The sequence below is a fragment of the Pongo pygmaeus genome, chromosome 9 (genome assembly GCF_028885625.2).
Source record: "Pongo pygmaeus isolate AG05252 chromosome 9, NHGRI_mPonPyg2-v2.0_pri, whole genome shotgun sequence".
NCBI lineage: Eukaryota > Metazoa > Chordata > Mammalia > Primates > Hominidae > Pongo > Pongo pygmaeus.
Window position 1 is genome coordinate 130,706,189 of NC_072382.2, and position 69,690 is coordinate 130,775,878.

At 50.4% G+C, this 69,690-nt stretch overlaps 3 protein-coding genes across 5 annotated transcripts; 1 reads left to right on the forward strand and 2 right to left on the reverse strand.

Annotated features, from left to right (window-relative positions):
* Window positions 1–12,137: 12,137 nt before the first annotated feature.
* KCNJ5 (potassium inwardly rectifying channel subfamily J member 5) lies at window positions 12,138–38,069 on the forward strand. The gene is made up of 3 exons (XM_054441343.2): window positions 12,138–12,428; window positions 32,106–33,052; window positions 37,220–38,069. Exons 2-3 carry the CDS (start codon window positions 32,116–32,118, stop codon window positions 37,540–37,542), a joined length of 1,260 nt encoding a protein of 419 aa, XP_054297318.2. The 5' UTR covers window positions 12,138–12,428; window positions 32,106–32,115; the 3' UTR covers window positions 37,543–38,069.
* On the reverse strand, window positions 23,336–25,397 carry LOC129008888 (uncharacterized protein KCNJ5-AS1). Its single transcript, XM_054441348.1, has 3 exons — window positions 25,262–25,397; window positions 24,144–24,288; window positions 23,336–23,492 (listed from the first exon to the last, which is right to left on the reverse strand). Exons 1-3 carry the CDS (start codon window positions 25,395–25,397, stop codon window positions 23,336–23,338), a joined length of 438 nt encoding a protein of 145 aa, XP_054297323.1.
* Window positions 38,070–55,342: 17,273 nt separating the features above from the next.
* TP53AIP1 (tumor protein p53 regulated apoptosis inducing protein 1) lies at window positions 55,343–68,644 on the reverse strand. Of its 3 annotated transcripts, XM_054440822.1 has the most exons (4): window positions 68,567–68,644; window positions 63,449–63,662; window positions 62,307–62,418; window positions 55,343–55,656 (listed from the first exon to the last, which is right to left on the reverse strand). In XM_054440822.1, the coding sequence occupies exons 2-4, from the start codon at window positions 63,587–63,589 to the stop codon at window positions 55,649–55,651; spliced, it is 261 nt and encodes an 86-aa protein (XP_054296797.1). In that variant the 5' UTR covers window positions 63,590–63,662; window positions 68,567–68,644; the 3' UTR covers window positions 55,343–55,648. The 3 variants fall into 3 exon arrangements, with proteins under 3 accessions (XP_054296797.1, XP_054296796.1, XP_054296795.1); XM_054440821.1 differs by lacking the exons at window positions 55,343–55,656; window positions 68,567–68,644 and adding an exon at window positions 61,356–61,465 and having other exon boundaries at window positions 63,449–63,589; XM_054440820.1 differs by lacking the exons at window positions 55,343–55,656; window positions 68,567–68,644 and adding an exon at window positions 61,356–61,477 and having other exon boundaries at window positions 63,449–63,589.
* Window positions 68,645–69,690: the final 1,046 nt, after the last annotated feature.

Sequence of the window (69,690 nt, forward strand, 5' to 3'; positions counted from 1 at the left end):
CGGTACCTTGGGGGCTATGTCATGAGGATTCCATTCAGGGGAGGGAAACGTGCTTTAGAATAAGGGCCCCACACTTCAGGGTGACAGCCTCAGGGAGCTTGGGTATTAGGAAAACACTGAACTTGGATCGGCAAATCTGGGCTTGAGGTCCGCCTTTGCTGACCTTGAGTGGTTACATAACCTCTCTGCATATTTGCTTTCTTATTTGAAAAAGGGACAAATTCTATTTGCCATATACAATGTTGTGCGAATGTGCCCTGTAGCTGCTAAATACTATATAAAATATCATTGCTTGCTATTATTATTATGTGTCATACTAAAGTCAAACACAGCCAGGAACGAGGAAGTTCCAGTGTCAGTTCTGAGTCCTCTACCAAGGCACAGCGGAGGCCATGCTGAGCCTTCCCTGGCTGTAATGTTCAGGTAGAGACAGCTGTCTCCAGGGACCCTGGGGGCCACAGGGGCTGTGGAAATGGAGGTGCTGGGTGGCTGGGATGCTCTTTGGTGATCAGACAGCACAGAAGGCCTGGCCTAGGCTTGGGTACTAGGAAGCAGGGCTGTACCTGCCCACGGGCAAGAGAATCCCAACAGGGACTCTGTTCTGTAAAGGGCTCTTGACCTTGCTTAGGGGACAGTCACCATAGCGGCCTTTATTGTCTGTGTGGCCCTTCCCACAGCACTCTGGTGAACGGTATCTTATGAGATCATGTCAGCATGAGAAGGCAGCTGAAGAGGAGGGCGGAGACTGGCCCTGGCCTCCTGGCTCTTGGTCACGTTAATAATCTTCTCCTGTAAACCCCTTTAAAAAAATACAAAACTGTGTTTAATCCTACAGAAAAACCTAAGTGTTTGTTGTGCTGCTCTCCCTGGCTTTCACGGGCGGACTGCAGCCTCCTCTGAACTACAGTCTCACACAGGGAAGGGCTCCAGCCTGCGGGAGGTGGTGCTGCTGGATAAAAGAGCTGAGGCCCCTCTGGTGATGTCCACAGCCACGAGGATCAGGCGGGGTCAGGGGCCTGGGGGCACCAGAAAGGGGAGGGTGGTATGGAGTGGGAGGGTGGGGGCAGGTAGGGGGATTGGGGACAGCAGCTCCCTCACTAAAGCCTCTGCTCAATTGGGTGGTCATGTACCCTGGCCCCCAGAGTGGGCCACCTCTGGCCAGGCTGCCTCTTCCCTAGATGCAGCGGGAAAGTCCAGTGCCCAAGCTCTTGGCTTGCCCTGGTGCCTTGGAGCAAAAGTGACATGGGGCACTTTCATGCCCAATTCCTATTCCGCATGCCCAACTGTGCTGCCCATGCCCACCTGTGCCACCCACACCCCAGTCCTGCCTTGTCCTTCCTGGCTCAGTAAGCAGAAGCCATGCCCTGCAAATCCTAACAGAGGAAGAAGATCCCACCCTGGCTACTCCCCACCCCCACAGCTTTGGGGCTTGGCTTCTTTTTTTCAAAAGGGCACAGGGGCTAAAGACTGCCAGGTTCTCTGGGGAAAGGGATTCTCTGGGAACAACTGTCCAGTACGTGTTTCCTGATGCTACTGTGAAGTGAGGCAGGGTGGTCTTTTTCTGTGACCCTTAGAGCTCATCAGGCCCTTCATGCAATTCTTCAATTCCCCCAGCAGGTGTGTCCACCAAGAGACAGATGTGGGGTGACCCTTGGAGGGGTCACCTCCAAGTCCCTCACTAGACTTGGAGCCTGCATCTAGTGAGGGACAGTGTCCCCTGACCCAGTAAGATCTGTCTTTGCCAGAGTGTCAGGGGGACAGCTTGATCAGCTGGAGGCAGGTGGGGGAGTCTGACCCCATCTAGAAAAAGTCTAATTCCTTTGTGTCTTCCCCCAATGTGACCTGATGTACATGAAGGAAAAAAAGGCCTCAGCAGGGCTATGAATCAGGCACTTTCCAGGAAGGGTAAGCCTCATTCAGCAGGCTCCCACAGTCCAGTCCAGTGAACATGCCCTTACTTCTTGTTCAGGAGCCATGAACAATGGCCACAAGGCATCTACAATTCATGCCCTTGTTGGATTCCAGACTCACCCAGCCATGCTTCAATCAAGATTTGGCTTCCTGTCCAGCCCCCCTGTAGGGAGAGATGTGCTGATCGTGCCATCTTGTGTATTTTGGCTCCCAGCACAGTCACACAGCTAATTAACAAATTCACATTCTCATCTAGATATCAGGAGGCTGAACTTCAGTCGGTGGAGATGGGTGTTCTCTGGAGATGGCTGTGCTGGAAATTAGGTGCCTAAACTTGCAAGAGCACCTTGGCAAATAGTCTAAGCTACATCACCTTCTGGGGTCTCTTGGAAGACAGATGACCTTCATGGAGACACCCAACCATCACCATTAGCCGTGTCCCCTTGAGATTTAAGCTTGTATAGCTATTTATTTATCTGATACCACACAAAATACATATCCCTATGGGGGCAGGAAACACAGCCTTATTCATCAGTGCACATCAGAATCTACCGGAGAGCCTACTGCATAGGAGAAGGTCAAGAATGTTTACAGAAAGGGTGATTAAAAATGAATGAATGACTTCAGCATAAAGATGGCAAGTTAAAGAAATGCTTCTACTTTTGTTCCCATCCAAAATCCCAATAAAACAACAGCTTTTTTAAAAAAGCATAAACCCTGAGGGGTGAGAAGAACTGGAGAGGAAACAATAGCAACTTTCTTGAAACCCAGAAAGCGATGCATTCTACACTTGTGCAAGAAAAAAATCAAACCAGGAACCAGCACAATGGACACTTCAAACTCCCAAAAGGTTTAGATGTCTATGACCCTGTCTACCCCTGGAAGTGGGGGGGTGAAGGAAGCAGCCAAAAGAAGGGGGGATGGGTTGAGAGTCCACTCAGGAAGCACCCTAGTTAGACCTCTTGTTCTCCTCCCTGACTCTGCCCAGACAAGAGACTTCTCCCAGCCCTTCCTGGCAGAAGCCTGGAGATTTGTTCTCTAGAAAGTGGAAAACAAAGGGTCTCTTGACTGAAAAACACACAGAACCATTAAGGATGGGCTTATCATACCCCCGCAAAGGATGACTAAGTAAACATATCCATACTAGATGTCAAGACTCCCAGCCCTCTCCTCCGACTTGGTTTCAGACGGCTGGTGGTCAGGACTCAGCCCTCTAAGCAGGAGATTGAAAGAGCTCTTCCTGAGGAATCTGACTTTCCCGCAAGCAAAATCTGATACCAAGTGTTCCTGTAATAAAATGGCCTGCCAGAGCACCCTCCAGGGAACCCGACAGATGTCAAGTTCACAGGCCCAGAGCCTCCTCTTGCCAGGTTACCAGGCATCTGAGGAAAGACAGAGCGAAAACACAAGCATGAAAAGGCATCTTGGAGGCAACAGAGTCTGTGCAGGGAGAAGAACGCTTTAAATAAAGAGGATAATCCAAAAATCCTTCAGGGAATAGAAAAAAGGGGAGCCCTTGGAAATTAAAATATGATAGAAAAATAAAAAACTTAATGGAAGGGTTGATAGAAAAATAAAAATCTTAATGAAAGAGTTGATAGAAAAATAAAAATCTTAATGGAAGGTTTGAAAGAAAAAAGTTGAGGAGATCTACCAGTACATACTGCAAAAATACAAAGAGATGAAAGTAGAGAAAAAAGATGAGGAAATGAGAGATTTCTGAGATCTGACACCTAAGTGAGAGGAATTCCAGGAGAGAACAGAGAAAATAGGAAGGAGGAAATCCTCAAAGAAGCATCGCAAGAAACTCACCCAGAAGGAAAGGCAATGATTAAAAGGGCTACCCAGTGTTCCGTAGAGTGGATGAAAACAGTCCCACACCAAGGCACATCGTTGTGAAATTTCACACCACTACTCATTAAGAGAAGATCCGGCTAGTTTCCAGAAAGGAAAAAGAGGACCCGCAAAAGGATCAGGAATGAAACTTGCTTCGTGCTTCTAACAATATAATTGAAATGTGGAAGAAGAAGAAATCCCTCTAACATTCTGAAGAAAAATAATTTCCCATTTAGAATTCTACACCTGCCCAAGTTGTCAATTGAATAGAATAGAGATATTCTCAGATACGCAGAATCTCAAAATTGTACCTTGCACACTCTCTTTCCTAGGAAGCAATGGTAGGACGTGTTCTTCCTAAAAAGTAAGAGAGTGAACCAAGAAAGAAAAATGCATGGGATTCAGGAAACAGGGGATGCAATATGGGAGTGAGGCAAAGGAAACAGAGATGCCAGGAAGCCAGCTGTGCGCTAGACAGAGAGGGCAACCAGGCCAGACCAAAGGGAGCAGAAGGCGCCAGGGAGATTTCTCCAGATGGAATCAGTAGGACTTCTGGTGCATCTGGACATCTTGAGAGGAGATTGAAACGGTAGGTGGAAATTTTTGCATTGAAATTGGTGATGAGGCCGGGCATGGTGGCTCACGCCTGTAATCTCAGCACTTTGGGAAGCCGAAGAAGGCAAATCACTTGAGGTCAGGAGTTCGAGACCAGCCTGGCCAACATGGCCAAACCCTGTCTCTATCCAAGCTACAAAAATTAACCGGGTGTGGTGGCGCGTAACGCACACCTGTAATGTCAGCTATTCGGGAAGCTGAGACAGAAGAATTGCCTGAACCCAGGAGGCAGAGGTTGCAGCGAGCCAAGATCGCACCATCGCACTCCAGCCTGGGTGACAGAGCGAGACTCCATCCCCCCAAAAAAGAAAAAAGAAATTGGCAATGAAAGCAAACACAACTACACAAACCAAACCAAGACAATTAATTAGTCCCTCCAGAGAAGAAAAAAAGTTGTGCAGGAAAGACAAAGCAATCTGGTTTGCTGCATGGATCAGCTACATACAAACAGAACTTTATAGACATAAAAATATTAAACCTGAGTATTCATCCAACCGAAATTGTGACAAAGCTCCCTTGCTGGACAAGAAATGGGAAGTATGTGAGCACGTGGTGGGTTCAGGGGAGGAAAGGGAGCCACATTTCCATCTTCAGTGGTAGAAAGTTCATAGGTCGTCTCTGAAGATGGAAGCATCTAGAAGTATTACTAGAAGGGTGTCATTTAGAGACAAAAACCAAGGGGAAAAAATAGCCAAAAGAAATGAAAGTGATGACCTCTGGAGATTGGACGATGGTCAAAGAGGAAACCCAACTGCTTTTGTTTCAAATTATTTAGAAGAATGTGATGCTCCAAATATATTACTTTCATATATTACTTTTTTTTTTTTTTTTGACACGGAGTCTCGCTCTGTTGCCCAGGCTGGAGTGCAGTGGCGCGATCTCGGCTCACTGCAACCTCCACCTCCCGGGTTCTAGCGATTCTCCTGCCTCAGCCTCCCGAGTAGCTGAGACTACAGGCATGTGCCACTACGCCCAGCTATTTTGTGTATTTTTAGTAGAGACAGGGTTGGTTGGCCAGGATGGTCTCGATCTCTTGACCGCGTGATCCGCCCGCCTCGACCTCCCAAAGTGCTGGGATTACAGGAGTGAGCCACCACGCCCGGCCAATATATTACCTTAATAAAACAAAAACTAAAGATCAAAATAAGCAAATACGTGTATTCTACCTAGTGCGAAATCTCTTTCAAACACTAGATGGTGCTGTTGCACCCCTTGTGGAAACCGCACCCGGGCAGGGCAGGTGCTTGCTGGTCAGCATGTCTATGGAGTTTTCCACAAAACAGAATTACGTGAGTTGTTATGAAAAAAGTTAGGAAGGAATTAAAGTTGTTCATTTTCTTTCCTTGCCAAATAGGATCCCACTTCACTGAATGGGAAGAAAAACATCATTTGCCCCTAGCGGTGCAATAACTGGAAGCTCAGCGCTGGGCACCAAGCCGAGTCCTGGGGCTAAGTGCTGTGCCCTCTAGAAACAGATGTCGACTCGATAAAGTCAACGGTGTGGCCAGCTGTGGCAAATGCCTCTCTCAGGCACCTGGGCCTGGACTCAAGAGTGAGAGGAAATTCAGGAACGGAAAGCTTGTTTCAGGGAAGCTGAAGCTACCATTGGTGCTCCCTGTGGTCAGAATTCAATGACATTCAAGGAACAGTGAATTTGGGATCATCCAATGACAAGTGGGAAGCTTATGCACTGGGAGAAGTCAAGGCATCAACATGAATATCAGGCCACTTTCCCGGAGAGCGTGTCTGTTTTGAGTTTTGAGATGAATAGGAGGCCTCTTTAACACATCCTGCAAAGTCACTAATGACAGCTTGATGGCCTGGTCAATGATTAGGGTTTTTTTTCCCCCATTGGCCCTATTTTCCATGACTTTTCTGGATCTGTGCTTACCTATTTCGGACCTCTGCAGTGTTGCACACACGCTTCATGAGCTAAATACTATGAAAGAAATATTCTATTAACGAGGGACTCTGACACACTGGCCACTCAGTTTTCTTGCCACTCTTCCTTTCCAGGTCATTCTGCCACCCCAGCCTTACTGACCCCCAGCCATCCTGATCACTCCTCTATCTCCCATCCTGTATCCTCCTCCCTCTGTCCCAGATCTGAGCATAGTTCCCAGCTCTTGCCTGGTCTCCTTCTCTCTCCACCCTCCTCAAGATATCTAAATTATTTCTCAGAGTTTCAGTCTTCTCACCTCTGTGGATGACATTCCAAAATCTCCACCCCATCCTCAACTCCCTCCTCATCTCCAGACATCCGTTCCTGCCTCTTCTCAGACAACTCCACTTAGGCAATTCACCAACCTTCAGTTAGACACGCATGCAGCAGGTCTAGAATCAAACTCAGCAGCTCTCCCATCCCAGTCAGATGACTGGGTATGGGTACTAGCTACTGGTGACTGGGTATGGATAGTAGGTACTACTACTAATTTTCTCGTTCCTGACATCAGGCATGCACACATTCAATAAACATTTACTTGGGTTTTAAAAAACAGGGTTTACACCCTTAAGGAACTTGTAGATTGCAGGTAGAGGAGACAGACAGGTCACAGAACCCCCAACACATGTGATCGGAGCTCTATCAGAGGGAAGTGGAGGGGTCAAGGTGTCCACAGAGGAGGGGATCTCAGTGCCCCTGGAGATTCAGGGGAGTTTAGCCCAGCTCAGCTCCAAGCCATCCAGTTTCATTCCTCTTCCCCTTTGGGCTCCTGTTGACCCTTTCTCAGCCGCATCTTCTACATCATGCTCTTCCAAGCCCCAGTGTGCATAGGAGTCACTTGGAGATCTTGTTAAAAGGCAAATTCTCTTTGAGCAGGTGGAGGGTGGAGCCTGAGATTCCGCATTTCATACATGATCCCGGGGGTGGCACTGTTGCCGCCAGACTGTGCAACCCACTACCCATCCCAAGGCTCTTTCTTCCTTTGCCTTGTGGCAGTCTTATCACCTCAGGCCAGCACCAGGGCCCAGCCCACGAATGCTCTCCTTGCCTCTAATCTTAGACTGTGCAATGCCGTAGCCACCAGCCATAGTGCCTACTTAAATGCAAATTAATTAAAATTTAAAATTCCCTTTCCTATTCACAGTAGCCACATTTTACATATGCAGTAGTCACAATGCCACGTCATACAGAAAAGATATTAAGCACTTTCTTCATTGCAAAAGTTCTGTTGGGTGGCACTGCACAATAATCTCAGCTCCACCTAAACTAACCACAAACTGACTACCAGCCTCACCACACTGTCAGCTCCTTGAAGGCAAGTTCTGTATTTGTCTTGTCATTTTTCTCTAACTACAGAACCTACCCCATATCCTTTCTTTCATTTGACAAATATTTATTGATCATCTCCTATGTAGCAGATGCTGTGCTTAGCACTGGGAGCAAGTGGCACCCAGAGGTGAACAAGACAAACATGGTCCCTGTCATTGCAGAGGTCACAAAATATGTGCTCCATAAGTCTTCATTGAAATGAATAAATGAATGAATCATACACAGACAACCCCCAGGGAAATCTTCACAATGATTTTCATAATTCTTCCCAACTCAGAAATTCTTAATACTTGCTTTCAATCTGCAGAAGAAAATCCAGATGCCACAGCCTGGGATATGAGGCCCTTCTGAGAGGCAGAGATGCGTGGTCAATGTCTTCATTTGTTAGGGCTGCCATAACAAAACACCACCGACTGGGTGGCTCAAATAGAAATTGATTTCCCACAGCCCTGGAAGTTAGGAGTCCAAGATCAAGGTTGTCAACAAAGTTGGTTTCTCCTGAGGCCTCTCTGCTTGGCTTGGAGACAGCTGCCTTCTCCTAGTGTCCTCAAGGTCGTTCCTCTTCTTATAAGGATACCAGTCAGATTGGATTAGGACTCACCCTAATGGTCTTAGTTTAATTAATTCTTTTCTTTTTTTTTTTTTTTTTTTTTTTTTTTGAGATGGACTCTCACTCTGTCGCACAGGCTGGAGTGCAGTGGCATGATCTTGGCTCACTGCAACCTCCGCCTCCCAGGTTCAAGCGATTCTCCTTCCTCAGACTCCCGAGTAGCTGGGTCTACAGGCGTGCCCGGCTAATTTTGTATTTTTAGTAGAGACAGAGTTTCCCCACGTTGGCCAGTCTGATCTCGAACTCCTGACCTCAGGTGATCCACCCACCTCGGCCTCCCAAAGTATGAGATTATGGGCATGAGCCACCACACCTGGCCCCTTAGTTTAATTTAATCACCCCTTTAAAGGCCCTGTCTCCAAATACAGTCACATTGGGAAGCACTGGGAATCAGGCCTTCGACATCTGAATTTGGGAGAGACACCGTTCATCTCATAACAATTAGAAATATGATCTTGGAAACTAACAAAACTGGGTTCTGATAGCAGGTCTGAAATTCCTGCCGGTGTGAGGGGACTTGACTTGTCTGAGCCTGTTTTCTCTCCGGAGAAAGGTGCTAAAGCTACCTCCCTCCCGAGGCTGTCGAGAAAATTACAAGCAATTACTTACATGAAGCACCCAGCAGAGCTCAGCACATAGTAGGCAGGGGGTTAATTACAGCCACTGGCATCACCACTTTACCGCCCAGATCCCCCAGCAGCAACCCTTCCCTTTCTTGTGGTCCCTGAACACCCTGAGCCTTGCCTGCCCCAGCCTTGATTTCCAGCCCGGCTCCTTGACTCCTCTCCCTCTCATCACATTCAAACCTTAGTCTTCCTTCCCTAAGTCCTTCAGACCTTCCTTCTCTGCATAGCCTTGCTGTCAGAAGTCAGTCCCAGCTCCTCTTCTCCAAGCTGTGTTAGCATTCCTGTCAATTCCACACCAGCTCCCAGTTAACACCTAGGAATTAAAATCCCATGCTGTTAATTTGTCTGCTGACTTCCCCCCACCCGCAGATATGCCACCTTCCCTGTTAGATGCGAGACATTTGAGATCAAAGCCCACCATTATACCTTTTGGTCTCTCTCATAGCACCTATCAAAGTGTCTCAAACATAGTAGGTCTTTGTCAACCAAGAGAGTTTGTGGACATAAAAATACTTACATACAGTCAATATTCGCTAACTGAGTAGGTGTAGGTGTAGGGGTGTGTGTGTGTGTTTGTGTATGTGTCTGTTTAGCATTTCAAAAGCCATGGGAAAGAGAAACACCAAACTCAGGTGGCTGGTTCTCTCCTGAGGGTAATCCCACGTGGACTTGGCAGTGTTGGCAATGCCTGGTTTTGTTTTTTTAAACTGGGTGGCAGCTACAGTATTATGTTAAATATTGCAAAATAATATGTCCTTACTCGATAGATATCTGCTGTTTATGGATGTATGAAGAATTCTCCTGACATGAGAGAAAATGCTTAAAATATTTGTTTTAGAAGCTACTTAGTTAGGATTTCAGAGTATAACTCAACAAACTCCTTTAATTAATATTTTATCTAAAAGGAAATATTTATGAGACATTACCAGGCTCATAAATGCAAATATAACTTCTATAAATAGGAGAGAAAATAATTTTCTGCAAGTCTTATATTCTAAAGAGAACATCTTTAATTGTGAACCCATCTCCTGCTCGATGAAAGAAGGTAAGAGAAGCAGATAAAGGGAACAGAAGAGGTGGGGCTATACTCTAATTAACAGTGATAATACATACACATTTTCTGTTGCTTTCAAGCACCACCTCATCAATTTTCAGACAATGAAAGACACACTTAGCACCTTGTACCGCTCCCTGAGTAGTTCTTTTATTGCATTTCTATCCTCAGATGCTGTCTGTGCTCTTTGAGAGGCTTGGGCCTCTCAAAGCTCCTCCAAGTTTGCAACAATCGCTCAGGACCAGAATCCCCAAATTTCTCATTTTTCAGTTCTCGGGTGAGACCTGGACACAAATTTTTCTGTCTCCTGACCCAAGGTCCCATCACTGAGAGAATCTTTGCAAAACAGTATTTCCCAGAGCACCCTATATTTTGCTTTAAAGTCAGTCCAACTCCCCCTACCCCCACCCCGTAATGGCAAAAGGAATATCATGGTCTTTATACCTAATCCAAAAGCAACTGCTGCCCCAGGACAGAGCCCCTCCTCGGGGCTCAGCAGATGATTATAATGTGTGTTATCTGGACCTGAGGACTGCACAGTCAAAGCCTCTCCCAAGAACTAGGCAATTAGGGAATTAAGAACTTTCTCCTCAATAGTGTTAAGCCCTGAGGTCAAACAACATATGGTGCAGTGCGTGAGCACCTCGGCAAGCTGAGTCCCCTAAGAGGACACAGAGCTTTCCTGTTAGTCAGGGCCTGTTGCAGGCACATTTAATAATCACCCCCTCTACAGAGAGAAGAGGGGCAACCAGGAGGCCCACTCTGGCTGGACCGCTCTGTGCTCTGTCCCAGGGGAGGGTGCCTGGGCAATGGGCTGTGTGTACGCTGGTCTCCGAGGCAAGAGGACCCCCAGGCCACTATTAGAGACTAAGTTTCCTTAGTCCTTACAGGAGAGGATGGACTTGGGCACCATCCAGTATTAGTGACAAGCATTTTTCTCATTGCAAGGAAATAAACCAGTTTTCTGGTCGTAGACATCATTCACTTAGCACTTGTACTAGGTGCTAGGGGTACCCCACGTTTGACCAAGCTGTGTCTGCCCCTGAGAGAGGGGGCTGGCATGGGGGGTGTTGACCCCAAAAGGCTGGGTAACAGAGAGGGGCCAGAAGGAACACCACCGGGTGAGAAGGGCCACTCTGAGCAGACCGGTCCTCAGAGACACCTGCCGGCCCTCCCCAGACAGCAGCCCTCCCTTTCAGCCTGCCCTGGCAGCTGCCTTTCCTACGGCTTCCACGAATTAAAGAACACACTCTGGTCATCATCTGTCCTCAAGGCAGGTAGGAATCCAAAAGGGAGAGCCGGGAGGTGGCGCGGAGGACGCCGGCTCTGCCCACGCCTGGGCAAGGTTGAGCTCCGTTCCCTCCGGGCTGCTCCGGCCTCCCGTCCGTGCAGGGCGCGTTTCCAGCCATCGCCGCCCAGCCGCCGCCGCACGCCGGGGAGAGATTGTCCGGGGTGAGCAGCGAACCCGGGAACAGCTAGCCTGGGTCCCGACCCTGGACCTACTCGACCAGCAGCTGGCGGATCAGGCTCCCGGACCCTCACTCCACTGCGGGAATCAGAGCCGTCGGGCGGGAGATGCAGCGCCCAGACTGTGGCTCCCCCGCCTTCCCAAAGGAATCCCCCCATCTGCTCCATCCCTCTCGGGAAACGGCGAAATGCTGCCAACCGTCCGCTTAGCGCACCGCGGAGCGACTGAGCAGCCCCGCCGAGGCTCCGAGCCAAGATTTCTGCCCTAATAGTTTCTCCCTTCTTTCTGTCTGCTCCACCGCACCCACTAAATACGCGGCGCTCACACACGGACACGCGTGACACGCAGCGCTCACACACAGGCATGGGATGCTCACACACGCGCGCGCAGGTCTCCGTCCCTGGCGCCCCGCAGCAGGGGTGCAGCCGGGGGCAGGGGGAGCCGGGGGAGGGCGCAGGGGGCCGCGGGGACGCGAGCGGAGGGCTGGATGCCCGCCAGGCTCTCTCTCCTCCTTCCTCTTCCCTCCCAGTCCTGCCGAGCTGACTGCGTCCCCGATCACATGGAGCCCCCGCCCCACCCCAGCCCGCCCCCCGCCCCACCCCAGCCCGCCCCCCGCCGCCAATGCCGGTGGCCCTTCCAGTCGCGTTACTACCCAGAGATTCATTTGTACCAGGGACGGAGGGAGAGAGGAGAGGGAGAAGGCGACACACACACACACACACACACACACACACACACACACACACACACACACACACACACACACTGAGAGAGAGAGAGAGAGAGAGAGATTGTTCCAGCTGCTCTCGCTAGAGAAAGGGAGTGACCCAAGGGGCCGCGAGTGAAGGGACAGGATGGCTTAGGCACCTCTGCCCACAGGACCCCACGACAGGGAGAGGTTCCAGCTACAGCTCCTCCGTGGGGTCATGGCAGGGACTGGGGAATCCCCTCAAAAGCCCTGAGCGCCCCCTGCACCGCCGCTAAGGGACACCCCAGAAGTTAGCATCAGTGGGACTCGGAAGCTCCGATCTCAACAAGTAAGTTGTCTTCTTTTCCTCCTCCATTTCTCCCCTAGCTCGCGGGCTCTGGAGGGCAGGACGACACCCTCAGGTGTCCATCGCCTGGGCAGCAGGCTTTCACAGGGAACCTGCTAGACTGGGAGCCAGAGGGGATAAGGAAAAGCTTAGGGCAGGTCCAAGTTTAGGAAATTGGAGATCTCCGTGGCTGCAGGCTGCCCTGGGCATTGGGAGCCCAGCCATAAACACCTTTACTTCTGGCACTAGACCAGGGCTACCTGGGGGTGCCCCAGATCTCCCAGCAGTGGTTTCAGAGGCAACAGTGGCCAGGAGTGGGTGGGGTGGGGAGGACATTTTTCACCTGGTAGGACTCTTCCTTCAAAAAGGAGCAGGGAGGGCCAGGATGGGGGCGGTGCCCCCCTCAGCCTTAGATCCCCAGCCTAGTCTTGCTTTTTCTTTTAAGTGTGGCCAAACTGGAAACACGGCCTTGTGATTTCTGCCCCCGTCGATGCCCAAGTCACTTCCTGCATACCTCCCTATCTCCTTTTAAACAGCTTTCAAACGGTTCAGATAGGCCAGGGGTCAAGGCTGTGAGGACAGAGGATAGGGAACAGAGAAGGCCGGCCTTGTCATTGCTCCCCTTCTCTTCAAGTGAGTGCTTCTCCCTGCAGAGCTGTTGGTCCCCTGGTTTTATCTGTGCCTTGCCTCAAACAGGGCTCTCCTACCCCGGGGGCTGTGGAGAGCCTCAGGTCCGGCCCCCAAAGTTCTAGGACCTACCCTGAACATCAGGGTGAGCAACGCCAGCCCAAAACCTGTTCCAGGAGCCTTTTCGAACACCAGAAGAAGATCAACAGGAACATGCCAAGTATTTTACTCTGTTTCAATCCTTTTAATAAGCTGAGATTATCATCATCCTCATTCTACAGGTGAAAAATTGCAGCCCAGAGAGGCTGTGCAACTTGCCTCAAGTGCACAGCTCATAAAGGGAGATTCTCTCCTATATCTGACTCCAAAACGTGCCTTGTTTTCATCAAAAGCCATATGCTTTATCGGGCTTTCTGGTTCTCAAAGCACTTTTCCATGTGAGGAAAAGGCTAATATTTATGAAACCAAGGTGCCGAGCTAGATACGTTTACATGAGTTCATCTTGACACCAGTCCTGTGGGGCAGAGCTTATTTCTTCTGTTTTATAGATGAGAGTAAGGGTAACAGAGTTCCAGGCACTAAGTGGCAGCAGCATTGATATCTCCAAAACTCTTGTCCTCTGGCTTTAAATCCAGGGTCTTTCCACTAACAAAAGCTAATTCTGAAAGCTGCTCTTGTCTTTCCACATCCCTGCTTTTCCTCAAAGCCAGGTGTAAATTGCATCATCTGGCTGAATGAGGCCCTCAGGCTTCCTGGAATCTGAGGAACGAACAGGGCAGAGCAAATGATGTGGGAGTTAGAAGCCCGTGGTTGGTCTCTGGCATAAAGAGCTTGGTCGGCTTGGCTGGTATTTTAAACTATCTACGGACCCCACCTGAGATGGCACCATTCTGCCTAGAGGCATAAGGCCTTCAGCGGGAGGCCCGGGGCACAGGGTATGTGCTTCTTGGAAGAGCAGCAGCAGGGCTACCATTGAAAGACTGGAAACAACACATAGAGAACTTGCCGGCTCAGGAGGCTGAGGTCAGGGGATTACTTGAGCCCAGGAGCTCAAGATCAACTGGAGCAACATAGCAAGACCCCACCTCAAAAAAAAAAAAAAAAAAAAAAAAGAAAAAGAAAGGATGGAGAATTTGCCTATACATTCCACAAAGCACAAGGATTGTCCCCAGAACAATATTCTAGACCTACTCTCTAGCTCTCCAACAGAAAGGGAACCAGCCACTCAGGCATGGCTGTTTTCTGGCCTCTCCAAAAGCTGCTATAAACTGCCGGCATTACTCACAGGCAGCATTTTTCATTTAAGTAGCCTGCCCGCATTCAACAGAAAATGAATGTGCTCCATCCAGTGAGCAGTTCAGCCAAGGGTGAGGGGGGGTCAAAGCGAACCTGGGCCACATTCACTCTGCCCAGGGCTGTCCCCAAAGCTTAGCTGTCTTCTCTGGGATGAAGTCAGATCTTAGTGGGATTCCCCACCATGGCTTCCCCAGAGTCTGCTGGCATGTCCTGAGCAGTGCAGAGCTCTTTGTCTGTGGGTCCAGCAGAGACACGTGTGTGGCCCTATCACAGTAGTCCTCAGCCTCGCTGTCCCTGGTGCCAAGCAAGATCCCTTTGGGGCTTTCTGCAAGCACCTGACTGGGTTTCTTGTCCAGGAATTTGGGAGACTCTGAAGGCTGCTCTAGTCATCTGTGATGAAGTAAACCCCCAAGGAGGGAAGAAACGACTAGAATGCCCATTCTCTGTTCCCATTTCCCCTTCAAATGACCTGATTCTTCCTGCCTGCTGTGGGTGAAGCCACAAACGGGTGTCCTGTGCTTTCATGTACTTGAAAACTGCATCCACTTCTGCATTGTTTTTTTTTTTTCTTGTTCAACAACCATTCATTTGATCACCTATCATGTGCCAGCAATCATTAATTTTTGGAAACGTTGGAATGTGATCGTTGGGGCAGGGTTATGCTTTTTGTTTAGGAGAATGTTAGCAAACACTTGCATTTTCTGAGCCAATACTGATTTGACTATTTAGGCTGGAGGTGGAAGGATGGTGGAGAGAAGGCAGGGGTCAGGGAATCCATAGGTAGTTCAAAGGGGCCATTTTTGGATGAAAATGTTCACTATGTATGAGCTATAGACAGGTCATTGAGGGCTGGCAGTGTTTCCAAGAGCGGATCTGTCATCAGATAACTGTTAAGATAGTCATCAGCCATGAAGGAATCTTTCTGTGTTTTGTTTTTTTTTTTTTTCTAAAGAAAAAAACAAGAAGAATGGGAGTTCCAGTTCAAAAGATTGTAGTGAGGTATTTGAGTAAGAATACCTGAGTGTATTTCTCAAAAAGACTTGTGGAGTGGCTTTCTCTGGAATTGTTTTAAACCAGAGTGGACAGCTTCCACTTCTGACATTCTGCCAGCCAGGGCTGGCGTGAGCGGCTGCCTCTGAAGGCCCTGCCTGTGCAGCAGCAGCTTATCTAGTTCCTCCTACCTTGACATTCTGATAAGGGAGCTATTCTAGTCAACAGGGCCCAGGATGGCGGGAACCCTTGCCAAGAGCCGTGCTAAGTTAAATGGTAGAGCCAAAGCTTTAACATGTGACCCTGGAGATCCTGGCTAGTGCTTAAAATGTTAACTTCCATTATCGTTCCAGGCCAGAGCAAGCTGAGGGCAAAGGTCATGGATCATCTGACCAGTTGGCGGGTGGCAACGGCACTTCCTGGTCACCAAGGATCAATCAATAGAGTGGCCAGATAGTATGGGGGACAGGAAAGGGTGAGGGTGGGGGAGAAATGGAGGGGTTGGGGAGGGAAGGAGAGAGCAAACTTGGAGTCTCATTCTCATCCCCTGTGACTTGGTGGTCCGGGGCTGGGTGTGCTGCTTGCCCTACACCTTCTCCCAGATTTCAGGCACCCGACTTTACAATCAGGGAGGTCCAATGCCATCATCCTACATTATTTCCTGCTGCTCAGAAAGGAAAATGGGAGTGGGGTGCGGTGCAAGAACCCAGAGGACCTCAGATGCTTCCTGGGACCAAACCTATGTCTCCCCCTTAGAGTGCGCCCCCCACCCCCCCAACCCCAGGGATGACTGTACTGCTGAGCACTTGGTGCCTGGAACCCTGGGCAGTGGGAGGTGCTGCTTCTGCTTCAGCAAGGGGGCTGTGCAGCAGTGCCAGCAGAAGCCATGGGTGTCAGGCCCCAGGAACCAGCCCACTGGACATCACAGTATGAAGGCTTCCCCGGCCAAGTCAGGTTGCTTTGTGAAGTGTCCTTCTCCAGAAGAACTCCCTCAAAAATGAGTGGGGAGCTTCAACCACAGGCCTTGTGTAGGCACCTGAGCTAGACAGGCGGATCTTACACACCAGGCCTGCCTGCCCTCTGAGCTCTCAGACCACTGCCTGGGGGCGGCAGAGCTGCCCAGAGAGACTCCAGCATCCATGCTGCGCGCCCTTAGGGAGAGGCACAGGCGTTGCAGGGGCGAAGGAAGGCTGCCCTTATGGAGCAGGGAAGGCTTCTAAGGGGGCTTGAGAAACAGATTTGCTGGTGAAGGGGTAGAAGGAGCCCAGGGAGGGGTTTGGAGAGGAGGGAGCCAAGGCCAGACACAGGGCAGTAGGGAGGGAGGCCTGGGCCTGTGGCTGTCCCAGGGCACCTGCCCCCAGCCCCGACCACCTCTCCTGCATCTCTTTCAATCTCCCCTGACTCCTCCTAAACACTCATGCTTGGTCACATTTTATTTCCTTTCTCTTGCTCTCCCTCTCTCTCTTTCTCATTTTGGTTCTTTTTTCCCCTCCATTTTTGTCTTTTTTCACTCATTCTCTTGATCATAAATGCCGTTTAGTGCATTTATGCTTCTTTAACTCAATCTCCTTATCGACTGCAGTCATTCTTTATTTTTCCACTAAATGCTTTGATTTTGAGATCATTATAGATTCACATGCAGTTTCAGAAATAATGAACAGAGATCTGCCCCTCCCTTCATCCAGTTTCTCTCAGTGGCAATATTTTGCAAAACTGTAGTACACTATCAAAACGCATACATAACCGATAAGAAAACAACATTTCCATCACCAGGAGGACCTCTTATGTGGCCCTTTTATAGCCACGCCCACTTCCATCCCACCCCACCCTCTCCTTAACCTCTAGCAACCACTGGTCTGTGTTTGTCATCTCAAGAACGTTATGTAAGTAGAATTATGCAGTATGTAATCTTTTGGGATTGGCTTTTTTCACTCAACAAAATTCTCTGGGGATTCATTTAGGGGTGTGCATGTGTGCTTGTTGGGGGGGGGGGGGTGTGTGTGTGTGTGGTTTTTTTATTGCTGAGTAGTGGGAATGTACCACAGTGGGAATTGTCCATAGTGGGAAGGTACCATTGCTTGTTTAACCATTCATTTACTGAATGACATCTAGGATTTTTTCACTTTGGGGCTATTATGAATAAAGTTGCTATAAGCATTTGTGTACTGGTTCTTGTGTGAACATAGGTTTATAGGTTTTCGTGTCTCTGGGATAAATGCCCAGAAGTGTAATTGATGGGTCATCTGGTAGTTGTATGTTTAGTTTTTTTTTTTTTTCAAAGAACTGTCAAGCTGTTTTCCATTGTGACTATGCCACTTTACACTTCCACCAACACTGTATCAGTGATCCAGTTTCTCTGCATCTTTGTCAACATTTGTTATTGTCACTATTTCTTATTTTAGCCATTCTAGTGCTATCTTATTGGGTTTTATTTTGCATTTCCCTGACTGCTAATGCTGTTTACCACTTTTTTTTTTTTTTTTTTTTTTTTTTTTGAGACAGATTCTTACTCTGTCGCTCAGGCTGGAGTGCAGTGGTGCAATCTCGGCTCACTGCAACCTCTGCCTCCTGAGTTCAAGTGATTCTCCGGCCTCAGCCTCCCAAGTAACTGGGACTACAGGTGTGTGCCACCATGCCTGGCTAATTTTTGCATTTTTAGTAGAGACGAGGTTTCACCATGTTTGCCAGGCTGGTCTCGAACTCCTGACTTCAGGTGATCTGCCCACCTCGTCCTCCCAAAATGCTGGGATTACAAGCATGAGCTACCACGCCTGGCCTGTTGACCATCTTTTTATGTGCTTATTTGCCCTCCACATATCCTCCTTAGCAAAATGTCTTCTCATGTCTTTTGCCCATTTTCTAATTTGATTGGCTTTTGTTGTTGTTTCTGTTGAGTTTTGAGAATTTTTAAGTATATATTTTAGATACCAGTCCTTTGTCACTCAGATATGTAATTTACAAATATTTTCTCCTACTTTGTAATTTTACCTTTTCATCTTAACAGAGTCTTTTTCAGAGCAACTGTTTTTAATTTGACGGAAGTTTAATTGATCAGTTTGTCTTCTTATGGATTGTGCTTTTCTTGTCAAGTCTAAGAACTCTTTGCCTGCCCTAGATCTTGAAGAGTGTCTCCCATGTTTTTCTCTAGAAAGTTTTATTGTTTTATATCTAAGTTCATGATCCATTTTGAATTAACTTTGGTATAAAGTCTGAGACTTAGGTCAAGGTTCTTTTTTCTGCCTGAAAATGTGCAATTGCTCCGGCACCCTTTGTTGTAAAGGCTGTCTTTCCTCCACTGAATTCCTTTTGCACTTTTGTCAAAAATAAGTTGGGCATATTTGCAAAGGTCTATTTTTGGGTTCTCTGTTCTGTTCCATCAATCTATGTGTCTATCCTTCTGCCAATACCACATAGTCTGGAGTTTCCTCATAACTGCAGTTATGTAATGAGTCTTGAACTTGTGTAGACTGATTCCTTCCACTTTATTCTTTTCCAAAATTGTTTTATCTATTCTAGTTGCTTTCCCTTTTCACATAAGTTTTAGAATAATTTTATCTATATCTATAAAAAATCTTGTGAGATTTTGATAGAAATTGCATTGAATCTGTATATGAATTCAGAGAGAATCAACGCTTTTACTCTATCGAGTCTTCCAATCCATGAATACAGTATGTTTCTCCATTTATTTGCTATTCTTCAGTTTCTTTCTTTGGCATTTTGTAATTGTTAGCAGTTCTTTTTGCTCCTCCATGAACTAATTGTGTGACCTTGGACATGAGTCTTTCAGACCTTCAATTCGCTTTCTGTATAATGTGTCTAATAACACCTACCTTGAAATGCTATGGGAAAGTCCAATAAGTTAGCGCATGAGCAGTGCCCCATGGCAAGCGCCAAGACGCCGTTCCCTTCAGCTGAGTCTCTCATCTGTTCTTTCTTTCCTCCTCCTCAGCTTTCATTCTGATGCCCACATCCACTTACACTTCACTTTGCCTTTCCTTTTTGTCCTTTGCTTTTTTAAATCCTTCTTTCGTTCTCAACTCCTTACTCTAATTTTCCTATTTCTTTCTTCCTTTCTTTCTTTTTTTTCTTTCTTTCTTTCTTTCTTTCTTTGACAGAGTCTCACTCTGTCACCCAGGCTGGAGTTCAGTGGTGCAATCTCGGCTCACTGCCAATCTCTGCTGTCTGCGATTCTCATACCTTAGCCTCCCGAAGAGCTGGGACTACAGGAACTCACCACCATGCCCAGCTCTTTTTTTTTTTTTTTTTTTTTTTTTTTTTTTTTTTGTATTTTTAGTAGAGATGGAGTTTCACCATGTTTGCCAGGCTGTTCTCGAACTCCTGACCCCAGGTAATCCGCCTGCCTCGGCCTCCCACAGTTCTGGGATTACAGGCGTGAGCCGCCGCGCCTGGCCTTTTCTATTTCTTTCACTTTGTTTTTCTCGTATTCTCAATGGATTTTTCTGTTTCATTTCTTATCCCATGATATTTGTCTATCTCTTCTTTCTTGGATCTTTTAAGCATTCCATTTTTGTGGAGTTGCTCAGACATTGAGTGTGAGTCAAGGGCCACTCAGCCTGGGTTCAAATCCAGATCAACCGCTTACTAGATTTGGGGCAGTTGACTCACCCTCCTGCACCTTAGTTTTCTCATCTATAAAATGGGGAGAACAGTATCTACCTGGTACCTTTTCTGAAATGATTAAATGAGTTTATACATGTAAAGCATTTGGAATAAAATTGGGTATATGGTACAGCCCCAGTAGGTGACTATAATTACTGGGATCTTACCTGTTATGTCCAATTTCTGTGGCTCTTTCTCACATTTACCTCCCCTCACCATCTCATCCTTTTCACTTGTATATGAATATATTTAAACTCGCATTATCTTGCTTTCAGACTGTCGTCTCTGTGCACTTCTACCTCATATTCCCTAATCATCACTGAAAAATTGGCACCAGCCCAGGAAATCTGTCCCTTGGGTTATAGAGAGGAAACAAGTGGTTTTTCATTTTGATTTAATTATTAATCCCTTTTATTATTTAATGTGGAATACATACACTGTGGGGTTACAATGAAGAAAATGGATTATCACTGTACAGCTCACTTTCAAAGAGATGGCAGGCTTAAAAAGGAAAAGTACCAGACAGACAGAAACAAACGTGGGGAAAAAGCAAAATTAATTAATTTGATTTCCGTGCCCTTTTCATGGCCATGATTTTTCATACATCTTCTGTGAGATCCAGGAGGGTGCATGTGGATTTTGCAAGTAAGCCAAGCTAGGTATTAAAGGGAAGGGGTGTAAGGAGTGGCGAGTGGCCCACAGTGGCTCACCAGGGAGGGCAGAAAAATACTCATCCTGAGCAAATGGGAGCCTGGCAGGTTGGGAAACTCAGTCACAAGCTCACAGGCCTGCTCCATGGGTGCAGTCCTCAATAACGGGCTTCGTCTGTGATGCAAAGTTACTTGAAAGGCACTCACCTATCACTAACCCTTTCGAATCTATATTCCATACCTTGAATCGGGCCTAATATCTGCCCTTTAAAAAATTGCTGAATATATTTAGACTCACTTAGATACACTGGACAGAGGGATATTTTAAATACCATCAAAATGGTCTTTTTGTCTCTGTATTTTCTCCAAAGAATTGAACTCCCCAAGCAAAATGCCAGATCTGCCTGCGCTCCTTTCAGACTAGAATTCTGACTCCCTTTAAAAATCCTTACATGAAACACCATTGAATCCTTCTCTCTCTGCCTTTTTGTGTTTATGGTGACCTCTCAGTATTTTGGTTTCTTTAATGACAAAGTAACCGTGGAATTAGTCCACAGCATTTCTAGGGTACGTGTTTCTCTCCAGATATCAGAAAATAATGCATGAGGTTTTATTACTTCCTTAGACTTGTGGTGGGGAATCCTCCAAGGATGGAGTTAAAATGAGCAGCCGATTCTCTCTTGCTCATCTGGGCTACCCGAGGCTCTGCAGGCCCCAAACTCACCTTCTGTTGCCCCATTTGGCACCAACCACCCCCCTTTGTTGTGCAGCCAGAAGTCAGGGCCGCCTGGCAGGCCTATGGCTAAATCTTCCAGTGTTTGTATTACATAAAACTTCACAGTCGGTGTTTCTGTGTCTACAATGCCAGAATCCTGGAAACGAGTTAACTCAAATTTGTGTGCCTTCTGGCAAGCCCGACTATCCAACTACAAAAGGGGACTAATGTGATAGGATTCTCCTGAGCCAACACAGGAGTTGAAAGAGCCCAACAGAGGTGCAAACTGCCATTACGATTCCATGATAATAATTCCACATACTAGGAATACCAGGATTATTTCAGACCTTATATCTGCTCTTAACCTGTACCAATCCAATCCAGGGGGGCCAAGTACATCACACCAGTATTTGGTAGGACAGAATTTTTCTTGATAAAATGGTGAAGATGTCATGAACATTAGGATTTCCACTAATATTTCCATTTCTTATATAGGAAAGAGATCCAGGGTGGTAACCTGTAGGGTAACATGTAATGTGGAGCATAGGATGTGGCCAGGAGAGTCAGGGTTATGATTCAGAACCAAGATGGCTGAACTCAAATGGGTGTGCAGTAGGAGGGTGGGAAACTGTGGGCTCTGAAGTCAGGCCGCTGTCAGTTCAAACCCAGGTTCTGCTGCTTGCGAGCCATGTGGTCTCTGGCAAGTTCCCTCCCTGCTCTGAATCTCAGTCTCCTGATCTGAATAATGGACACATTACACTTATTCCACAGTGTTGCTGAGCTGATCAAGTGCATTAACGCATGTAAGGCACCTAGTCCAGAGTAGTGCACGCACACACACACACACACACACACACACACACACATACTTCACTTCCAGAGCTGTTCTGCAAAGAAAAACCAAAAGGCAGTACAAGCTGCAGCAGGCAATGAATTGATGACGTGCGTAAAACAAAAACAAAAAGAGTGCAAAGGCCATGGAGAAGGCGGCACAGACAGGAAAGATGCTCCCTAAAGAGCTTGCCCAGGTCAGGGTGTCTCCGCGCAAAACGAGGGACACTGAGTGACTCTGGGAGCAACCTCAGTCCTGCATCCTCGTCAACACCCTGACTTTGTTCTCAACAATAATCCCACCCATGTGGGGAGCTCTCCTTTGAGGGACAGAGGCAGCCCAGAAAGGAGGCACAGGATGTACTGAGAAGGGGAGACCTGGGCTCCAGTGACAGCTCCCCAGGGATGGTGGGTCTGAGCAAGGCCGATGCAGTGGAGCCCCTCACCCACCTGAGATGCCTCGTCCGCCTTCCTAGCAGCTCCCTTCTGCAGAGCGCTTAACAGCTTGGCAATCAGAGAACGCTGTGTGCACGGACAGCTCCGCGGGGATGAAGTGTCCCATCTGACACAGACTGTTCTGAGATCCACGCTGTCCCTGCCTGGCTCTGCGTTTCACTGAAAGCCCCTTACCCTGATTCTAGCCCTCAGCCCCCATGCACAGCCACCGGCGACTCTAGCCACCCTGGATAGTAAAGGCGCCCTTTCTGGGGCATTCTGCTTCGAGAAGAGGTGGAAGAGCTGTGCATGCCTGGAGCCCCTGGGAGCCCATGACAGCCAGGAGCATCCTGGGCATAAAAATCAGCACCTGTGGCCTCATTCCACTCATCTCGCACAGCTCTGCAGTCCCTCACCGCTGGTAATCAGCATCCATTATATCGGCGCCAGGAACCAGCTCAGGAGGCCACCTGATCCACCCTCCTGTCCCTCCAGCCCCCTCTGAAAGGACTCATAGCACTTGCGGTCAGAAATCTCTCCCCATTGAGACCATTTTTACTGTTGGTGAACTGGAGGACTATCGCATTGCCCAAGACGCTGTTCTCTGCAGCAGGTTTGCACAGGGTGCCAGTTAAGGAGGAGAAGGCAGCGAGGAACCCCACACTTTAAGGAACAGGGATGTCATAGCAGCCGTCTGCATGGGGAAGGGGGCTGGGGAGCACAGGGCTATTGGCAAGGAGACAGGGCTAGTTAGGACCACGGGAACCAGGCTGATGAGCACTGAGGGGGCAGCCCAGGCGGCCCTCTCTACTATCATGGGCCTTGCAGATTGAGTTCTCCTCTTCCTGCCGGGCCTCCTGCCTTTGTTGTCCTGAGGACTGACAGGTAGTGTTTGTGGCAGACCTGTTAGTGCAAACAGGGAGGCTCTGAGAGGAATTTAGTGGCACTACCACAACTCTTAACAGCACTCTCAGCCTAACTCACAACGCAGCCCAACATGTCCATGGGCAGAAAAGGCCTCTCTCCGACTCCCTAGCCCAGAAATACAAACCGGCAGCTGACAGACTGAATCTGACTCACACATAGATTCTCTATGGCTTGCTCACTTTTTCTAAAATTGTTGAATTAGTGGTCAACATGGAAAAAAAATTTCATCTTCAAAAGTTTAATTTCTGGCTTTTCTAGAAAAAGCAAAGGGAGGATCTTGCAGTACTGGCTCCACGGCATGGCAAGGCAATAACGAACTAGAGCCGAGTAGCGGCTGCCGCTTTAGAACTGCATGTGTGTACAGCTCACCACAGTCCCCACCACCCCCTACCATGTCACCCAAACAGGGCAAGTTTTGGTTGCATTTATCATGGGTTTGTATATTTGCTTTTCCTAAAATAAAGAGAATGCAATATTTTAAATGTTTCTCTACATCAAAATATGAAAATGAGGGTCTAAGACATCCGATTTAAATAAAAATAGGAGAAAGAGTACTAATTGCACGTGACCAAGAAGGACGTAGTGTCTGTGTTGGAAGAACCCTATCCGGCAGTTGCACTCACTGACCTCACACAGCCACAGCCGTGGGTGTAGGCGGCAGAGCTCAGCACAGACCCACAGGTTCTGGTTACTATGGCAGGCACATCCTGCCCAGCTGAGAAATTCCAGAGTGAGGAGGTGTTACCCTCACTCCTGGCAGAGGAAGACCTGCCTTAGATGAAGGAGAATCCAGTGAAGGGGTGTTAAGAATGAAATCAGTGGCTGCTAGTTAGTGGTCTTGTTTCTACCGTGGGGGCCGTTGTCCAAGCAGACCTTCAGAGAGTGACGGGGCGCTCTTGGTGATGGTGCCAGAACAACAGGTGTTACCTGGGATGCATGGACACCTTATTTCCTTGGAGCAATCAGGGACCTTTGGGGATAAGTACTGTGGTTAAAAAAGCTGAGGAGCAGCTGTTAGATGAATAGGGAGCATGCTGGAGGGGAGCAGGAGGGAGAGGGAGAACACAGCCCTGGCTGGCGGGAAGTGACCCGAGCTGCTGGGCAGCCTGTGCACAGCGGGCCACACAGCAGAAAATCATGAGTTCCTTCCCTGGTGCAGATCAGGCTGGTGTCCATCTGGCTCCATCCAGGGCCAGTTTTCTCAGGGCCTGATCCCCCCGGGGGCTCAGAACAACCCCATCACACCCAGAGGGCTCAGGAGGAACAACCTCCCAGGCAGCAGTGGCTGCACTTAGAGCCTTTGGAATCAGACAAAAACTAGTCCGCTGCTTAGTAACTGTGTGGCCTGAAGCAAGCTAGTACATCACTGTGCTTTTGTGACCTGTAAAATGAGGCGACTAAAATGGACTTAATAGATCTGTTTGAGGATTAAATGATACAATGCATGAAAAACACTCAGCACAAAGATGGCACATAACAGGGATTCCATGCCGGAGCTATTATTACTGTTTGCTCCCCTGTTCTCAGGCCCGCAAGGCTCTGCCACCTCACCCTGCTCACTGGGTGCCTTCCTCACCAGGACCTTGCTGACCCTTCCTCGCCCGCCCCAGACAAGCCAAATTCGGAACTGCACCCGAGCCTCTCTCTCGCTCTTTACTGCACTGATTTTTTTGCCTGTGTACTCCCCACCAGACCAGGAACTCCTTGTGGACAGAGAACGCATCAAGGGTCCTCAATCTCATTGCCTGTCGGAGTCACCTGGGGCCAGATTCTGGGACTAGGCATCAGCACGTTGTCTAGCTCCCAGCTGATGGCAGCGTGCGTCCAGGCCAGAGAGGTCTTGCTACTCAGGTGCGCACTGAGGACCAGCCGCGTCAACATCACTGCGGCTCCTTAGCAAAACCGCGGACTCTGGAAACCCCAGACCTACAGAATCAGAACCTGCATTTTAGCCAGATCCCCAGGAAGGGAAAGCGCGGGAACGAATGCCAGTGAAGTGTGAGTCGACCTCCTTCTACCCCCAGAGCTCAACATAATTCAAACACCCAGTGGGTGTTGAGTGGGGGTTCACTGACTGACTAATTGACTGAGTGAGTGAAGCCCTGTGTCAGCTTCCACTGGGATTTCACACCTACTCCCTCATGCGCTATGAAACAAACAGGCTCAAAAAGTAAACCCGTAAAACATTCAGGAATTCAGCAATAGACACAGACCTAAGTTGATAGAACAAATAGCTGCAAAATGGTGAGGTTTTTAAATGAAATACCTGACGGGTTTTTAAAGATTTATTGCCACCGGGCTCTGTGCCATGAAACCTCCGAGTACACTAGAAGATAATTGTGTTTTGTTTTAAGGTTGGTAACTGTGAAAAGCTGGGAAACCAGGACTGGCCCCTGGGAGGATCCTGTCCACCGGTGTGGCTTGGGCACAGTCTCTGGGTGGCTGGGGCCGCTGGCCCGCCCTTCCTCCAGGAAGAGAAACCCGCTGGCGGGGAGTCCCCGGCACTGCCAACGGCCTCCCCACGCCCGTTCCCTGGGGGAGGCCCTCTGTCTCCCCTCCGCAGGCCGTTCCTGGCTCTCATCCTCCCACCCCGCATCCCCCAGCCCCGCCTCCTCCGCAGCCGCGAAGCTGCAGCTGACTAGGGGGCCAAACCCAGGCGGCGAGCATCGCCTTATGCAGCCCCACTGGGGGCTCCGTCCCCTGCGGGGTGAGCGGTATCCCTTGTGTCACCCTCCGAGGCCACGCTAGAGGTTGCGGCGCTCAGGGCTCCCGGTTCCTGCCGCGCTCAGGCTCCCCCGTCCCAGCCTCCCTCCCCATCTCTCTCTCGCAGGCTCCTCTCCCCTGCCGCAGCCCCCCTCCCCCGTCCCAACCTCCTCCACTTCTCTCGCAGGATCCGGCCAAGAGATCGCGGGGTGGCGGGAGGTGCGCTCTGGCGACCCTGGAAGTGAGAAGCAGGCTCTGCAGGGCCAGGGATGAAGGTGCAACGGAAAGCCCTGGGACCTGGACCTTAGGCGTGGGAGGGACGAAAGGGAAAGGTCTTAGAAACTTCTTCAGGCGTGGCTTCTTGGGGGCGGGGCGGCAGGAGGAAAGGGGCAGGGGTTCCCTATCGCAGAGACGCTGCAGCGGAGCAGGGCCTCTAGGCGTGCCCTCATCTAGAGCAGCTGCTGCGGAATCCGGAGAGCCTGCAGCACTAGCTGTGCGATTCCGGGCGAGGTTTTTAAACTCTCTCCTGTTTTCCCCTTTTGTAAACTGAAGATAATGTCTCTGTCCTGGGAGTGGGAGCACGATGCTGACACACCGTAGGAACTCGGGACTTGTTGATTCTCCTTCCTCATCCTCAAGTTGTTTGAAGCACTCCTGCCCCTCACCCCCACCCTTCCAGCCCCTTTCCCAGCCCTGCTCCCTGGAGGAAAATCCTAAGAGCTACCTCTCAGGAGAGCTCCTGTAAACCAGGCACTGTACACACACCTTTCATTTCATCTTCGCAGCAACTCTTTTTGGTGAGTACTGTTATCCCCATTTTGCAAATAAAGCAACGGAAGCTTAGAGAAGTAACTTTTCCAAATGTGCCTCAGCTCCAGGCAAAATAGGAACCTAGGTCATCTGATGCCAGAGTCAGCCTTCCTAACTGTTTATGATCCGGCTTCCCTTTCTGTACTGGATTTTCTATTTCTGCCATAACAGATGACCACAGACATACTGGCTGGAAACAACACCCATTTATCAGCTCACGGTTCTGTAGGTCAGAAGTCCAGGCTTGATGCGACTGTGTTCTCTGCTCTGTTCTCACAAGGCCAAAACCAGGGTGTCAGTGAGGCCAGCATTCTCACGTGGAACTCAGGGCCCCCTTCAAGCTCTTGTGGTTCTGGCAGAATTCAGGTCTTTGTGGTTGTAGGACTGAGGTCCTCACTTTTTCGCTGGCTATCATCTGGGGGCTGCTGTCAGCTCCCAGAAGTCACCCACATTCCTTGCCCTGTGGCCCCCTCCATCTTTAAAACCAGCAAAGGAGAACCCCCCTCTGTCTAATTCCTCTAATAATTTAAATCTCTTACTTAGGGAAAAACCCAATCCCTTCCAAGGGCTTATGATTGGGTCAAGTTCACCCCAGATGAACTTTCTTTCTTCAACTCAGCTCTGCCATACGACATGCCCCAGTCACGGAAGTGAGGATTTCCTGGGGTTCCTCAGGAGGTGTATACCAGGGGGCAGGAATCACGAGGGTGTCTTGGAATTCTGCCTACTTACAAGTGCCTTCTCTGTCCCCAGCATGTATTCTGGTGTTACATTCAAGTGTAACACCTTGAAGGCTTCCTGCTAACCCTAAAGGGCCTTGAGGGTACTGGGGCAGCCTATTCACCAACCAGTTTGGAGCATTTTCCTATGAGTACAGTCATATATATTCCCATAGAAGAGTATACAAATATCTCCATATGAGACATAAGCACGCCCTCCTCCATTCCTCTTCCTCCGACTTCATCCTGTGTTTCAAAGCTCAGAGAGTGGTACATTTTGATCCAGCATATCTTAGAAAGTAGGAAATTGATAAAGATGTTTGTGATCACAGATAGGGAGACTGAGTTTGAGAAAAGACTCCCAGCCCAGTGGTCTCTCCAGGAAGCCCTGCTGACCCCCAAGCAGGGCTCCTATCAAGTTGCTGTGGCCCTGACTCCTGACATTCTAGACCACGCCATGACACCAAGTTTTCCTCCCTGTGGGTGCGTGATGTTTGACATTCTTAATCCAGAGGTCCATCTAAATGGATGTCAGATTCACTAATGCATCATCTGAAATACAACTGCCTTTGATTTTGCCTCTTTTGAGTCTTTCTCCACTTGCGTTTTCCTATCAAAGGGATTAAACCACTTTGCTGGACTTGAAGCTCTGTCCTTTCCAAAAGCTTTCATCATGTCTCAACACAGCTTCCCATTCACAGACACAGGAAAGGATGGAAGAAGAGAAGTAACAGGCTTGATGAGGCTTAATAGGATTTGCTCAAGTCAGTGCCTTTCCCTGCGTCCTGCAGAGAGTAGCTAGGATGCTCAGCTTGCCTAGGCCAGCCACAGCATTCCTCCCTGTCTGTCCTCTACAGACAGTTCTGCAAAAACCCTAGCTTCAAAGAGGAAATGCTAGAATATCAACTATGGGAGGGCTGGCTCTGTGTTTATCTTCTTCACTGCTTTATGTCCAGCTCCTAGCACAGGGATTTGGCTATAGTAGTTCCTCAATTAATGTGTGCTTAATGAGTGCATAATTAATAGAACGGATCTCGAGAACCTGATTAAGGAATTTCATCTCCATTGTCCCTGAAAATCCTTTTGACTTCACAGGCACACAACACTGGAAGCCAGGGTTTCAAGGATGGGGATTTTACTTACCCTTAAAAGAAATCTGAACAGTAGAGGCTCCATGCCAGTCAGCTCAATGCTTGACCTGTAAATTGCCCACTGGGCCTTTAGCTATTTGTCTTAGATATTCTCTACCTCTCTTTCTTTATCTTTAAAATGGGGTTAATGGAATATTGCATTAAATTTCAATTTGACGAGAGATTATGAATACATATGTTTATTTTATTTATACTTATGTTTGTAGCATGCATTCTTTCCATGAATCCCTACAATTGGCTCCTAGGGCTGGAGGAGCAGAGAATATTATCTGGGATTTATAGCAGAGTAAACTGAGGCAAAGAAAGTTAAGTTTGTTTTTCTTTGGACCACAAAGTGGGTTTGTTGGACACTGAGTTCGAATCCAAATGTCACCCTGGGTTGAGCAAGGAATGACTTCTGCAGATGATTCCAGTACACAGGAATGCGTCCCAATACCAAGTCAAAAGTGAACCACCCTTTCCTATCTGCCAGAGGCAAAAAGTTTTCCTATCTGGGCTGAAGTCTCCTAGAAAACATTTTCCCATTTCTAGTACAGCACAAAGCCTTCGCCTACAAGAATGTATGCAATATGTTTAAAAATAAAGAAGGAAACAGTGCAGAAAATCAGCAGCAAGCTGTTTCCCCAAAGAGCTGAGCACAGGAGGATGTGAGCTCCCATGTGCCCCGGCCGATGACTCATTCTTGTGCGCACTGTGCCTGCCCTGCCCAACTTCAGTGGCTCAGGGAGTCCACAGCGGCACCCCCATTGGAAGCCTATCTTGGTTCCAACAGCTGGGGTGTCCAGAATACGTGAGGCCTCGGGACAGCAGCATTTTCCACCATCTCTGAGCATCTGTGATTGGGTTTTCAGGATGAAGTCTCCCACTTAAGGCAGAGCAAATTCCTGCTCAGGATTCTGCAAAGATAGCCCCAAGCATTTTCCTCCTTGTCTCATTTATCTTTGTTAACTGCCACATGAAGGAGCAGGAAGCAGGTGGCCCTATGCAGAATGGGAAATGGCCAATGGACGTCTGGGACAAAGCCCTTCAGATGACCTTTTGATATGATGTTTTGAAGGTTATCTTGAAATCGCTATAATCACCCAGGCAGCACAGGAAAAGGCCTGCCAGGGTCATCTGACTTCCCAGGACAGCTGGAATCTACCTTGGTTTGCCATTAGGCAGTCAGCTCAGTGGTTGACAGACCTTTTTCCAGGTTGTTCTATTGGGGACACAGCTTCCTGGTCCTGGTGGAACCTGCAGCTGGAGTCACCCTCAGAATGGTGGCAGGGGAATTCCTGCAAGGGACTGCCCAAACCATCCCCAAATGGGGTCAGTTGAGATTCCAAAGAAGAAAGCACCAAGTTCCAAAGCACTTATTAGGGGGACTTACATGTAGAGCGCTGCACTGGTCCTCATGACAGACAGCAAGAAAAGAGATGCTCTGCTTAGGTATGTCTGCAGCAAGGGCTCTGGGTTATGGAGTTATCTGGCCTAAGGTTGGGCTAATTCCTACATGTTTAGCAACATGTTTAATCTTTCAGTATTTCAGGTAACAACCTAAACAGGGTTTCAGTGCCAGGGAATGTTTCCAGGGCTCAGGCCTGCAGGAAAAGACACGCAGCTGGCCAGGTGACAGAGCAGTCTAGGCATTCTGTGTTTCTCGATCAGGACAGATAAGTAAGTGGGGGTTCCTGGGGGACCCTACACCCAGGAAGGAGGGTAACTGCTAATTCAAGGAAGGCTTACTTATAAAGAGGAAGAAGGGTTGAAGGATAGTATCCCTAAGGTGATGTTTCCCAGGGCCAGAAGCTCATAGAACTTTCCGGAAGGAGTAGGTCACCAGCCTTCGCATGAGCCACGGAGCACCAGTGTCTGCTGGCCGTTGTGTGGTGAGTGCTGTGGGTCAGCCTTTGGGCTGCAGCCAGATAAACCTAGACCCAAAACCTCACTTGGCCACATGCTACGTGAGCTTCATTCTTCTCTTCTGAAAAATGGGGGGATAAGAATGGTATTTATCTAACCTGTTGTGAGGATTAAATCAGCTAATGGATAAAAATTTCCTAGTGCAGTGCCTGGCTTCTGAGTGCTGAGAAATGTAGTCTGTTATTGTTAATTAAAGAGGTCTTTCCTAACTGCATGTTAAATGGGTTTTGAGGGAACTGTCAGACACCTCTATTGCAGGTGTCTGGGTATCTCTTGGAAGCGTGGCAGGTACCCCCACAAACATGTTATGCCCTTTGAAGAGCTTTGGGGCCATTAACATCCTGTCCATTTCAATTGCTTAGAGGACAGGGAATAATGGAATCAAATTTTCTAATGGCAGGCCTACACAGCAATTTGTCATTTTAATAAGTGCTCAGATGGCTGCAGACTTCACACTCAGACGGTAGGGGTGACCAATCGACAAATCAGGCACATGCCACCTTTTCCTTTCTGTCTGCTGCTAAAAGACCTCAAGATAAATGGAGACAGCAAGGAATGAAAGAAACAGCACAGGCTTGGGCCAGACGAGCAGGAATCCAAATATCAGCTCTGCCTGATTTTTGGTGGCCTGGGTGTCACTTAACCTCTTTGGAACCCCATTTTCTTATTTATCCATCCAATTAGTAAGTACTTTTTGAATACATCCATGTGCCAGGCTGTGTTCTAAGTGCTTGGAATATCAGAGAACAAAACAAACACAAACTTATGCCCCTGTGGAGCTTACATTCTGATGGTGGGAGAGAGACTGTTTGAATTAAGCCTGATTCATAAGCAAACAATATAGTGTTTATATAGTGGGGATTCCAATATCTAATGCCAGTGAGTAGCTGTGGAGATAACAAGCCACAATCCACGTGTAATGCATAGGACATAGTAGGCATTTAATAAACTATTCTGATTATTCTTTTTCAATTGCTCCCAGGTTTCTCAAACGCTTTAAACACTTAATGTGTAGTTTGCACCTAGATATTGTTCATTTATTCATTCAACAAACAGCTAGCGAGCATCTACTATGTGCTAGACTCTGTACTAGGCACCAGGGATACAAAAGAACCCTATAAGAGAGTGAGGCCCCTGCCCTTGAGGATTTCACACCCCTGCCCTTGAGGATTTCACACCCTGACCCCTGGATAACAGAAGAGAAGCCTGGGAGAGCCCCGGGGTGGGGGTGGCCTTCCATCTTGTGTTCTAGTGAATCAGAACAGCCCACTTCACTGATGGTGTCTTTTTTTAACTCAAAGCATCCCAGCTATGGCTGGCGATTCTAGGAATGCCATGAACCAGGACATGGAGATTGGAGTCACTCCCTGGGACCCCAAGAAGATTCCCAAACAGGCCCGCGATTATGTCCCCATTGCCACAGACCGTACACGCCTGCTGGCTGAGGGCAAGAAGCCACGCCAGCGCTACATGGAGAAGAGCGGCAAGTGCAACGTGCACCACGGCAACGTCCAGGAGACCTACCGGTACCTGAGTGACCTCTTCACCACCCTGGTCGACCTCAAGTGGCGCTTCAACCTGCTCGTCTTCACCATGGTTTACACCGTCACCTGGCTGTTCTTCGGCTTCATTTGGTGGCTCATTGCTTACATCCGGGGTGACCTGGACCATGTTGGTGACCAAGAGTGGATTCCTTGTGTTGAAAACCTCAGTGGCTTCGTGTCCGCTTTCCTGTTCTCCATTGAAACTGAAACCACCATTGGGTATGGCTTCCGAGTCATCACAGAGAAGTGTCCAGAGGGGATTATACTCCTCTTGGTCCAGGCCATCCTGGGCTCCATCGTCAATGCCTTCATGGTGGGGTGCATGTTTGTCAAGATCAGCCAGCCCAAGAAGAGAGCGGAGACCCTCATGTTTTCCAACAACGCAGTCATCTCCATGCGGGACGAGAAGCTGTGCCTCATGTTCCGGGTGGGCGACCTCCGCAACTCCCACATCGTGGAGGCCTCCATCCGGGCCAAGCTCATCAAGTCCCGGCAGACCAAAGAGGGGGAGTTCATCCCCTTGAACCAGACAGACATCAACGTGGGCTTTGACACAGGTGACGACCGCCTCTTCCTGGTGTCTCCTCTGATCATCTCCCACGAGATCAACGAGAAGAGCCCTTTCTGGGAGATGTCTCAGGCTCAGCTGCATCAGGAAGAGTTTGAAGTCGTGGTCATTCTAGAAGGGATGGTGGAAGCCACAGGTAAGGCGCTTTGTCCTCTTCAGCCACAAATGGCCCTACCTACACTTCAGACTTAGTCCACTGTGACTCCAGAAGATGCAGGTCTGTGCCTGAGAGTCCTGGAGTGGCACAGGCAACATGTTCAATCCCTAAATCGTGGTTTGAGGGGTACTGGTACTCAAGATTGAGTAATAGCAATAGCTAACACTGACAGGAGCTTCCCAACTTTCAGGCACCGTCCTAAACAATAAACATCTATCATCTGGCCAAATGTCCTCCCACGCCCTATGAGATAGTGGGGTGTTGTTGTTGTTGTTGTTGTTTGTTTGTTTTGTTTGTTTGTTTGTTTTTGAGGCAGGGTCTTGCTCTGTCACCCAGGCTAGAGTGCAGTGGCCTGATCTCGGCTCACTGCAACCTCCACCTCCCGGATTCAAGCGATTCTTCTGCCTCAGCCTCTGGAGTAGCTGGGATTACAGGTGCCCGCCATTGCGCCCGGCTAATTTTTGTATTTTTAGTAGAGACGGGGTTTCACCATGTTGGCCAGGTTGGTGTCGAACTCCTGACCTTGTGATCCCCTGCCTCGGCCTCCCAAAGTGCTGGGATTACATGCGTGAGCCACAGTGCCCAGCCGAGATAGTTTTTATTAAGGTACAGATAAAGACACAGGGACACAGGCAGGCTAAATTATTTGCCCAAGAGCAAGCACTTTCGAGTGATAGAGCCAGGATGGAAATTGAGGCAGGGGACCCCAGAGCCAGCACTTGTTTCCAACAGGACAAACTGTCCCTTCTTGGAACAAGTGTTCTACCCATAAGAGCTCGCTGGTCAGATAGCTCTTGTAATCACAGGGCGAAACAAAAGCGAACTGGGTTCTTTACAGTAGACTTCTCGCTGTCCTTACCCACTGAGTCTCATCACTGGGAAAGGAGGGGATGCAGAATTTCCTAAACTCAAAAGGGTTCTCACCAACCCTTTACTTGGAGAGACCTTTGCTGCAGAGGAGGGGCTTTTCTGGTTGGGCCCCCTCTGGAGCAGCCAGCCCTCAGCACTCTTGCAGAAGCTTGGCTTAGTGAACCCAGGGCAGGTGAGGCTCCTTTCACACAAAAAAACAGTGCATCCATGCTGAGGCATCAACATCCATGTATGCCCAAGAAAATGCCCTTTGTGTGGCCAGCATGGCACCTCCCTGCTCAGCTACTGACTCACCGGCAGCTGGTAGCCAAGGACCCACCAATTCCTCAGCCACTCAGCCATGGCAGACCTCGGTGAGGTGGCTCCAGGGATTCCAAGGCCTGGGACTGCCTGAACTCTGGCAGAGGACTCTAGTTCCCCACCCCACTCCCAGTAAAACCCCACATCCTGCGTATTTCATTTCTTCCTCGTGCCTTCCTTTCTCTCTCTCTCTCTTTTTTTTTCAACCAGGTACAATAAGCAGCTGGTCAGGCCCTAAGGATGGGTTCTAGAAACTCAGTCATGCTCAGAATGATGCATGTCTATTTTTCTAATTCTTGCAAATGACAGTGTAGGGCTGGCTTCAGTCTCATTTTACAGATGTCGAAGCTGAACCTAAAAAGCATTATGTAGACAGTGAGTGTTCTTATTCAGCTCTTCCACTTACAAATCTGGAGCTTCTCTCACCACTCTGCCCCCCTAAAATACTAGGGGCCTGTCAGAAAGATGGCCAAGCACACCTCCCAGCCCCCAGGAAGCTGGCTGCCGGGCAGGGGACTCAGACCCAGACTCCACAAGCCTTCCCATTTTGAAGTCGGTGGAACCAGGAGAGGGCAATGACAAGCTCCAGGGACTGGTGCCAGAGGGAGCTGCTCGGCCATCTGCTGGGGGCTGGAGCCTGGCAGGCAGCATATGGTGGCAGGCAGGCAGCCCCATGGCCGAGGACAGTCAGGACTCAGGAAGCTTTCCCCCGCAGAGCTAGGGGCTTGCAGGTCACCCTGCCCTTGGCTCCGGGGTCAGAATCAGGACACAGGCTGCATTTCAGGGGAAAAGCTCCACTCTGAAGCCACAAAGAAGGGATTGGGTGAGAGACATGAGGTCAAATCATAGCATGCCTGACCACCCTCCAAGGCCTTCCTCACTCCCCAGCCACCCAGCAGGGAGAGCGCCCATAGGCTCGTAGTGGAGGGAGCCAGTGCTATCGGCCCCGCTACACCCCCAACCACGCCTCTGTCAAAGTCAGGGGCCCACCGTTCACTTGTCCTCACGGTTTGGCCTCCTTCCCCTCCCGCAACCTGGGCTGTGCTTGCTCTGTCCCACAAACTGTAGGGGAGATCCAAGGAGATTGGGCAGGAGACCCTGGCCCACATCTGTCCTGGATGTGGGTGGTTTGGTTGTCAGGCACATGCAGCCAGGTGTGGGCTGGGAATCCATGCCTCAGCTGGAGTAGCACAACTCTGCCGTATCCTGCCTGAGCGGGTTTGAGCAAGCTCCTTACCTTGTCAGCAAAGTGAGGAAAATCAATCTCTTAGGGCTGTTGGGAGGATTCAAGATGGAAAGGAGCTGTGCTGATCACTATACCTGACACCTGGGGAATCCTTTCCAAATGTATTCAGCAATGACAGGGACACAGCAGGATCTCTAGCTACAGGGAAGCCACTGCCACACCCCATAAGGAGCAGGAGGAGCCCAAAGGGGAAAGGTCCTGCCCATACCTTTCCCAAGGCCCTGGGAGCCTGCAGACGTCTGGCATGGTCTAGGCTGCTCAGGGCCCGGTTTGAGCCTCTCTGCCAAGGCTGTGGGGACAACAAGGGTGAGGACTGAAGGGAGAGGCCTGGCCCAGGAAGGCATCACTGAGAGCAGAGAGCAGGCTGTGAGCCCACCTGTGTGGGTGCGCTGGGGCTGAGAAGCAGCCTTGGACCTGGGTCTGCTTTGTATGAGCCCCTCCCAGAGAAAGCCCAAAGTGGGAGCTGGAGATGGTTGCCTTCAGCACACAACCAGCACAGTTAATGCCTTCCTTGGCCAGAAGATTAAATATCAGAAAGCTGCTTTCCTGTGACCCTAAGCACAGAAGCCTCCTCATCCATAAACAAAGCTGCCCTCCTCTCTGGAGAGAAAGCAACACCTAAAAATAGCATAGGCATGGCACGGGCTGAGTAGACAGGGAAACGAGGCATTGGAGCAGCCTCAAATCAAGAAGCCAAGCTCTGTGTGTGCGTCTGCTCCTCTTCCTATGTGTATGTGTGTGTGTATGTGAGTGTGGAGCCCTCTCTCCATATGTGTCTACCCAAAACAATCCCCATATGTTCCAAATGCCTGTCAGCTTCTCTGTGTTCATTCATGCTGAATTTATCTTTGCCCTTTCCTGCCTTTTTTCCTATCTTAATCTTCTAGACCTGAATGCTGTTTTCAGGAACGAAGTCCCTGCCTTCAACTATTCCAACATCTATTCACTCCAATCTCTAGGAAATGACTTTCAGAATCTTGCATGTTGATTTCTAATTTTCTGCCACCACCACGCCTTGAACTCCTCCAGGGCAAGGACTGTGTCTTATTCAGCTTTACATCTCCACTATGCTTAGCACAAAGTAGATGTTCATGAAATGCTTGATGAGTGGTTGGATGGATGAAGGAATGCATGAATGTATGGATGATTGGATGGATGGATGGATGGATAGATGGATGGATGGATGGATGGATGGATGATTGGATGGATGGATGATTAGGTAGATGAGTGGATGGATGGATGGATGAGTGATAGGATAGATGGATAGATAATTGGAAGGATAGATGAATAAATAATTGGGTGGATGGATGGATGATTGGATGGATGGATGGATGGATGGATGGATGGATGATTGGATGGATGGATGGATGGATGGATGATTGGATGGATGGATGGATGGATGGATGGATGGATGGATGGCTATATCTTTGCCCTTTCTGGCCTTTTTTTCCATATCTGGATGGATGGATGGATGGATGGATGGATGGATATATCTTTGCCCTTTCCTGCCTTTTTCTCCATATCTGGATGGATGGATGGATGGATGGATGGATGGATGGATGGATAGATGGATGGTTGGATGGACAGATGATTAGATGGATGGATGGATGGATGGATGGATGGATGGATGGATAGATGGATGGATGGATGGATGGATGGATGAATGGATGAATGGATGGATAGATGGATGGATGATTGCATCATAATGCATGTAACTTCCATTTCTCCAGGCATGACCTGCCAAGCCCGGAGCTCCTACATGGATACAGAGGTGCTCTGGGGCCACCGATTCACACCAGTCCTCACCTTGGAAAAGGGCTTCTATGAGGTGGACTACAACACCTTCCACGATACCTATGAGACCAACACACCCAGCTGCTGTGCCAAGGAGCTGGCAGAAATGAAGCGGGAAGGCCGGCTCCTCCAGTACCTCCCCAGCCCCCCACTGCTGGGGGGCTGTGCTGAGGCAGGGCTGGATGCAGAGGCTGAGCAGAATGAAGAAGATGAGCCCAAGGGGCTGGGTGGGTCCAGGGAGGCCAGGGGCTTGGTGTGAGGGGTGCAGCCTACTTAAGACCTCCTGTCACTGGCTTCAGTGAACACAGACACTGCAGAGCCTGGGACCAGGGGAGGGGAATAGTTGAGTGTGCTGTTTGGGGTCTCAGAAGCCATCAAGGCTGTGGGGAGGAACCATAAACCCAGCCCTCACAGCTCCCAGCACAGGGCCTCCCTGAGCCAGTGGCATCCTGCCTGGACCCCCCCATGGCAGTGCTGCCTCTTGTGGGTGCTGGCTAAGGGCCAGGCCAGGATGAGTTTCCCCATGGTGAGTGTTACCGGGTGGCATCTGTTCTCCCCATGCCCTGGGTCACTTCCTTTTTTGGGTCTCACAGACCCCTCCAGGGGCTGACACCTAGAGAGAACCATCACCTTGTCCCCTCATTCCTTCCACCCTGAGGCTTGCTGTGGATTCAGAGAGGAGTCTTACCTGATGGGAGCTCAAACCTCTAGTCTGGGATGAGCTCACAGAGCCCTCATGGGTTAAGATCCATCCATATCACATAGGCAATTCCTTTTAAATCAGATAGCAACGACCCATTACTGAGAGCTACAGAGCGTACAGCCCTTGGTGTTCTCTGCTGTTATCTGCCGAATGTGTGTGTTTTTCCTCTGCTGTGTTCTGTGTGTCCAATGTAGCCTATTGGAGAATCGGTCTCATTAGAGTGACTCTTAGAAGGTGGCCTGGGATTAGACAGCCCCTCTGAGCACATGCATAGTGGCATCAGGAGCTTCCTGGCCTACTCCCAATCACACGGTGCCCTGCACCTCCCACCAAGGGGGAACCCCAGCTGCTGGGGATTGTCTAGTGCTTTTTGGCCCAAGAATCTCAGAGTGCTTCTAATCATCACAGTAGTTTTTGTGTTTTGTTTTGTTTTGTTTTTTTCACAATCTCAGCAAGCCTGTGGTGTGACCTGGGGAGAAAGCTGAGTGTCAGGGGACACGATGAGCCAGTTGGCCCTGAAACAGGAATGGGGCAAAGTGAAAGGAGAGCCAGGAGCATTTAAAAATCAGCATCTGGGCCAGGCAAGGTGGCTCACACCTGTGATCCCAGCATTTTGGGAGTCCGAGGCGGGCGGATCCTGAGGTCAGGAGATCGAGACCATCCTGGCTAACACGGTGAAACCTCATCTCTACTGAAAATACAAAAAATTAGCTGGGCATGGTGACAGGTGCCTGTAGTCCCAGCTACTCGGGAGGCTGAGGCAGGAGAATGGCATGAACCCGGGAGGCGGAGGTTGCAGTGAGCCGAGATCATGCCACTGCACTCCAGCCTGGGGGACAGAGCGAGACTCCGTCTCAAAAAAAAAAAAAAAAAAAAAAAAAATCAGCATCTGCCCCAGTTGTGGCCGAGACACTCTGACCTCAGGGCTCAGCACCTTTGCCATCAAGGCAGATGATGGGATATGAAGCGAAAGTGACAGGTGACTGCAGTGGCACCTCCACCATCAAGTTCAGCCTGGGCCAAGCTCCCAGCCCAGTGCTGAAAAGCCCCTGGGCCTCCCTCCACAGGCAGAGTTACAACCAGGAGGGCTGGGCAGGGAGAGCAGGGAGGATGCCTGGGGAAGGCGAAGGGAGTGGCTGCCCCTCCCAGGCTGGAAACAACAGGGCAAGCGGGGTCAGCAGGAGAATTCGGGGGCAGGATGAGTGTTAAGAGAAAAAGAGTAGAGAAGAGCCTGAAAATCAGCAACTTCCAGGGCTTTTCTGATCTGGAGGCCCAAGAGCAAGGGTGGAGCGGGGCAGATTGTCAGGTCCCGAAATGTGTGTTGACACACACAGGCTTCGGGTTAGCTGGCCTGACATGGAGAGAGAGTGCCAATGTTCCCAGGCCACAGAATCACGGAGGCCTCACCCACAGTTTTCACAGCTCTCAACTGGCCTTTGAGCATGGAAGCCTCTTCCTGCCCTGGATGTGGCGCTTCTTCCTGGGAGAGGAGCAGAGCTACAGAGAGGCAGGAAGTTGAGGCAGAGCAAAGGGAAGGCTTCGGAGCTCAGGCCCGGTTCATCTCAGATGCGTTTTCTAGGCCTGGAGCTGGAAGGAAGAGGAGTGGGGCAGCCTGGGACAGGAACTGCTTCTGTGGGCTGCCCACTCCCAGGGAGGGGCTCCGTAAGCTTTGCTCCTGGGCTGGATCTTGAGAGGTGGGCAGGGTGCTATGGCCAAATGAGGTCTTCCCACCAGTGGCACGGCATGGAGTTGTGGTCCCAGGCCTTGGAGGGAATGGGGAATGGGCTGGCACCCGGCTCAGGGGAAGCGGAAGCAGACAGTGCCCCAGCAGGGGAGCTGCATGCCCCCAGGAGTCTCAGACAGACAGCCCATCACTAAGGCTGGGTGCCTTTCAGTGGAGCTACAACTGGAACCCTCCAGCTGAGGCCAGCACTCACCTAGGACTCCCTGGACCCCAGGGTTACTAACAGCAAAACCATTCCACACCCCCTTGCCGGATCTAAGCCTGTCTTAGGACCAGTCAGTGCCCCCAGGTTAGAGCCCATGGGAGTCAGCTAAGTGAGGGAGGGAAAGTGAAGGCAAAGTTGGCCTTGCACCTGGACAGCGGCCTGGCTCCTCCCCACACCTGCCTTCATTTATGACTCTGAAACATCCCCCACCTGACCAAGGGAGCCACTCTCCAGTTCTCTCACTCCACCAGGACCCTCTGTGTGCCAGGACCAGGTCATATCTCTCAGCCAAGTCTAGAAGCTCTGGGTAGAGGAGAGGAAGTGTGCAGAGGGTCCTCTGCCAAAGCTCCCTGCCTGGCCCGAGCCCGGTCACCCTGGGATTAGTGCAACACCGCCCCAGTGTGCCTCCTCTGCCTTCTACCATGCCAATTTAAAAGCAAGAAGCCTCCCCCTTCACATCCTGAGGAAATCCCCTTCCTGGTGACCAGTTGATGCAATGAAAGTTTGAAAAGTTCTTCATTTTCTAGAAGTTCTTGAATAAACATGGACTTACTAAATGCAGAGTCTGATGATGGACAGAGTTTCAAGGGGTCACTTTCAAAACATTAAATTAATTTATTTATGTAGAGACAGGGTCTCGCTCTGTCACCCAGGCTGGAGTGCAGTGGTACAACCTCAGCTCACTGCAACCTCTGCCACCTCCCAGGTTCAAGCGATTCTCATGCTTCAACCTCCTGAGTAGCTGGGATTACAGGCATGAGCCACCGCGCCCGGCCATTTTCAAAACACTGCTCCTGCATACAAACCAGTCAGAGACCACAGCCCTTGGTTCTGTGATGGCCCTGAGCCCATGCCATCACATCTGTTGGACCCCAGAGAGCTGAGCCGTGCTTTAAGATGAGGTCATGCAGTCATGCACTGGTCATTCCCACAGTCTTGAGTATCTCCAAAATCCCAAAGTGATATTTCACTTTCAGACCCTGAAAGTTTGGAGAGCTGGTTTCTTGCCTTAATTTAAGCTCTCCAAGAATGTCCCCTGTAGGGAGAAGCCTCCAGGAACTCAGAAGAGAACTCGTTCCCACTCGTTTTCCTTGCTCCACCAATCTGACCCCTGACAGATGTCAACACTGCCTGAAGGATCCTGTCCCCAGGCCAGGTCAGAATGGGCACTGCCCGTGACTCTCCCCTTCAGACTCCCCTCCCACCGGCCTCCTGTGTAGTCAGAGAACCCACTGCCCATCGCCTCCTACTGCTGCTTTGAGGTTGAGGTCCTGGCTTGAGCAGTTACCTCACTGGAGAAGAGGAGCCCCTGCCATCTGGGGTGCACTGTCCCCGCTCGTGATCTATAACAGTGGGGCACTTTTTCACATGCCTTATCTCATGGCTTGCTTCCAGCCCCCATCAATCCCGTGCCTCATGTGAGGTGAGCCCCAGAGAAACTTAAATTGCTTGTACTGAAGTTGCCAAAAACCAAAAGTTGCCCATTGTCATTTTTAAGACGGTGCCCTGAACACACCTCTGCCCGTGCACCATGGAGCATGTGTTAGGTGCCTGCCGTGGGTCAGGCACTTGATTCTCAAAACACTGCCGAGAAGCTCTTACCAACGTGACAGTTGAGGCTCAGAGAGGTTCATGAGCTTGCTCAAGGCCACGGGTAGTAATAAGAGGCATGGCCTTGGTGCCAAGCGCCTCCCAAACAAACAGCCGGGGCCGTGATCCTGCCTAAACTCTCGCGTCCACGGCACCACGCTGGGCCCAGGCAACAGAGATAAGGAGAGCCCTGGCTCTTGGGATGGCGTTGCGCCGATTCACGTGCTGTGCCGCCGAGCCCCGGCTTCCATCCATGATGTGCCCCTGTGGCGGGATAATTGGGAAACCACCTTTTTCTGATTCTCAGAGAACTAATGAGCTGCAAAAAGAGATTAGACAGGGAAAAATTGCTTTCGGGGAGAAGCCACTTACTCGGCTCGCCTTGGTGTTTGCTAACAACATCTCCTTAAACTGCTGTCAAATCTTTTTCTCCTTGTGTAGGATTCATCAATCTTCGTATGAAAAAGAACACCACAGCACTGGTAAAAATTCACACAATAAAATCAACTTGACCTTGCAGAACTCGTTCTCATTTTAAACAGACGGCCACTAGTTGCCCGTTTAAACTCACTGCCAGTTGTGGAAACCTTGTCCTTCTTGGTTTTATTAGCCTAACAATGTAGTATCAACATCTAGACTGGTTTCCAGGTGGGAGAATGGGCAAAGGTGGGGAGGAGAGAGCTGGATAGGGGCAGCTGCACCAGGTGTTTGCAGGCAGAGCTGGCGGCAGATGCGGAAGGTATGGGCAGCATGGGTTCTCACGTTAAGTCATTCATGCCACCCCCAAATAACTTCTGTACATTCTTTAATGTCAAATATTCAGAACCCACATTACCTATGTAACGAGTAACTTTAAAAATATCTACTTTAGGGGCCCTTGGACTAGCATTCTGCTGTCAGGGCATACATTTGCAAAAGGATCATTCTTCCTGAACAGTGGGAAAGGGGCAGAGGAGTCTGTGATATCTAGTGTTGGCAAAGGATCTCAGGATCTTTCGAGAGAAGTCCCAAAGTTTCTGTTGAAAATGTCATTAGCAGTAGAGGATGTAAAATTGGCTTCTCTTCTGCTCTGGTCACCCAATGGCAATATTGAAGAGCCGAGATTTACTGAAAATCCCTTTAGGTACACCATCCCGAAAGGATAGAGTGGCTCACCAGGGCTCTGATTCAAAATGAGAAGCAGTATTTCCAGTTGGGAAAGGCAGCACAGCTCTGATGTGTGTGGGGGCATCTCCCACATCTGGTCCCATGGCCCACCCACAGTAACCAGGCATTCTCAAATCTGTGCGTGGGACTTGGGCCAAAAGCACGTGCTGAGCCTCAAAATCAGCCATGAGCAAAACTACCTGATGACTCTGAGGGTGAATTGCCTTCAGGGTGGGAAAGACCCATGCGAAGGCCAGGAGCTCTGGGGATGGCCCTTGCCTGGGGGTTGCACTACAATTACTGTTCGGTGTCAGAATGGAGACATGAGGTCAGGAGAAACGATGAATCTGTGAATTTGCACATTTGTCAGTCAAGCTTGGATTGCAATTTGAGGAAGGAGAACTAGACACATAATCTAATAAAAGCAACAATCTGAATGTTACCCTTAGAAAACCCACTCGGGCCCGGCCGGGCGCAGTGGCTCATGCCTATAATCCCAGCATTTTGGGAGGCCGGGGTGGGCGGATCACAAGGTCAGGAGATCGAGACCATCCTGGCTAACACGGTGAAACCCCGTCGCTACTAATAATACAAAAAAAAAATCAGCCGGGCGTAGTGGCGGGCACCTGTAGTCCCAGCTACTCAGGAGGCTGAGGCAGGAGAATGCTGTGAACCCGGGAGGTGGAGCTTGCAGTTAGCCGAGATCACGTCACTGCACTCCAGCCTGGATGACAGAGCGAGTCTCTGTCTCAAAAAAAGAAAAAATGAAGAGAAAACCCACCCAGGCCCAGAAGATGCGCTCTGCTGGTTCCAGTCAGAAGACCAACGCCAACACATGCACAGCAGATGTCTCCTTAGGCCTTGTTAGATCCCAGCAATAAAGTGTGCTGACTTTCTTATGGTAACTACATGTCTAGGAAGGAGTTTTGAAAACAGAAACATTGCTGACTTTTTCTCTAAGTGAGTATTTACGTTGACTCAGAAGCTGCTATTCAAATAACCTTGGCTCACTTGGTGGAGGCAAAAATCCTAAATCCCAGAGGAGAAATTACTGAGAATTGGGCACATTAACATATACTTTGAGCTTCATTTTTCTACCAAGTAAGCAAAAGTGTAAGTGGAGCGATCCTCAGCTGCGCTGGGTGAGGCTGCAGCAGTGAGCGAGGACAAGGTGACGTGTAGGTTCACTGAGAACTCGTGTGTGTGCGCCCACTGGATGCCACATTCCAAATCACCTCTTTTTTTTTTTTTTTTTTGAGACAGAGTTTTGCTCTGTTGCTCAGGCTGGAGTGCAATGGCACAATCTCAGCTCACTGCAACCCCCGCCTCCTAAGTTCAAGCGATTCTCCTGCCTCAGCCTCCCGAGTAGCTGGGATTATAGGTGCCCGCCACCATGTCCAGCTAATTTTTTGTATTTTTAGTAGAGATAGGGTTTCCTCATGTTGGCCAGGCTGGTCTTGAGCTCCTGACCGCAGGTGATCCACCCACCTTGGCCTCCCAAAGTGCTGGGATTAGAGGCGTGAGCTACCACGCCCAGCCCCCAAATCACCTCTTAAATAAACATGCTCGTGGAAGAGACTGCAGCCAGCCCTGTGTGATCTGAAGCATCCAGGCAGTAACTATTTCCTCACCTCACTGTGTAGTTACCCGGGGAAGTGGGAAGGCATGACCACTCAGGAATGCACCCACCTTCTCTCTCCTTACAGAGGAGAGCCCGCTTGTTCTGGTTCATGGAAACAGCTAAGAAAGGGGGAAAAGCATTTACTGAACCCAGACTGTGCCCTGATGGTTGAAAATGTGGCTGTTTAATCTCCTGGTGTCTTTCCCATTCAGTAAATGCACTGGGAGAGGCTTCACACTCCTCCTCTTCAGATGAAGCACCCCATGGACACACCCTGTCTTCAAATATTAGATAAAATCTTGCAGGGAAGCTGCTCCTGTTTAGGTCTCCCAGAACCCCACAGCAGCAGCAGTACCCGGACATTAGTCCAGGAGCTGATCATCCTGATCATTCCCTTTGGAATCGGTGGAGCTTTGCAGGGCATTCCAACAACCATCTCGTTGTGATAAGGGATTAAAATGACATCTCAGAAGACACAGAGCCAACTCCACACAACGTCCAAAGGGTCTCTGACTTCTCATTACTTCAATTTTCCCACACATCCATTATTCAGCAAATATTTAGTGAGCACCTACTATGTGCCCAGAGCAGGAACAGGCACCACACACTCAGTGGTGATAAGACTGCCTTAGTCCATTGGGGCTGCATTACAAAAATACCTTAGAGTGGGTAATTTATAAAGAACAGAGACTTCCTGCTCACAGATCTGAAGGCTGGGAAGTCCAAGATCAAGATCAGGCTGCCGGCAGATCAGGTGTCTGGTGAGGGCCTGTTCCTCACAGACAGTGCCTTACACGTGTCCTCACTTGGTGGAAGGGGCCAACAGGCTCCCTGAAGCCTCTTTCATAAGGGCACTCATCCATCATGAGGATCCTCTCCCACGATTTCATCACTGCCCAAAGGCCCCGCCTCCTAATGTCATTACCTAGGGGGTTAGGTTTCAGCAAAGGAATTTTAAGGGGACATAAATATTTAGACCATAGCAGCAACAATATGATCTCTTGCCCTCATGACATTTTCTGTCTGGTGGGGAGGGGGAGAGACAGAGACAGAAAAAATACACAAATCAAAGAATTACAGTTCGCAATAAGGGCTGTGAGGGAAACTAACAGGGGGCTGAGGTCAGGAATAGCACGGCTGCCCTTGGGGAGGTCACAGGGACTGAGGCTCTGAGGGGGGCCTGGAAGCTGGGCCTTGAAACAGGAGCAGGAATGAGCTCCTCCGGCAAGGGCTCTGGGGGATCAGCCGTGTGTAAAGGTCCTGGGGTGGAAGGTGCAGCTGTATCCAAAGAACTGAAAAAAGCCCAGGGAAGCAGCAGCCTTGGGGAAGGGGAGCGGGGAGTCAGCCCACGCCTGGCTGGGAGCTAGGGCTGAATTCAGATCTCATGCCAAGTTCAGGGGAAAGCACACCAGGGGGCTTATCCGGGGTGACCCGCTGTGAGTCCAACCTGAGATGGTGTGACCCTTCCTTTCTCCTGTAGGTCACGGGTCATCAGCCACATTGGGGCACGGTCTGACAGCTCTATCTGGCTGTCCTTAACCCTGTCCTTTAAGGTCTAAAAGCCACAGGTCAATCTAAGTTCTTTTCATAAATATTTCCAAGTTGTAAACCCAGGAGTATTTCTGAGCCATCCTGGACAAATCCCTCCTAAGTATTATTGCACATGCCGTCTGTGTCAGAAGCTGGTCAGACTGTTCGAGGACCCTTCCCAGGGTCAGGGTCCACGGCCCATATCACTTGCTCCATTTCTTGCCTTCCTGCACCTGGGGAATGAGCGCAGCCACCCGCCTACATGGGGTGCCAGGCGGCATGCAGACTCCTTACCAACGTGGAGAAGGCTTCCAGCTCACAGCCCTGATCTTGAGAGCTGCTTCCACATCCATTTCAAATAGGCAGCATCTGAAAGAGAAAACCAGTCTCTTTTCAAGGCCCTGAAAGTGTTCATCTTAAAAGGGAAATTGCATTTCGCAAAGCACTGCTCATGCATGTGACATTTGTACATCTGGAAAACTGGGATTGCTTTATGTGGCGCCCAGTGAAATCCAGCTCCCCCTCTGCCTTCCATCCTCTCCCTTTCATGATCCTCTTCCCAGCTCCAATCCTGGACTCCCGGGGCCCCGGCCTCTGCCTGCAGCCCTCCTACCTTCTATGCATAATGCCCCATTTCCCAGCCATGTTAACCATCCTCCTCTGTGTATGAAAATCAGATTGTGGCCGGGTGCAGTGTCTCACGCCTGTAATCCCAGCACTTTGGGAGGCCGAGGCGGGCAGATCATGAGGTCAGGAGATCGAGACCATCCTGACCAACATGGTGAAACTCCGTCTCTACTAAAATACAAAAAATTAGCCAGGCATGGTGGCACACGCCTGTAGTCCCAGCTACTCGGAAGGCTGAGGCAGGGGAATCACTTGAACCTGGAAGGCGGAGGTTGCAGTGAGCCGAGATCGCGCCACTGCACTCCTGGATGACAGAACAAGACTCCATCTCAAAAAAAAAAAAAAAAAAAAAAGAAAGAAAATAAATCAGATTGTTCCTTTAGAAAAAACAAAAACCGGCCAACAGACAAAACCCTTCCAGGGTAGAGAGATTTGGGAGTTGATTCTTTTCATATAGAATGAGGGTGTTCCTAGACGCCTTTCCAGGCCATCTTTTTAGGCTAGATGTACACTCAGCAAACATTTGCCAAGCCCCTTCTGTGTCCCGAGCACCCCGCCAGGACCTGGGGAAACAAAGCTGACTCAGTCCCTGCCCTTTGGGAGCCTGCAGCCGAGTTGGAAGGAGGGTTCTGCCCTGATCGCTCTGATTCATTGCATAGAATAATTTTTGTTTGTTTAAAAACATCATTCTATTTTATAAAGACAAATGTCCACTTTGTTGGACAAGAACCAAGAACCAGGTTCTTGGACAAGAGGCAAGAACTGGGTAAAAACACATGGACACATTCATTAAAAAAAAAAATAGTGAAAGAAGAGACTAAACACGCAGGTGTTGTCAACAAAAGCAATGATTTGCCATCAAATCAGCATTTATGATTTACACGTTTAAAATCTGCCATCAAAAGACAGTGCCAATTCCAGGCAAAACCTTCATCCTCTCTGCAGCTAGGGCTTGCAAAGCGCGCGCTGTGGGAGACTTCCCCTGAATCTCGGGAACCAGCCGTGCCCAGCACCCTGCCTGGGGCCTTCCTCGCCCACTGTGCGCAGAGGCCTGTCTGCGGAGAGCTACTCTGGATCTCCTGAGGGTTTCCACTGGGCTCCTCCAGGCTACAGCACAGGCATTCCTCTTTCTTAGGTTACAGTGAACACAGTTCCCAAGATTTCTTTCATGCTCCAAGTTTTAAAAAAAGAAACAGAAATGAAAAGGAATCGTGGCCCTTCATCCTCCAACCTGAGAGAGGCCCCTGTGAAGCTGAGAGAAACCCCTGCGGACCTGAAAGTCACCTGCCATCCCGCTCCTGTGCCCTCTGCCCCACCCTGCTGGCCCCCTGCACCCTCTTAGCCACATTCCTGCCAGAGGCCAGCAGGGGACTGCACTTGCCAACTGGCCACACGGGACAGTGGCTCCAAAGGGGCACGAGAAGGCATGCGGGGGCCAGCTGGGTGAGAAGTGATGGCCACTTGGACTGAGGAGGCAGTGGAGCTACAGATATGTAGATGGATTTGACAGTTTAAGGGCAATAATTCACAGAACGATCGGATGCAGGCAAAGGGGAGCGTTAGGGAGGAGCCCAGGCCTCTGGCTTGCAGAAGCAAATGGACGGAGGCTGCACAATCCCTGAGCCCAGCTGCACTGGAGTAGAATCTAATTTAGAGGAGTTGGAAGGAGAATTGCGTGAGTTTGGCTTTGAGCCAAGCCCCTGCATTTGCATGTTTGCATCTGAGAACCCTCAAAAGCCAGTATTTGCATATACCTAAACCTCTGAAGACAGAAGAGTGAAAGTCCTAAGTTTGGGAGTCATCAGGCTGTAAGTGGGACCTGAAGCTGAGTTGCTAGCTAAGATTGTCCTCGAAGGAAGCAGAGCATGGACAGAGAGGCGGGCTGGGACTGACGCTTCAGGGGCTCACTCACTGAATGGACAGAGGCTGGAGAGGAGGATGCCTCTGTCCATTCAAATGTTCTGTCCATTTTCTTCTGCAAGCCAGAGGCCCGGGTTCCTCCCTCACACTCCCCTCTGCCTCAATCCGATCGTTCTGCGAATTATTGGTTTTAAACTCTCAAATCCCCACGGCCCCGGACTTCAAGCACTCTCTGGGTGTTAACCAGCAAGACCCTCCCAGAGCCCAGCACAACTACTGCTTCCATGGTCCCTGTGATTCTGGGGGATGCTGAGCAAGGAGCCCACGGAAGGGTCATCAGTGGGGAACATGCCAGGGCCAGGCCCGAGGCTGCGCTGGTTTATGCGCCTCCTGAGCAGAGCAGCCCTCACCATCCCCACCGCAACCCATCTGCTCCTCGCAGGCCCACCATCACCGAGGACGGCCAAAGGACCTCTCCCGCAGCCCTGGGCCTCACTGACCCCGCTTTCCTCCCCTCTGAGTGCGGCCATGTCGCTTGCTGGCTTGCTCGTCACAGGATCTGGGCTGCTCTGACTTCCTCCTAATTAGCTCTTTTCATGTTGTAGCTTTGCAATTTCCCTTGATTTCCACTGCCCATTTAAATGCCTTATTTTCATTTTTGAAGCATTCCTTTAAACTTCCTGTCACTGCGTTGGTTTCTATTGTGATGTCTGACAGGTAGCTGGCTTAAAAGAGTGAATTTCCATATTCTCCTTACAGATTTGCATTTTCCCATCAACTGGAGAAAAGACAGTTGAATCAATGAAATAGCTGGTGGGCAGAAAGGTGCGTGGAAGGAAACAACTGGCTCCTTTTGCAATATGAGATCTCAGGGAGGAAAATCTCAGAAGCCAGCTGTGGGGGAAGAACTTCGTAGTTAATATAAACTTTGATTCCTACATCACTGACACCCAATGCACCCCATAGCCCTTAATTTGTGTTTGCCTCTGCCTAGGATAGCCGATTCTGGAAGATAATTCATAAGCAGCTTTGGCTGTAGTTTCAGTGACATGTCCCATGTGGTTCCACTTCATCTTATTTGCTACAGGACAGTCTGTGCATCTGATGAGTCAGTGCCTATCACTTCCAGGTGCCCCTCCCTCCTTACCCTGCCTTTCTCAAGAAAGCTTTAAGTTTCTTTAGCAAAACCCTTCAGCCAGGTTTCACCGACATATCTGGCAGACTGTGACATTTTCACTCACACATCTACAACACACACACAAAGACACACCCCCTCCAAGATTCATAGCAATACATTCATAATTCTCTAGCTCACTTCTTTCTTACTGACCTTCGAGTGGATTACAATCACCTTTGCCTTATTCACTAATTTACAATTAGAGTAATACATGGAAAACCATACCCATTATATTAATAATCTACCCTTGCATAAGCCTATCACCATCATCTTCAAACACCACCCAGATGGAGAGCCGCAAGCATTTTCAGCTGCACTTCAAGTAGTGTCCACGTCATCTTGGAAGAAAAAAAGCCTTTTTTTTTTTTTTTTTTTTGAGACAGAGTCTCACTCTGTCACCCAGGCTGGAGTGCAGTGGTGAGATCTCAGCTCACTGCAACCTCCGACTCCCGGGTTTCAAGGGACTCTCCTGCCTCAGCCTCCCGAGTAGCTGGGATTACAGGCACCCACCACCACACCCAGCTAATTTTTGAATTTTTAGTAGAGACGGGGTTTCACCATGTTGACCAGGTGGTCTCGAGCTCCTGACCTCAAGTGATCCCCCTGCCTCAGCCTCCCAAAGTGCTGGGATTACAGGCGTGAGCCACTGTGCCCGGCCAAAAAAGGCTTTTCAATCTGACAGACCCAGATTCAACCTCTGAGTCTGTGTGCAGCACAGTGGTAACTACCTCGTGGACTATTACAGAATTAAATAAGATTTCCTGGGCTCGGCCTTACTCAAAGTGGCATCGCTGTAAACATTAACACCTCTCCCCCTTTAAATCGGGGCCATGTGTAGAGAGAGGCTGCATCTCTTCCACCCTCGTCCTCCTTTGTGTCACTGTCCCAGTGTTTTCCTCATCATCCTTGGCTTTCCAAGAACCTGTTGGTCCAAGCTGGCCAGGCATCTTCTCCAGCACCACTCAGCTGTGCTCTTGTTGACGTTGCTCTGAGAGGGACTTTCCCCTGAGGGGAGCCCCCCAACACTCTCCCAGGACACTCCCTCCTCCTCCTTCTTTACAACTCACCCAGCCTGATCCTGCATTGATTTGCTGAGTGTGTACTAAACACCTGGCCGCCCTGTGCCCAGCACTGCCACACCAGGTCCTGGCTCAGGGGCTTCTGGTAGGCACCCGAGTCAGAGTCAGCCATGCAGCCCACATGCTCCGTGCAGGATGCTGGGCCAAGGGCCCATCCTGGCTAACGAGGCTCAGCTCCCCTCTGACCCTGTACATGAGAGATCGGATGCGCGCCCTTTCTAGAAAAGCAAGCTCCCCCTGCCCCCTTGGCATGTGAGGTTTGTTGGTGGGGGAGGGATCCTGCTTTCACATGGGGGAGGGACCCACCAGAACCTCTAGAAATGGGATTCTCTGCCTACTTGCATGGGCACCCAGTGGAGCCACTGCTCATGAAGCAGGCGGCTGCTTTGCGGTGACGAATACACTTCAGATCTGAGGGAGACATGTGGAATTAGTCACAGTGGAAGGCTATAGCACATTCATCTACAGCAGAAGCGCCCCCAGAGAAATCATTTGTCAGGTCATATAGCAAAACAATGACCTCAGCCCCCAGGGCGCTGCAGCCTGTGAGCAGCCTGGCATCTGTCCTGAGAGCTGAGCAGACTCTCGGAGGGGCAGCTGCCCTGGCACCTGAAGCACTTCCTGAGGAGAGCGAGGAACTAGAGAGTGCATTTGGAGGTCAAATTTGGAATTGGCTGTCTAGATAATTCCCTCCCCCGCTCCCCACTCCCCGCTCCCATCCCTTCTTCTCCCCACCCTCCCTGGAGGTACAAGGAGAAAACTGCCACTGAGAAGGAGGCCAGGGGTTAGGGAGGCCTAGGGTTAAGGAGGCTGGGGTTAGGGAGACCAAGGGTCAGGGAGGCCAGGGGTTAGGGAGGCCGGGGTTAGGGAGGCTGGGGTTAGGGAGGCTGGGGTTAGGGAGGCCAGGGGTAAGGAGGCTGGGGTTTAGGGAGGCTGGGGTTAGGGAGGCCGGGGTTAGGGAGGCTGGGGTTAGGGAGGCCACGGTTTAGGGAGGCAGGGATTATGGAGGCAGGGATTAGGGAGGGCAGGGGTTCAGGATGGCAGGGGTTGTAAACCTGACACTCCCTGCTCCCTCCCCAGCCCAGCCAGGCGTTCCTGTCTCTGCCTCTCCTTCCTGTTCTGCTCTCCTTGTCATATGGAGTGGATTTTCTCTCCCCTCCCTCAACCTCTATGTATGTGTTGGACATTGGGTTTTGCCTTTGCTCTGGACTGAATGTTTGTGTCCCCCAACCCCAAATTCCCACGTTGAAACCCTAACCCCAATGTGATGGGATTTGGAGGTGGGGCCTTTGGGAAGGGATTAGCCTTAGATGAGGTCAGGAGGTTGGGGCCTGGGAGTGGGATTAGTGCCTTGGGGAAAAGAGGAAGAGGCGGGGCACGGCGGCTCATGCCTGTCATCCCAGCACTTTGGGAGGCCGAGGTGGGCAAATTACTGGAGCTCAGAAGTTCAAGGCCAGCCTGGGCAACATAGCAAAACCCCATCTCTACAAAAAATACAAAAATTAGCCTGGTGTGCTGGCACACACCTGTAGTCCCAGCTACTCGGGAGGCTGAGGCAGGAGAATCACTTGAGTCCAGGAGGTCCTGGCACCCCAGTCTGGGTGACAGAGTGAGACTCTGTCTCAAAAAAAAAAGAACCAAGAAGAGAGAGAACACTCTTCTCTCTTTGCTTCATGTGAGGATACAAGGAGACGGTGGGCTTCTGCAAACCAGGACGTGAACCTTCACGAGATATCAGATCTGCTGGCACCTTCATCATGGACTTCTCAGCCTCCAGAGCTGCGAGAAATAAATGTTTATTGTTGAAGCCACTCCATCTATGGTGTTCTATGATACAGCCCAAGCTGACTAAGGCAACTTCCAAGGACAGGCAGTAGAGCATTCCTGGGGACTTATGGCCAACCCCTGTGTTCTCCAGACACACATGATCTTCCTCCATGTCCCCACCTGTCGAGTTATTTATAGCCTGCGGGGTTGACAGCTGCTCCTCCTCCTGCCCCTGCAGTATCCACAGAAGATCCCCTGTGCGTAACCACATCTCAGTAGAGGCCACCACAATGCATCCATTTCATTGCCTTAATAGGGGTGCTAACTCCTGGGAGTAGAGTTGCCAGATTTAACAAATAAAAATACAGGCTTCCCAGCTCCGTTGAAATTTCAGATGATCAATGAGTAATGTTAGAACATAAGTGTGTCCCATGTAGTTCTGGGGACATACTTATACTGAAAAGTTTTCTGTTGTTTACCTGAAATTCAACTGAATTCGGTGTACTGTATCTTTATTTGCTGAATCTGGGACCTGTGCCCACTTCAGCCCATCTGATCACTAGGAGGGAGCAGTTTGACAGTTTATGCCCTTAGGCTGTCCCCGCGAGGGGGAAATGATACGATAAATTGATCAGCACATTAGAGTGTTAATCACTCAAAAGGTTCTGGCTTGTGAGGCAGAGCAGCAGTCACAGAGCCTGAGCCCGGAGGGGTGACTGTCTATCTCACACTCGGTTTCCTCACCCCTGCAATGCAGGCATTTAACCAGATGACCCCTTAACACCCTTCACTGCTGACATCTGGAGCCTCCTTGTGGAGCTGTTGTCAGAGTTTGGAATGTGTGAGTGTGACCTAGAGAGAGAACGCTGGGTGCAGACGTGAAGATCCAGTATGTCTGATGTGGGCCCAGGAGTCTGCATTTAAACATGCATCCTGACCGGGCGTGGTGGCTCACACCTGTAATCCCAGCACTTTGGAGTTTGAGAACAGCCTGGCCAACATGGTGAAACATCGTCTCTACTAAAAAAAGTAAAAAATTAGCCGGGCGTGGTGGTGCATGCCTGTAGTCCCAGCTACTCGGGAGGCTGAGGCAGGAGAATGGCTTAAACCCAGGAGGCGGAGGCTGCAGTGAACTGAGATGGTGCCACTGCACTCCAGCCTGGGCGACAGAGGGAGACGCCACCTCAAAAAAAAAAAAAAAAAAAAAAAAAGTGCGTCCTCTGCCATTCAGATGTTGATGATCTGAAAAGGACAGTTTGGGATACGCTGGTCTTGCATTTATCCTCCTCTGCAGGGTGTGCGTGTGTGTGGGTCCATGAGGGCTGCTTCATTTTTAAAACAGGCCCCCAGGGTGAAAATGCAACCTAACCCTAGTGAAAGGCTGTCAGGAATCATTGTGAGGCCACCCATGCTCGGAGCTTCCCCAGGTCCCTCCAACTTCCTTGTTCACTCACCTGTTACCATCTGTGGACCCGGGTGGGGGCTTCCTGCCCTACCACAAGGACAGGGCAGCCCAACAAGCATCTGCACAGAATGTGGCTGCAGAAGTGAAAACTCAGCTCTGTCCCCGAACAGACAGGTAGGCACAACACGGTAGTCTGGCCCTGGGTACAGAGCCATCTTTGAGGTAGGGAGGTAGGGTGTGGGCTGCAGCCACACTGGGGGGCCTGGATTCTTGGAAATGATCATGGATACTGATGTGAGCAGAGGGAATTGAGGGAGACCAGCTTGAGCTCACAGAGCTCTGCAATTTCCCCCCCACATAGATGGCCTCAGGCTGCCATTGCAGATGTGTCCTGCACTTCTCACTGCCATCTGGAGTCAAGCCGGCATCTCCAGGTTTTGGCACTGTCCCACCTGCAGCCAAGACTCCAAGTGCACTTTAACTTCTACTGCTATCAAGAACCTGGTCTTGCCCACTGCCGGCCCACTCTCCAAGGCTACATGGGTCAGAGATTAAGCACATGTGTCTTGGAGCTGGCTAACCCAGAAGCAAGCCTTGGATCTACAGCTTGCTCAGTGACCTCATGCCCTTTACCTAACCTCCTTTGCAAAATACAGATAATGGTCTCCCTTCATGACAGACCCAGCCCCAAGGAATGCCATGAGCTGACAGCCTCCAGTGACAGGGGCCTGCACATCAAGGCCGTGTGCTTCCCAGGCAGAGCCCAGCTGATGATGACTGCTGTGGTGGGCTCCTCTATGGGCAGTCTTGGGCTGGAGCCCCTGCACCACTCACCAAAAGTTTTCTGAGCAGCCTGCAGTCTGAGGATCTTCCTGCCTGACCCTCCCTCCTCCTCCCTCTCCTTTCGTAGGTGTCAGGCCTGCATCGTGACCTGAGGCTCCCTCTGCCTACTTCTGCTTAGTTCCCCATTTTGTTCACAGGCATTACCCCTGTAAATCTCTGGCACGTCTAACGACATCTTGGCATATTCTTCCCGAGGACCCAGCTGATGAATCATCCCATCTCAGGGCCCCATCCTCCCCTATCAGAGCCCTGCTGTTAGCATGGGGAGTTAGCTGGGGCTCTGCATTTAGCCTCTGGTAGCTCCACCACACATGTGATCAACTCCAGACCTCATTTTCAGTACAGCCTGTCCTCTGTCAGTAGCAGATGAGAGTCATTTTAAATACTGCTATGGAGACCTGTGGCCTCAAAGCGAGCCCTGAGTTGATAGTTGTGGGCTTAAGCCCATCCTTCTCTCTCCATGGGGTTCCTACTGCAATGAGCCAAACCAGCCCACTTCATGGCCACGACCATCCCCGCTGCCTCCATGCCTTTTGGTTGCCAGGGCTGCTGCCTGAGCCAGTGTGTCCTTTTACACCTGGACCTCATCTCAGGCCGCCACAGGCTTAGTAAGATCTCACCACCCTGCACACCACCAGCCAAAGGGTGTTCAGCAAGTGATCCCAGTTCAGAATTTCATCTTCAGGGGCTACTCCGCAGGGCTGCTTCTGGTATCACCTTTCTTAGTTTAGGTTTCCCCGAGGTCAGAGACCGAGACAAGGCCCTGGGTGCACATCATTTATCTGGAAGGTGAATCTAGAAGGCACAAGGGAGGAAGTGCAGAGAGAAACACACAGGGAAGGGAGAAAGCCAGTGCAGGTTGTGGCATCCAATGTGGGCGATTGAGGTCATGCCCACTGGGGATCCTCAGAAGTGTCATGTAGAATATGGCTCAGCCGCAGCCCACCCAGGGAAGCTGGGGGATTTACACACCAATGCTTTTCCTCCATTGGTTAAGGGTTACCCTGGGGGCTTTCAACTCCCAGAATTTCAGGATGAGGCAGCTCTGCACACAGGCCAGGCAAGCTCTTACTGCACTGAAAAACACAAAACAAAACCAAGTTATCAATGCCGGGGCTTGTGGTAGGAACGTGTCAGCAGGAATGACTGTCCACTGCAGCTGGGGGACATCCAGCAGGGGCCCGGGGCTTGCTGGTTGGCATCAGCAGCATCTGCTATAGATAATCAAACCCGCACTTCTCAAACCACCACTTATGTCCCTGGAAGTGCGTACTGGGAGTGCCCCCCAGGCCCGCCACAGCCATGAGACAATGCTTGGAGCATACTTTTCCTTGCGGAGTTTTGTGGGGATGCATCATTTTTATTTTTTAGCAAGTGGATATTATAGATTGGAATGCAAACTTCATAAGAATTTTTTTTCAGCTTTTATTTCAGATTTGGGGATACACGTGCAGGTTTGTTAGTTGAGTATATTGCGTGATGCTGAGGTTTGGTATACGAGTGATCTTGTCACCCAAGCAGGGAGTATAGTACCCAATAGAGAGTGTTTCAATCCTCACCTTCCCCCTTCCCTCCCCCCTCTAGTGTCCCCAGGGTCTATCGTTGCCATCTGCATGTCCACATGTACCCAATGTTTAGTTCCCACTCATTACTGAGAACATCCAGTATTTGTTTTTGTTGTTGTTGTTGTTCTTGTTTGAGATGGAATCTCGCTCTGTCGCCCAGGCTGGAGTGCAGTGATATAATCTCCACTCACTGCAACCTCAGACTCCTGGGTTCAAGTGATTCTCATGTCTCAGCCTCCCTAGTAGCTGGGATTACAGGTGCCCGCCACCACACCTGGCTAATTTTTTGTATTTTTAGTGGAAACGGGATTTCACCATGTTGGCCAGGCTAGTCTTGAACTCCTGACCTCAAGTGATCCACCTGCCTTGGCCTCCCACAGTGCTGGGATTACAGGCATGAGCCACGCCCGGCCCCAGTATTTGGTTTTCTGTCTCTGCATTAATTGTTAATTTGCCTAGAAGTTAACCTCCAGCTGCATTCGCCTGGCTGCTGAAGACATGATTTCATTCTTTTTTATAACTCTGTAGTATTCCATGGTGTATATTTACTGCATTTTCTTTATCCAATTCACTATCGATGGGCATCTGGGCTGATTCCATGTCTTCACTATTGTAAATAGTGCTGTAGTGAACATGTGAGTGCAGGTGTGTTATTTTTTAGGGGATCGTTACCCAGTAATAGGATTGCTGGGTGGAATGGTAGTTCTGTTTTTAGTTATTTAAGAAATCCCCAAAATGCTTTCCACAGTGGCTGAACTCATTTACATTCCCACCAACAGTGCATAAGTGTGCCCTTCTCCCTGCAGCCTTGCCAGCATCTATGATTTTTTTAAAAAACTTTTTAATAATAGCCACTCTGACTGGTGACTTCACAGGACTTTAAAAAGGAAATGTGAAACTTCAGAAAAACCTCATTCTCGACACTGGCTGCTTTGCCTGCCCTCCTAGCCCCTCTTCATTCCAGTGGAAGAGATTGACAAGAGGAGCTGTGGATCATTTGAAGCCACCCAAGATATTCAAGCAAGAAAGAGCAACAACCAGATACGCAGTGTAGGGGAGAGGCTGGCAGCAGAGAGAGGTTGGGACCTTCAGCAGACTCACTGGGGACCCAGAGTGTGCAACACATACTCTAGGGCACAGAAGTGACAGCAGGCAAACTGAAGGCCTCATTCTGGGGACCAGGGAAGGCAAGCAAAAAGCCATCCTGCAATTAGTGTTGCATTCAGACTTTGAGATCTGCTCTGAGCAGAGTGCCGTGAAGGAATATGCAGCAGGAGAGTGAGAACTAGTGCAGGACCTAGCAGGCACTAACCAATTCCTCCAGGAAGTGACCCTGGATTTGAGCTCTGAAGGGTGAGCAGGAATGACTTAGGTAAAGATAAGGAAGAAGGGCCTCCTAGACATAGGGAACAGCATATGCAAAAGCCAGGAACACAGAAGGAGCCTGGGATGTTGGAGGAAGAGACAGGCAAGGGCCTGAGTACAGGGAGTGGAGCTGGTCTGCAGCTAAAAGAGGCCACTGGTGGGTTATAAGTGGGGGCGCTATGTAATGAGACCTGCAATTTTGAAAAGATCAGTTTGGCTGTGGTGTGGAGAGTGATATGAGGAGGGTAGGAGCAGCAGTGGGGAAGTGGGTTAGGGAGCGAATATGTTAGTCCAGGCAGGAGAGGCTCGCAGCTCAGACCAGGGGAGCAGAAGTAAATCAGTAGATACAAAAGGAAGTGGGCTGCTGCTGGCCATGTTTAAGAGTAGAACTGACAGATACTGACCAGAGGCAGCCAAATGTCTAGGCAGTTAGGGGCAGGTCCCCGGTGAAACCCCACATCCAAGCTGAAGACAGTCCTGAGTAAAACCTCAGACCGGAGTGAGAACTTCTGTTCCTGTTTGCCCACCCCTCCCCTATTCTGAGCCCATAAAAGCCCTGGACCCAGACACACAGGGACTTCCTCCACCTCCCCCACCTCCCCCATCTCCCAGCATCCCCTCTCCGCCAAAAGCCATCTCTTCACTCAGTAAAACTCCCTGCCTTGCTCACTCTTCAATTGGCTCATTCTTCTTGGATGCTAGACAAGATCTTGGGAACTAGTGCACAAGCCAAACTCTGCCCAGGCAGGCTGAGTGGGTGGGCCATCTCCTGCAGCAGGTAGCATGGTTGAGTGAGGCCCAGGTGGGGTGTCACTGGCTGGAGGTCCCCAGCTTGCAAAGTGACCAAGAAAAAAATCCTGCATCAACAGGGCCAGTGAGGGATGGGAGAAGGGGACTGAGGAGGGTGAGGGATGTCAAGATTGGCATTCTCATTTGGGGCCTGAACAAAGGATAAATGATGATCACATTTGCTAGGAAAATACTGGAGAAAGATCGTGCTTGAAAAAAAGTTGAGTTCCATTTTTTCTGTGTTGAATGTTATCTTAGTCCATTTTCTGTTGCTTATAACAGAGTACCTGAAACTGGGTAATTTAGAAAGAAAAGGAATTTATTTTTATGAAGGGCTGAGGAGTCCAAGGTTGAGGGGCTGCACCTAGTGAGGGTCTTCTTCCTGGCAGGGAGTCTGCAGAGTCCTGAGGCAGCACAAGCCATCCAATGAGAACCTATTCATCCACTAACTCATTCATCTGTGAATCCATTAATCCACAAATGGATTAATCCATTCATGAAGGTAGGACCCTCATGACCCAATCACCCCTTAAAGGCCTTATCTCTCAGTTCTTCCATGTTGAGGATTATGGCTCAGCGTTGAGTTTTGAGGGGGACAAACATCCAAAGCATAGTGGATGTGAACCCTCTGTGATGCATCCAAGGAAGCTACTGGCCTGGGACAGAAGCCCAAGGAGGAGTAGGAAAGCACAAGGGCAGGAGACAAACTAATGGAACCAGGTGTCCAGGCCACCAAAGACCAAGGGAGGAGCACTTCCAGGATGTCAGGAGGAGTGTCGTACACTGCCGAGAGGGGGACTGCAAGGGGGACAGTGCCCCTTAGCAAAAGCTCTTGTCAGGGTGTGGGCACAGAAGCCAGTGCAGAGGAGCTGAGGGTGCACGAGGCAAGAGGATTGAGAGGAGGTGCATATGATTTGATTCTTGGAATATTGGCCGTGATGTGGAGGTGAGAACCAGGGCAGCAGGTGTCTGCAGGGAAAGGGGGTGGGCAGAGGTGATTCTGGAGTTTCAGATTGTGAGCTCATGTTTTAAGATGCAAGACACTGAAGCATGTCTAAGTGTGGATGGGAAACGTCTGCTGGAGAAGAGGAAGCAGAAGATGCCAACGGTAAAGAGATTACCCAGGGCATGAGGCCAGGGTAGGTGGGAGTGGGGACGCAGAGCCCGAGGCAGGATGAGGCGGAGAACCCCTCTCCATGGGGTGCTCCACTCTTCCCTGCTTTCCTGCTACCTGTTCTGCCCCCTTCTCTCTGCCTTTTGGAAAATCCTCTTTGTCTTCCACTCCCCAGATGAAGTCACACCCCCTTCGTTCTTCATACCCAACCCACACTGCTCCCTCTTCCCACTAAATGCTTGTGGTCTCCCTCAGTGGACTCATTGTTCACACCAGGTAATCACTGCTGTCTTCTCAAAACGCCGAAGTCCTCAGCCACCTGGTGGCCCGGCGGTCCAGGTGGTGCTTCCTCCTTCTGTGGTGCCCTCAGCACCTGGCTAAGTCCTGACGGAGAGACCTACATGGGAAGTGGTGACAGAGGAGACCCCGTGGCTTCCCTGTGTCATAGGGACTTCAGCCTTGAATGAACGCTCAGAGAGCGACAGATGTCCCACTGCCAAGATCCATGTTTCTCATGAGGATGAGGGCAGAAGGACTGAGCCTCAGCCACTGGCCACTAAGGAAAGCACAAGACAAGTGCAGGGTGGTGGGCCCAAGAGCACAGTGGGCGTGGACCGCACCCCACCCCTATCCTGTGTGCAGCCTCTCATCAAACGTGTCAGACTGAGAAATGCAGGCACCAATCTTAGAAGCCATTAGGAGGTGCTAAGAGCAGATGGGGTGCGAACACCACAGGGCACTCATGCCCACCCTGAGCAGGCGTTCATCAGCTGTTCAGTAAAAAAAAAAAAAAAAAAAAAAAATTGCAGGGAAGAGAATTGGCAGGTGGGAGAGAAATAACCAGCTCGGGGCAGCTCAGAGGCATCCTGGGAGTCAGTGCCCAGGCAATGTGGAGCACAGGTGGTTCCCACCTTCAGATGGCTTGTGAATCACACCTGCCTCTGGAATCTTGGGGAGCGTTAGCATAGTTAGAACAGTGTCTGAAATAGAGCAAACATAAGTGTTAAATATAATAATAAAACAATAGCAACAGTAGCTATTATTATCCTTCCAAAGCAAGAGTTGCAGACAGATAAACCTGGGTTTGACCAGCGTATTGGCTTCCCAGAGTTATCTTTGAATAAGTCATTTACACTCTGATTGTTTTAATCTGAAAAAGGAAGACACTCTTACTTTAGGACAGAGTTGCTGGGGAGATAACAGAAGATACTACGGTAGAGTGGACAGAGCCCCTAGGACATCAAGGGGGAGCGGGAGCAGCCTCTCCTAGGGATGAAGGGTCTTCAGCAAACACACACCTTCGCTCCAGGAACCCTCCCATAGACACAGTGATGGCTGATTTTATGTTGACTTGCCTTGATCGCGGTGTCCAGATATTCAGTCTAACACTGTTCTGGATGTTTCTGTGATTGTGTTTTTTGGATGAGATAAACATTAGATCAGCAGTTTTAGTGAAATAGGTTGGTCTCTGTAATGCAGGGAGGCCTCATCCAAGCAGCTGAAGACAATGAAGGCCTGAAGAGAATGAAGGACTCAGCTCCCCCAACAGGGAGAAAGTCCCCAGCAGATGGCCTCAGAGTGAAGAGCAGCGCCGGCTTCCTCCTGGATCTGTGGCCTCCCAGCCCGCCCTGCAGACTTTGGATTAGCCAGCCTCCACAATTCCTTAGGCTCAATCTCTCTATATACGCACACCGTATTGGTTCTGTTTCTCTGGAGGGCCTTGACTGCTATGGATATAAAGCTCCCTCTGTCAGAAGGATGCAAAATGAGGCAACCTAGCCACCCAACTGGCCCGGTGGTCAAGGGGGGAAATGAGGTGGCTGCTAGTCAGCGCTGGAGCCATTTCTCGACGGTGCTTTTTGTTTGTTTGTTTGTTTGTTTTTGTTTTGAGATGGAGTCTCTCTCTGTCGCCCAGGCTGGAGTGCAGTGGCGTGATCTCGGCTCACTGCAAGCTCAACAGTGCTTTTTTCTGATCATAGCTGAGCTCACATGCTGACTCCAGTGGCCTGTCTCTAAGCACTATGACTCCAGGAAGGAAAGGCTTGGAGAGACCTAGACCAAGGCCTCAGTGGGGAGGGAGAGAATTTCCTCTTTGCAAAACGTATGGAGTCCTTGTTATTTACCAAATGTCATGTTACACACCAGGGATAAAAAACAACAATAATGAATTTCAGTGAATCTAAAACACAATCCATTGCAAGGCACACCATTGTTCTATCTCCCAAGACAGGAAAAAAACATCTTTAGATTTCATAGATATCAAATGGGCAAAAAAAAAAATGTATCTCAGAATAAACAAAATATGCTAATGATAGCAGTAAGATATCTAGGACATACTATGTACAGGTGCTGTTCTTAGCATTTCACATGTATCATTTTACCCACACAGTGAATCTGTGAGATGGAATCTATTATCGTTCTATTTTATAGACACGTACACTGAGACTCAGGCAGGCCAGTTGTCCTGCCCATGTACACACAGCTCCTAAGTGGTAGAGTCAGGATTTGAACCCAGACCCCGCAACCTGGCTCCATGCTCTCAACAGCTTTGCAGAAACTAACATTGGAATAGAAGATTGCTCCTTCCAAATCTGTCCTATTGTCCAGCATCCTATGGCCCATTCCAGAAAGTTCAGTGGGTGTCAATCAGCTTGGCTGTAGTGACCACTCTTAAGTGTACCATTACCTTTTATTTTAATTTGAGAAATTAAATAAAATACATCCACAGCAGTTTACAACTCTGCCACGATGTCATTTTGTCAGATGGCAAATTTTGGGAGAGGCTCAAACTCAAAAAACCCCATGTCGTTACCTGGATTTATCGAGAGGACATCAAATCATTTAATTCTATCACAGCCCACACCCATGAATTCACTAAGTAATTATCACACACCTGTCAGGCACCAGACAGTTGCTGAGGACCAAGATCCAGACGAAACTGACGGAGCTTCTATTCCCCGGCACCCTCCGTGAACTTGGGCACCCAAAACTAAGAGACCCGAAACCTGAAAGGAAATGGAAGCAGGCGGTGAGGCCCTGCAGCGCCGTCTCTTGGATGGTTTATTCTTCTCTGGCAGGTTTTCCCCTAGGTATTCATGGCATCCGGGGGCATTTCACCTCAGCAAAGTGATGACGCTGCCACTCAGGTTCCCATGGAAACCAAACTGGGACAGGAGGAACAAAAGGCTCCTCAAGGTCAGTGGTGCAAAGGACATTAGAGACAAAGACAGAGACAGCAAATCAGCCCAAAGAACAGACATAAACCGGCGCTTCCTCCCTCCCATCACCACAGCTCGGGGCTTTGTCACTCCAGCACACCTGGGCCCTGCACCTCAGATGCTGCGTGTGAGCTTCTGGGGAGAGAAGTGTGGGCCTCCAGGGAGGTGTAGGCGCTCCTGGCTCCTGGCAGACTCCTGGCCCAGGCCTGGCCTGTGTCTGCTTCCGGAGCCATGCGCTGCCTGTGCTGGGATGAATGCATGGCCCCTGCATCCTTCCCCCCTCCTCAGAGCCCACAAGCTTCCGAGTGCGTCATCTTCATTATTGGCCACGGGAAATGACTTCTTGGAGTAAGTGACTGCTGCTCCGAGGCTCATCTGGACAAAAGCAGGATCTGGGGTGGACGCAGAAGAGCAGACCCGGAGCCCTGCGCCCCAGCCTCCCCTCCCCATGCGTTCCACATGCGTCCTCTGTTCAGCCTCTCCATTTAGCTCTCCCTTTCTGGACGCCCAGCCAGGCACCGCCTTCCTTCCAAAAGCCTTGTTTCTCAGAAAACCTTTCTGCCTCCTAGAAACCCAGGATTCCGAGGAGGAGGAGGGCTGGCCTTTCTCTTGGGACTACTGATCAGGGCTGTCAGTTCCCAGCTCCGTCTAATGCCCTGAACTGGGGACAGTCTCCATGCAGCTCCGAGGACCCAGATGTTGTCACTGGGTCCTGGTGAGTCTGAAAACTTGGGATGTCGGCACCACGGTGAGAGCAGAGTCTGCCCGGGGCCGTGGCAGGCAAAAGACCATCTCGGTTTTCACTGCAGGGACTTACCCAGCCCAGTGTGTGTGTCTGAGCCCTGCCATTCGGAAGCATCACCGAGAGGTTCTGGTCTCCCCTGCCCAGGCCCTGCCTCCTGGTCCCACTGCAGGAAGCTTGAGCAGATCTGAAGCTCACCTTAGAGGAAGACCCCATCCAGGGGAGACCCTGTCTGCAGAAAGCAGAGAACTTGGCTTCTCATTTGCTGTTAGGGCCAGTGCCTAAGGGACTAAAAACAAACAAAACAGGCTATAAACAGAAGCAGTGGTGGCAGTGCCGGGCCAGCAATGATGATTTCTATTGTTAGGGTTTCGGTTGTACTTGGATCTTGGAGGAGGCCGATGCACCCAGAGACCCTAGGGCTGGGCTGTAACCACACACCTTGGGAGATGCTTTGGGAAACTCAAACTGAAGCCATTTGTGCTGAATTTGGGGAAAGGGGGTGGGATGATGGAGTTAGGAGCATTGTCGTTAACTGGTCATTAATTAGATATTAACTAGCTATTAACTAGTCATTAACTAGACTTTTGGGAAAGCAACAAGGCCTCTGTGTCCACAGTTGTAAGGTGTGGGCTACCCTGATTCGGGGTGCTCCAGCTGTATTCATGATTCACATTCATTCATTACACGCCTGATCTCTATCTCAGGGGCCCGGCCTCCTGTTAGTAAGCTCTCAGATTCAGGGAAAGGAGTTTCAGAGAACTCCACATCTGTGTGGAGTCAGATGGATCAGAGCAGAACACAGAGCTGCCTTCTCTGTCCCGCTCTCTCTCCCGCTTAACTGCTCAGAGGTTGCCAGCCGGCTCCCTGTCTCCCTCTCTGCCCTCCTGGGTATCACGGTCCCTCAACCCAGGGAAGCTGGTGCCCTCACTTGTCTCCCATTGTCCTGTGTCATCTGGGCTTCTGTGGCCCCTCTTAGCTTTCAGCACCGTCCAGTTTTCCCCGTCCCTGTTCTTTCTCTTGCAAGTCCCCGGTGGCCCAGGCTCTGGGGAGGAGCCACATTCTAAGCTACTGCCCACATCGCTTCCCCAGGGCGGCGGGAGCTCTGGTATGGCAGGCCCCATCCTTGACAGCCTGTCCTTGACCTCCAGGGGCAGCCCACAGCAGCGCCACCTGCATCACCCACAGAATGGAGGGAGACAGCGGCTCTCCACACAAAGGCACTGAGAAAAAAGAATACCCCGAAAGCCACCCAGGTCTCAGGGCAGCAGGGAGTGGGAGCGCTCATCACAGGCCAGAAGCCCAGCAAGTAGCATCAGACACCTCAGGTTAAAAAGAACGTAGAGATTGTCGCTTCCCACCCTCCCCATTCTAGTCAATTCGGACCAATTGGTACGCGCTGGCCATGTGCGGTGACCACGCTAAGTACTGTGCGTGTACCATTTCTCGGAATACTTCCTGCAACCTTATGAAGTTCTCGCCCAATTTAACAAGCACTAACCAAACTCAGAAGGCATTTACCCAATGCTGCACATCAGGAAAATGTAAAAGAACGAACGGGGCTTCAATACCAGGATTGAGCCCAAAGGTCACGTTCTTTCCCCGCAGCTCCCTTCCCCATCTGGTTCTGGGGAAGACACTCTGCACGCAGCCCCCAGGAGATCACAGGCCCTGGACTCCCAAAACCCAGCGGCAATGCAAAGGCACCCCCAGAAGAGCTGCCCAGGACAAGTGCTCCTGCGGCCCATTGCTCACTCCCCGCAGAGGCAGGGGCAGGTGCCTGCTGCCCCAGATGGACGTAGAAGGTCACCATGTGGCCCGCCGGGGTCTGCAGGATAGAAGGCGGGGGGTGAAGAGTTTGAGCTGGTGCCTCCATCTCCCTTTTCCAGCCGCTGAAAACAGGATTCTCCAGGGTTCACGCCTATGCGTCTGGTTCAATGCTGGGCATTTTGTCAGGCAACAAGCCAGCAGCCATGCAGGGGATGCACCTGTAGATGATGCCTTGCCTTAGTGTCCAGACAGAACAAAAGGGATCCCCTTTCCAGCCCAAAACTGTTGGATTCTCTAAGAGGTCCGCGACAACCCATCTTAATGCAAGAGGGACTGTGGCTCTTCTGGAAACACGATGCCTCGGTGCCATTAAATGACAGCTGCTTGTTTTGAAGAACTGGGCTGTTCCCATGTAAAGCTGGCTGCAATGGGTGATGTTTCTGACTCATACTCTGGCTTTAAAATCAAAGTTTTTGTTAGAAAGCAGCTTTGTTTTCCTTCTATTTCCTGTTTGAAAAGTGAAGCATTAACACGAAGGAGGGTCCCAGCTGAGTTCATGCCGGGACTCAGGCTGCACATGGCCAGTGGTCCTGGGATATCCTGGGAGCCACTCAGAGGGGACATGTCCAGCTGCCATGCAAATTCATCATGCACCCAGCCCCCCTTGCTCCAGCCCTGACCATAGTACCCTCAACACAGGGCCCTGGGCAGCTACTGTCAAACACCTGGACGCCAAGCATGAGAGGGAATCAACTTGCCCTCCCTGGTCTGTTACCACAAAGAACCTTGGAGCCTCTGCACAGGAACCCACTCCTTAGAGGGCACAAGGGGCTAAGTTTTGTTTGAGACAATGAGCTGGCATTGGAAGGGAGAGATGACAGCTATCCTCTGTCCTGCTTCCAGGGCAGGGCAGAGCAAGCTGCTTTTGGCCCTGTCTCTGAGGCAGACATTAGCACACTTGTCTCAGGCAGAAGCAGCCTTAGATGGTGTTATGGTTTGAATGTGTTCCCCCGCAAAATCCAGGTGTTGCCAATGGGATAGCGTTAAGAGGTGGGGCCTTTAAGAGGGAATTAGGCCATGAATGGAATCAGGGGTCCTGATGTAGGGGCTGTGTGGAGGGAGTACGTTCACTCGTTGCCTTTCCACCTTCAGCCATGTGAGGACGCAGCCTTTGTCCCTTCTGGAGGACGCAGCAGTCAAGGCACCATCATGAAAGCAGAGACTGGAGCCGTCACCAGGCACGGAACCTGCTGGCACCTGGCTCCAGAGCTGTGGGAAGATACATTTCTGTCCTTTGTGAATTGCCCAGTCTCTGGGGTTGTGTGAGAGCAGCAGAAAATGGACTGGGACGGCTGGAATGTCAGTTTGCATCAGTCCCCACCCACACACTCAGGGCATGCCACGGTGGCCACGCTGGGTGCCTTTCCGCAGGTGCCCAGGCATCAGGAGCACTGGCCCAGTCTCGAGGGGCGTTCATGTCAGGCAGGTGCCCTGGCTAGTGTCAGCTTCAGCGCCACCAGCATCAGGAAGTTCATCTCAACAAGCCCGGGCAAGAGGAGGCGGTTAGATCACCTCCTACCCATCCAGAGACCCCCAGACTTTGGAGTAGTCTGAAGGACTTGAGACTCCTGAAGTGAGAGGGGACAGAGCTAGGAGAAGGGAGGGCAGCCAGGAGGGCAGGGGTGCAGGGGGCGGGATGAGGAGAGCCAGGCTGGCATTAGCAAGAGCTTCTTCATGTCCTTTTGGCCCAAGGGGGCCATGTTCTCTGAGGAAATGGGACTTGCTCCAGGGAAGAGGAAGAGCTCAGCATCCACTGTTCCCTCTCCTGAACAGCTCCTGGGGAAAGCCCACCACTGTCTTCTTGCCCCGCTCTGCGCCTTCACACAAGCGATTCTCTCCACCTGCGATGGGTTTCCTCTCCCTCCCCTGCCCAGTGTCCATGGGTTCTCTGAGACAGAACAGGAAGTATTTTAAGGAAGACCTCCCTAACCTCCTCCCAGCTGGGTGGATCCCTCCCTCTGGGCCTCCACGCATCTCAGTTTCAAAACACCATTCACATTGTAGTCTAAATTAGTGGATCCCTGGTGTGTGGTGTGTGCAGTTATAATGGGTTGCCTCAGCCCCCAATGCACCCTTCATTGCCTTCCTCTGTGATAATGCCCCTGGGCCCTGTACCCATTTCTCCCTTGCCAGCTGGCATGACATTTAGCCCTGTGCAGAGGCAGGGGCCTCTCTCCGGTTCTGAAATTTCTCTCTGCTTGCCCCCGGCTGCTGGGGGGACACAAGGGACACTCGGCCCTGTTCTCTCTTCAGCAATAATCAGTCCCAGCCCAGGTTCCTGGCCTGCTGCTCCCTGAGGAGGGTTTGCCAGTGCCAGCCCGTGCTTCCCTGTACCTGGCCTTGGTCTGCTGGGACCCAGTGGAAAGCCCACAGCTGCTGCCCCCACCCACCTTCCCCCGCTTGCCAGCCACAGTCACCAGCTGTAGACATGCGTGGCTGTGCTGCGGAAGCACAGCTGGGTGGAGGAGGGCCCCACGCACAGACGTGAATGTGAAGGGACCCTCTAGAGGTTGTGGCAAACACAGGTGCCCCACCCCATGCCCTGTCTGCAGTCACAGCCCTTCCCACATGGAGGGTGCTATCATCAGTCTTCTGGGGGGCTGTGGACACTCTGCATCCCCATACCTGTGGCAGTCCTGGTGCACAGTAAGCTCTCAGTAAGTGTGGAGAGTCACTGCTGAAGGAACTAACAAATAAACCTCCCACCACCAACCACAGGTAGCTGGGGCAGAACCAGGGAACTGCTGAAAGGAGGCTGGTGAACCCTGCCATGACATGCCCGCTGTGTCCAGGACCCAGGCTCCCACAGCTCGAGTCCTTCCTCTATCCCAGATCCATTCAAAGTGAAGTGGCCTCCATACAGGCTTCCCTAGGGGCCCTGGTCAGTGTCCATGAGGCCACCATGCCACCGTTCACCAGGGGACGTGAGAAAGGGGCTGGCCTGTGGACCAGGGCTGACCTAGGTCTGACCCCCAGCTCAGCGGTCGGCTAGCTGTGTGAGCTTGCGCAGTAGCTCCCCAAGTGTGGCTCTGGACGCACAGCATCGGCAACAGCATCACCCAGGAACCTGTTAGAGATACACATTTTTGGCCCCAACCTGCATCGACCAAGTCAGAAATTCTGCAGTCTGTGTTTTCGTAAGTCCTCCAGGTGACTCTGATGTACTCTCAGGGTTGAGAACCATTGAGAGAGAGCAGTTTAGATGAACTCCTCCAGGCCTCACCTGTGCACGGTCACGAGTGTACCTTCCACGCACAGTCGCTGAGATGCGTGTGAAACACCAGGCACAAAGCAGAGTGAATTGCAGTGGCCGGAGCATACCTGAAGCACCAGCGCTGGTCCCTTCCCTCCCCATCTCCTCACCTGCCTCCTAGGAGTCGCAGGGCCCGTGGAAATGGTCTCCTCCTGCACATCTGTGCTGCTCTGACTGGGTGCAGGTCTGAGCAGGGGCTTTTGGAGCGAGCTAAGCAGGTGAGCCCGAGCATGGCCTCTCAGGAAGCGAGCCCACAGGCTGGGGAGCCGTCCCTGGAGATGCCCCTGGGCTGCTTGTGGGGCATGGCTGAGTCCCTGCCTGTCCTTGGCAGGCCCGCAGTGGTGGGGTGGCTCCGGCAGGTACCCTTTTCACAACCAGTGCTGCTGGGGGTGAAGGCAACGGGCGGGTGAGCAGGGACAGTGTGAGCCACATGGCCAGGAGCTGGGCCAGCTCGCTCTATGTGCACGTCGTTTCCATGTGTGCAGCAGAAATTGGCGTCTGCACAAAGCTGATTTTAGTCTTTCTCACCTTTTCTTGCTCAGCTTAAAATAGGCCTCTCTTCAGGGACAAGGTGGCAATATACCAAGCCAAAGTGCTGAGGGCACAGGGAGACCCGCAAGGCAGGGCCCCCTGAAGTCCTTGGTGGTTTCTAGCCAGCCTCTTGAAATTGACTTGAAGGTGTTTACCTTGCAGATTGTTTTTTCCAACTTCCCACACTCTGCTTCCCACACTCTGTCCTTCCTCAAGGTTGGCATGCTCATCAGTTGACTTCATCTCTCCCTAATGGCAAGGCCTGACCCAGAAATGCAACTCAGATCCCGGCTCAAATGAGGCTGGGAAAGATGATGCCTGTAAGACCGACAAAGATGGTGCAAGGTGAGGTGAACGTTGCTGTGTCTGGGTGCAGGGCTCCCTTGTCGAGTTGACCCTAAGTCTGCATCAGCTCAAACGCAGTTCCCGGCTCCCCAGTGAGATTCCCACTCCCGCCTGGAGGGGAGACGTGCCTGCCTTTTGAATGAAGCGTTGCACACTAGACATAGTATCACAGGCAGAATTGTCATTTTTAGCCTTTTTACATGTTGCCAACTTTCAGACATACTATTCCTTTTTATCCCTCCAAATTCCTCGAAAGCTGCTTCTATTTTGGAGCTCTTCTTCCCAGTGCTGGGTAATTTCTCCCTGGCCAGGTTTTTATTGTAGCGAATGGAAACCTGATGTGATGAACACTCACTGA

Bases quoted from the DNA above. Each gene is read 5' to 3' on its own strand.
- LOC129008888 (XM_054441348.1), bottom strand. From the start codon at position 25,397: ATGTTGACGCGGCTGGTCCTCAGTGCGCACCTGAGTAGCAAGACCTCT. The intron at 24,289-25,261 runs GCAATGAGATTG...CCTTCATCTAAG, and splicing joins GCCCCAGGTGACTCCGACAG to GCAGGTCTTCCTCTGCCAGG. The intron at 23,493-24,143 runs GTCAGTGAGTGC...TTGCACTAACAG, and splicing joins CACGGCTGTGGCTGTGTGAG to GTCTGCCACAAACACTACCT.
- KCNJ5 (XM_054441343.2), top strand. From the start codon at position 32,116: ATGGCTGGCGATTCTAGGAATGCCATGAACCAGGACATGGAGATTGGA. The intron at 33,053-37,219 runs GTAAGGCGCTTT...CCATTTCTCCAG, and splicing joins AGGGATGGTGGAAGCCACAG to GCATGACCTGCCAAGCCCGG.
- TP53AIP1 (XM_054440820.1), bottom strand. From the start codon at position 63,589: ATGGGGTCTTCCTCTAAGGTGAGCTTCAGATCTGCTCAAGCTTCCTGC. The intron at 62,419-63,448 runs GTAAGTCCCTGC...ATTTCCTTTCAG, and splicing joins AGACACACACACTGGGCTGG to GTTTCGGGTCTCTTAGTTTT. The intron at 61,478-62,306 runs GTGTGTGATAAT...CTCCCCACTGAG, and splicing joins AACTGTCTGGTGCCTGACAG to GCCTTGGTCTAGGTCTCTCC.